The following is a 72,089-nucleotide window of genomic DNA, read 5'->3' on the forward strand; positions in this document are numbered from 1 at the left end:
ATGTGCACATATGTGTATCTGCTAGGATGGTCAAGCTATGCTGTGATGACAAACACTCTCAAGTTCTCCTTGGGTAAATACATCAAAGCTTATTTCTCTCCCAGTGCAGGGTGGTAGGGAGTTCTATTCATTGTAGTCACTCAGAGACCCAAGTTATAGAAGCTCTATCTCTCTCTATCCTTGTTTCTACAATCCATGTGACAGGGGATGGGAATGTAGTGAATTTAGCAATAGCTATTACATCTTGTGCCTGAATGTGATGCATTTTACTTCTTCTCACATTTTATTGGACAGGGCAAGTGACAAAACTATAGCAAACTTCAAGAAGGGCAGGAGAATGAGAAATATGGTAACGAGGACTAATGTCTCTGAAATCACAGTCAGTATATATGTGTGTGTGTGTGAGCATGAATCTATGATAGAAAGCAAGCTGGCTTAGGTAACATGGAGTCAGAGTTATGAAGAAAGTAAGCTTCAGACAAGTTTGAAGCGTTGTAGAGATTAAATATTTTAGAACAGTTTTAGATTTACAGAAAAGCTATGAAGTTATTACAGAGAGTTCTCATATACCTCACACCTAGTTTCTCTTATTATTACATCTTATCGTAATGTGACAATAATGGTTTATGTTTTCTTCCCTGATGGCTCAGCTGGTATTGACACACATTATTAACTAAAGTCTGTACTTTTTTCAGACTTCTTTAGTTTTTGCCTAATGTTCTTTTTCTGTTCCAGGAGCCCATCTAGGATGCCACAATGCATTTGGTTGTGATATCTCTTTCACCTCCTAGTGGCTGTGATGGTTTCTCATTTTCCCTGTCACTTGGACAGTTTTGAGGAGTAGTGATCATGCATTTTGTGAAATGCCCCCAGTAAGGATTTGTCAGACGTTTTTCTCATGCTTAGACTGGGATTATGGGTTTTGGGGAGGAAGACACAGAAGTAAAGTGCCATTTCCACCACGTGACATCAAGGATATATACAATTAGGATGATTTATCACTGTTGACCTTGATCACCTGACTGAGGTAGTGTTTGTGAACTTTCACACTGTAAATCTACTTTTTTACCCTCTTTCTACCCTGTACCTTTGGAAGGAAGTCACTATGAACAGACCACACTTGTGTGGAGTGGGGAGTTAATGTTCCATTTTCTTGACAGTAGTGTATCTACATAAATTATTTGCATTCTTCTGCATGGAAGATTTGTATCTTTCCCCTTAGTTATTTATTTTTCAGTCATTCACTTATATTAATATGGACTCATGAATATTTATATTTTTCTTTGGATTATAATATAATCCTGCTTTTTTATTTGAAAATTTTATTTGTATTTTTTGTTTTACTGCTGCCTCTTTCCTTGTTCTGTTGAATCACGTCATTTAGGAATGTGGAGCCTAGATCTGCCAAAGACCCCTTGCAACAATGATGAGATTTGCTGAACTAGAGGGTGAGTGAGGTCCAGTCTGCTGATGATGGTAAAGCAGGAAGATGGTAAGATCTGGATCATATTTTACTTATTTGTTGTTGTTGTTACTTAAAAAAGGGTTCTTTTTGGTTGCTCACACTGTTCTACCTTTGACCATTGGGAGCTCCTGTGTCCCCTTAAGATACCCTTATCATCAATATTTTGAAAAGCATTTCCCTGTTTTCTGGCATAGTAGTAGATATTCATTTCTAGAAAGTTGAGCTAACAGTCCAAAAGTTCCATCTATTAAAAGAACTTCAGTGATTTCAGTGTTCATATTTTACTGCCGATTTCTTATAATAAATTAAATAAATAAACTAAGCATATAAATAAATTTGTCTATCTATCTATCCATCTTATTGGTTCTTTTTTTCTGGAGAAACCTAACACAGAGACCTTTGCATAGGAAAGAATTTGGCTCTCCCCATTTTATACACACACACATATATATATGTATATATATATGTTGGTGAATATACAATATGTTGTTTAGCTAGATTGTCCAGTCAATTTAGAAAACATAATCATCAACCACTTGGTTTTGTTGAATGAAGTGGCCAAATTTAAGGTCAGACAAGCTGTGCTCAGAAACAAGTCCAGAAGTTTTGTAAACTCTTTCAGAAATTATAACACAAACTTAAAGTCCCAAATTTTTCAATGTATATTTCAGTTCAGTTCAGTTCAGTTCAGTTCAGTCGCTCAGTCGTGTCCGACTCTTTGCAACCCCATGAATTGCAGCACGCCAGGCCTCACTGTCCATCACCATCTCTCGGGGTTCACTCAGACTCACGTCCATCGAGTCAGTGATGCCATCCAGCCATCTCATCCTCGGTCATCCCCTTCTCCTCCTGCCCCCAATCCCTCCCAGCATCAGAGTCTTTTCCAGTGAGTCAACTCTTTTCATGAGGTGGCCAAAGTACTGGAGCTTCAGCTTTGGCATCATTCCTTCCAAAGAAATCCCAGGGTTGATCTCCTTCAGAATGGACTGGTTGAATCTCCTTGCAGTCCAAGGGACTCTCAAGAGTCTTCTCCAACACCACAGTTCAAAAGCATCAATTCTTCGGCACTCAGCCTTCTTCACAGTCCAACTCTCACATCCATACATGACCACAGGGAAAACCATAGCCTTGACTAGACGGACCTTAGTTGGCAAAGTAATGTCTCTGCTTTTGAATATACTATCTAGGTTGGTCATAACTTTTCTTCCAAGGAGTAAGCGTCTTTTAATTTCATGGCTGCAGTCACCATCTGCAGTGATTTTGGAGCCCCCAAAAATAAAGTCTGACACTGTTTCCACTGTTTCCCCAACTATTTCCCATGAAGTGATGGGACCGGATGCCATGATCTTTGTTTTCTGAATGTTGAGCTTTAAGCCAACTTTTTCGCTCTCCTCTTTCACTTTCATCAAGAGGCTTTTTAGTTCCTCTTCACTTTCTGCCATAAGGGTGGTGTCACCTGCATATCTGAGGTTATTGATATTTCTCCCAGCAATCTTGATTCCAGCTTGTGTTTTTTCCAGTCCAGCGTTTCTCATGATGTACTCTCTGCATATAACATTTAGCCAGTAATATTCATTTCTTATTTTCTTGAATTGTCTGTAAATCCATAGATAGTAACTTCATAGCCTTTCTGAGAAAAGTGGATGACTGTTAAGAGTAATTCCTTTCAGGATGACTGGAAGGAGTTATTCTGTCTGGGTTTTACATGTGTTATTCCCATGATACAGATATCTGTTGAAGATGCTCACAAGTCACAAGCCTTAAATAAGTCTTCCTATTCTCCTCGATTGCTTGGCCAGGCTCAAGGAATCCTAAATTAGGCTCAACTTTACAAATTCCAGAAGCAACAATATCCTTCCATATCAGTTGTGTAAACCCAAAAAGGGAGGGAAAACCAATATGGAATATACACAGTATTTAAAGGTACATTTATCAAAATTTTCATTTAAGTAGATCTGAATTTTAAACAACAACAACAAAAAAAAAAACACCACTGGAGAATAAGAAGCAGTTATAAAAACTGTAGTAGAACTTTGTATTTGGAGAAAATTTCCCATGTCTGAAGTACATGCCAAAAATATTATGTCCTGAATAAAGGGACCATGAACGAGTGGCAACCTTTAGATACCTAAAGTCTCCCTATAGTGGGCCTGGCAGAATTATCAGAGCCAGGAATGATCTCACACATAATCTGTTAGCCACTCTTAGAAAGATTATGTTCAGTTCAGTAGTTGGATAGATTTCACTGATTGTTGGCCCCTGAAGATGTCAAGAGCCTCTTAATAAAAGTGAAAGAGGAGAGTGAAAAAGCTGGCTTAAAACTCAACATTCATAAAACTAAGATCATGGCATCTGGTCCCATCACTTCATGGCAAATAGATGGGGAAATAATGGAAACAGTGACAGACTTTACTTTCTTGGGCTTCAAAATCACTGAAGATGGTGACTGCAGCTATGAAATTAAAAGACGCTTGCTCCTTGGAAGAAAAGCTATGACTAACCTAGATGGCATATTAAAAAGCAGAAACATTACTTTGCCAAAAAAGGTCCATCTAGTCAAGTGAAAGTTGCTCAGTCATGTCTGACTCTTTGCAACCCCGTGGACTGTCCTTGGAATTCTCTAGGCCAGAATACTGGAGTGGGTAGCCTTTCCCTTCTCCAGGGGATCTTCCCAACCCAGGGATTGAACCCAGGTTTCCTGCATTGCAGGCGTATTCTTTACCAGCTGAGCCACCAGGGAAGCCCAAGAATACTGGAGTGGGAAGCCTATCCCTTCTTCAGCGGATCTTCCTGACCCAGGAATCAAACTGGGGTCTCCTGCATTGCAGGTGGATTCTAGTCAGAGCTATGGTTTTTCCAGTAGTCATGTATGGATGTGAGAGTTGGACCATAAAGAAAGCTGAGCACTGAAGAATTGATGCTTTTGAGCTGTGGTGTTGGAGAAGACTCTTAAGAGTCCCTTAGACTACAAGGGGATCAAACCAGTCCGTCCTAAAGGAGATCAGTCCTGAATATTCATTGGAAGGACTGACGCTGAAGCTGAACAATACTTTGGCCACCTGATGCGAAGAGCTGACTCATTTGAAAAGACCCTGAAGCTGGGAAAGATTGAAGGCAGGAGGAGAAGGGATGACAGAGGATGACTTGGTTGGATGGTATCACTGACTTGGTGGACATGAGTTTGAGCAAGCTTCAGGAGTTGGTGATGGACAGGGAAGCCTGGCATGCTGCAGTCCATGGGATCACAAATAGTTGGACACGACTGAGTGATTGAACTGACTGACTGACTGAAGATTTCAATAGTGCCGGGAAGACAGAGAATCATTCCGCAGCCCAACAAAAACAGGAAGGACTAAGGGGGGAGTTTTAAATGTCTCAGTGCTCTAGTTTAAAAGGAAGAAAATCTTTGCAGATCCTAATAAATATAACTTTAGTTGTAATAATTACATGATCATATGGTTGTAACTTTTAAGGGGAATGTTTGTACAAGTTTCCATAACAACTTGATACATGTTTTTAATGTGTTTATAACTTTCTCTGAATTTATGATCTCAGAATTTTTTCCCACACTTGGCTCAGCCATACTCAATTGCAATGAGTTTCATAATTAGCCTCCTCTAGTAACTTAGTTGCAGACCTATTTCAGTTCCAAGGCAATCTATATAATTTAAAGAGGCAAACATGACTGTTGAAAATTTTACAACTATGAGAAAGGAAAATCAGTGTTTCTATTGCTCTCATTTTTTTTTTAATTTTAAGATATTTATAAATATATTTGATTTATTTTTACTTTCTCAATTTATAGTCCATTTTGTCTTTTTATGGATATTTTACATTTTGGTTCATATTTGTCATTCCAAGTTTTCAAAGACTATTGTCTAATGAGAAAGCAGATAAGATAAAAGAGATAAATGATAGGCAATAGAGAAGAAGAAAGGGAACAGACTGGACTAGAGGGAATGTTGCCATTCTATTTATTCTCTTTGCCATAGGTGTTAAAACAAAATTTTTAAAAGTGGAGAGAAGTTAGGTCTGAAAATCTAAGAATGAAATTCTAAGTCTGTCATCTATTTGTTGTCTAACTTTCGTAAACCCTCAGATCCTTAGCTTCTACATCTGAAAAAATAGAATGAAACCAAGCTTATTTATAATATAAAAAGTGCCAAGCACAAGTGCCTAGCATGTAACAAGCCCTCAGATATAGTAAAGAAAGATCACTGCCTCCTGCCCTTAATTCCATTACTCATATTGTTAGTCTCTTCTTAACAATGTTAGTCTCCTTTGGGCCTTCAGGAAATGTGGTAGACCTCCAGGATGTCTACAGCCTATTCTCTGGAGCTTGTGAATATGTTATGCTACATAGTTAAAGGAAATTTGCAGATGCAATTAAAGATACAGGTCATAGGGGCTTATAATCCCCAGTCTCCTGGTGGTCACAGTACAGTGGGATAGACATACACAAGTAATTGTTTTTTAATTACACAAATTAGTGAAATAAAAAAGTGATCTCAAATACAATTCAAATCATACTTTAAATTTCGCTATTTGCCTAGTCCAGAAATAATGCCAACATCTGCCACTGACCAAGTTTACAGATTCCTTGCCTCCAAGCAACAGCCTCATGCATTCTTCCACTATTACAGTTGTTGTTGTAGGGTCTTAACACCAAGTATTTGATCTTCAGCAATACTAACTGGATTGCAAAATGCATATTGTAAAAAAAAAAAAAAGTTTGGTTTATTTAAAAACAGTTTAGCTATTTAAAATCCTAAATGCTGTTAAAGTGCTGCACTCAATTAGCCAGCAAATTTTGAAATGTCAGCAGTGGCAAAAGGACTGGAAAAGGTTAGTTTCCATTCCAATTCCTTAAAAAGGCAATGCCAAAGAATGTTCAAACTTCCATACAGTTGTGCTCATTTCACATACTAGCAAGTCAATGCTTAAAATCTTTCAAGCTAAGCTTCAACAGTACGTGAACCAAGAACCAGGTATACATGCTGGATTTAGAAAAGATAGGGGAACAAGAGATCAAATCACCAACATCCATTGGATCATAGAAAAAGCAAGAGAATTAAAAAAAAAAATCTGCTTCATTGACTACGCTAACATCGTTGACTGTGTATATCGCAACAAACTGTGGAAAACTCGAAGAGAGGCAAATACCAGACCACCTTACCTATCTCCTAAGAATCCTATATGCATGCCAAGAAGCAACAGTTAGAACTGGACATGAAACAATGGACTGGTTCCAAATTTGGAAATGAGTATGTCGAGTCTGTATATTGACACCCTACTTATTTAACTTCTATGCAGAGTACATCATATGAAATCCAGGGCTGTATGACTCACAAGCTGGAATCAAGATTGCTGCGAGAAATAGAAACAACCTCAGATACACAGATGATACCATTCTAATGGCAGAAAGTGAAGAGGAACCAAAGTGCATCTTGATGAAAGCAAAAGAGGAGAGTGAAAAAGCTGGCCTAAAACTCAGTATTCAAAAAATGAGGATCATGGCATCTAGTCTCATCACCTCATGGCAAATAGACGGGAAAAACTGGAAACAGTGGCAGATATTATTTTCTTGGGCTCTAAACTCACTGAGGATGGTGACTGCAGCCTGGAAATTAAAAAACACTTGCTCCTTGGAAGGAGAGCTATGACAAACCTAGACAGGGTATTAAAAAGCAGAGACATTATTTTGCCAATGAAGATCTACACAGTCAAAGCTATGGTTTTTCCAGTAGTCATGTAAAGATGTGAAATTTGCACCATAAAGAAGGCTGAGCACCAAAGAATTGATGCTTTCAAACTGTAGTACTGGAGAAGACTCTTGAGAGTCCCTTGGACAGCAAGAAGATCAAACCAGTCAATCCTAAAAGAAACCAGTCCTGAATATTCACTGGAAGGACTGATGCTGACGCTGAAGCTCCAATACTTTGGCCACCTGATGTGAAGAACCTACTCATTGGAAAAGATTCTGATGCTGGGAAAGACTGAGAGCAAGAGAAGAGAACAACAGAGGATGAGATGGTTGGATGGCATCACCAACTCAATGGACATGAGTTTGAGCAAATTCTGGGAGATAGTTAAGGACAGGAAAATCTGGCGTGCTGCAGTTCATGAGGTCGCAGATTCAGACATAACATAGTGACTGAATATCAACAACTTTAAATATAAATAGAAGGGTGGCTCTTCCTTCTTTTCTCCTTGAAACACACACAAATGCATACCTCTACGCAAAGACCTTAAATTACTGAATGTTAAATTTACCATATCAGAAAAAGTGATAAATTTCCAGTAGATAAGCCCAGAAGACACCACTGTAACCAAATGATAGTGGTCAACATCACCAGTAATAAGACTTAGCTTCATCGTGTACTCTGCTTATGACACATAGATCATTTCTTGTCAAAAATGAATAACCTTAACCTAATGGTGAAAAAATGGCATGTAAACCAAATTAAAGAAATATTTTAAAAAATAACTGACCAGTACTCTGGAATAAATGTAAATAAACTACAATGGGGCTTCCCAGGTGATGCTAGTGGTAAAGAACCTGCACACCAATGCAGGAGACATAAGAGATGCAGGTTAGATCCCTGGGTTGGGAAGTACCCCTGGAATAGGAAATGACAACCCACTCCAGTATTCTTGCCCAGAGAATCCCATGGACAGACAAGCCTGGTGGACTTCAGTGCATGGGTTCACAAAGAGTTGGACACTTCAGAAGTGATTTAGCAAAATTCATTTAACAGCATTATAGCACTTATAACTTTTTGATTTTGATCACTGTGCTATACTTATATAAGTTTAAATGAAAGAGGAAGCTGAGTTTATTTGTTTGTTTAATTTGTGTAAGTCTAAAATTGTTTCAAAATAAAAAAATTAAAAATTAAAAAAAAATAATTGACCATATTCGAGTTAGATACTATCAGGTAGACTTCAGTGTAAAGCAGGTCTCCCTAATATTACCATATTTGTGTTTGAGCATCTCAAAAGCTTCTCCCAAAGTGGCTAGTTAGGAACAAGTGGGAAGCTCAGTCATGAGACTGGTGAAGTGTTTTGATTGAGCAGACGGAAGAAAGATAGGAACTGAATTGAGACAGGCCTGCTATTTTCACTCAGACCACCTGCCTTGTTCGGATACAAGCCAGTGACCTAAACATGATGGGCCATTACCAGCCCTCTGCTGGCATTCTGAAATGACTACATAGGAGACAAATTTGGGAGTGACGAGATTTGCAAATGGCATGGGAACAGCAGAGGAGTAATGACTTTTCATGAGCATTCTGAGACACCTCTCTCACACGCATACGTTGAGTCACCAGGAGCTATGCTGCATGAATTAACATGGACTATTCACCCAAAACCTTTTTCCATTAAATTGTGACATGCAATGCAATGCATTATCAAAAAAAAAAAAAAAAATCCCTAAACAGTACTTTCATCACATTTCTTGAGGCAACAGAATGAATTTTTTTTAACACAATTATTTCTTAGTTTGCTCTTTTTCTGTCAAACATGCAACTGTTTTTCTTCTTTTCTGAAGTAGTTTATATTATGAGTGAAAAGAGAGAAATAAAAAGAGCTATGGCTGTTGTCAACCACAACTGAACAAATACATTCATTAAAAAGAACTCCTAACAGAAATCTTAGAAGCCTCACAAAGTCTTATTCTTTTTCATAGAATAAGAAGAATAGAATAAGTTTTTCATAACTCTATTATGAACTGACACATTCCTTTCTTTTATTTTAATTGTCATTATCCCCTGTGCATATACCAACCAGTATTTATGCTGTATCAGATGACAATACACTAGTAAATTCAGTGTCTTAATGGATATAATAACTCTAATAAAGAAATTAAATCAGATGTCATATGTAGAATGCACACTTTTTACCTCTTACAATAAAGTGAATTATAGTAAGCTAAATATGACAAAGCAAACATGTATCCACTTAGGATTGAAAGCATGTGTTGGCACTATTCTAAGATAAGCAGATAAAGCATTGGAGGTGGCAAGGGAGCAAGCAAAGGTGCTGGTTGCCTCAACTATGGTCCTTTTCCCCAAGTCTTTCAACTTGATGATAATTCCCTCCAAGTTTCATCCTGAAAAGCATCATGCTATACACTTCCCAACTTCTTCCCTAACCAAATTCTAGAATCCAGGCCCATAATTTTAAGATGCATATAATTTCAACAGTTGATGAATGTAACACACCATGAGTAAATAGCAGGGAGGGGCTAAATGGAAAGCTCATTTGTTAGTTTTCCCACTTGGAGGTTGTTATTTTTTAAATTACTGATATTGGACACTGTAGGAGTGCCCCTTTTCATACACACTGAAGCACTCCACTGGCCCCAGCAGTCACCAAGACGAGTGGATTTTAATAGTTATAGATCTTAAATGGAGGGTTAGAAATTGTTTCTTTTCATTACAATTACAACAAGGAATTAACCCCAAGGGTATCCACTTAATTCCATAATATATAGACTGGAACGCTAATGCGGCTCTTCTACAGTGTAATAAAGAGGCAACTGGCCCTTCTCTCCCTGGGGTGGGTTTCTGTAAAATGTATCACACACAAAAATATTGTAAAACGAAGATTTGAAGTTAACAAGCTCCATAATGTCACCAGCTCCAGTGCTCGGTATGGGCAAGCCCTCACGGGCACTAGGCACTGTTGTGGTTTTTTTTTTTTTTTTTTTTCCCAGTGGGAAGCTCAGCCCCAGCACTTTGACTGACACACATGTGTCAGCGCTTCACTGACACAAGGAAAATGGAAAATAAGAAGAGGAAGAAAAATTTACAATTAAGCACAGAAGGTCACAAAGAGAGAAGAGACTTGGACAGGACTTATTTATTACTCCATTTCTGAGATGGGATGGGCAGTGCACGCTGGCCACTTCTGGTCATGTCAGCTTAACCCTTTGTACTTTGCAGTGACCTTAGCTTCATTTTATGGGAACTCCCTCCCTCCTTGCTAGAAGCTGAAGCAATATCAGAGGTTAGGATTTTCTATCTTCAGGCTCCAAGTGTCTGAAGCCACTTCCTGGCAGAGATTTAAAATCTCAGATCCCTGCTAATTAGCCCTCTCAGTTAAAGACATTTTTATTTCTCAATATGTTTTCATGATGTTTGACTATAGCTCTTTGAACCAAAAGAGAACAACTACAGTATTTCAGAAATAGAGCTTTAAGCAGAAGTGGGCCAGGATATTGAGAGAGGCAATGGCAATTCAATAGAAAGAAGAATGTTCTTCTCTTATATTATGTATGTCCAACATATGTTGTCATATTTGGCCCACTACAGGCTTCTAGCCAGTCATTACTTGGAGGTCACTTCTTCCCCAAAGTGTCAGCTCTCTAGAAATCTGCAAATTTGCCAGTGAGTGAAGAAAAAACTGATGATCCAGACAGGAGAAAAAGCAAATCACTCAAGTCATCTGTCCTCATCTAGCATGCAGATTTCATTTCCAAAGATTTAGATAATATTGTATAGGAAAGACACAAAGGAACCCTATCTTCAGTGAAAAGCACCCTTTTACAAATCAAAATTCCCAGCTTCCCTCTTGAGACAGGAAGCGGTGACCAGAAGCAGATGTCAAGAGGGCTGCCAGGAGGGTACCAGAGAGAAGTCATTAAAGAGCACAGAGGAAGATATTTATCTTGAGAAAAGTTGAGAATCCTCATTCCTAGCTGGGAGTTGCAGAAATCATTCTAAGAGAGTTTAGAATCATTCACAAGTCAATGAGGAGCAGAAAGAGGGTTGAAGAAGATCTTGCCCCAAGAAAACAAACACGATCAGGATTCCACCAGAAAACCGACCAAGGAGACAGTGTACATGGCTTAGCAGGTGATTCACCATTTAGCTATGCAGCCAAGACTTTTAAAATTATAAATTACGAACTCACTACCAAGGATGATGGGAGTAATACACATGACAACCAATGGTCACAGACTTTTCTATCTCCATGTTTCCTTATCCCCCATTTTATCTCCTTAGTCCCACATGTCTCTATAAGCTACATTCCCTTAATATATAAAATGTTGACTTATTAAAAATTGTGTGCAACTTAAAATAGCTCCTTAAGCATCTTTCCCCAATGACTTAAATTTGTTTGTTCTAGGTTCATAAATAGGGAGCTTGAAGCATTTAAAAAACACACACCAAGTGTGGTATCAAATGTTTTGGTTTTTCTAAGCTGAAAGCACTTTAATTGGCTCTTCCTTTTAAAATATAACTAAAAAGAATAAGCTCACCTATGTAGAAATTTCTCATTTCTTTGTTTACCTTAAATCTTTCATGCAAGAAACTGTTAATGTTCTTTGTTTTGTACTAAATAGAAATAAGATACAAAACAATTCTCTAATTAGGATTACATGCGATGTATGCCTTACAAGTTTGATTTCTGAATTTCCCCCTGACATTTTCAAATTGAATATCATAGTCAAAATCAATCTAACCAATAAAAAGCAATTTAATTTTTATAATGAACCAAGAGAATATCTAAGTTTGGCATATCAGACAGTTTTTGTCTCTGCTGAATTATTTCAGGAAATATTTTAGTTAAACTGACTTACAGCGGCAAATTTCACAATCCTTCAAGTAGTATAAGACTGTGGTCTCTGATATAATTATTTAGGGCAAAAGCTTATTCACATCAAATCATGCTTGGAAAGTATCTGAAATATGTACTCCTCTTTGTTCTATTTGTATACTATTTGTCTTAAAGTTCACATTCTTAAAGACTATAGCTTTTCAATATCAGATACATCACTGGAGTATTTGATTTTCCAATATCCATACCATTGTTAATGATTATTTGGATTTAACAAATACTTCTTTAGTTATATAATACTTTTTAAATGATACAAATGCTTGCTGGAACATAAACAGAATAAATAACTATTTATCATATATTGTCCTTCCCAAACAACACAGGCTATTCCAAAATTGGAATATTAACACACCAAAAACAAACAAACAAACAAAAACTTTTGTTCTTTCAGTCAGTCAGTCAGATCAATCACTGAGTCATGTCCACCTCTTTGCGACCCCATGAACCGCAGCAAACCAAGCCTCCCTGTCCATCACAAACTCCCAGAGTTTACCCAAACTCATGTCCATTGAGTCAGTGATGCCATTCATTTATCTCATCCTCTGTCGTCCCCTTCTCCTCCCACCCTCAATCTTTCCCAGCATTAGGGTCTTTTCAAATGACTCAGTTCTTCATCAGGTGGCCAAAGTATTGGAGTTTCAACTTCAGCATCAGTCCTTTCAATGAATATTCAGGACTGATCTCCTTTAGGATGGACTGGTAGGATCTCCTTGCAGTCCAAGGGACTCTCAGGAGTCTTCACCAACACCACAGTTCAAAAGCATCAATTCTTCGGTGCTCAGATTTCTTTAGAGTCCAACTCTCATATCCATACATGACTACTGGAAAAACCATAGCCTTGACTAGACAGACCTTAATCAGCAAAGTAATGTCTCTGCTTCTTAATATGCTGTCTAGGCTCGTCATAACTTTCCTGCCAAGGAGTAACCGTCTTTTTATTTCATGGCTGCAGTCACCATCTGCAGTGATTTTGGAGCCCAGAAAAATAAAGTCTGACACTGTTTCCACTGTTTCCCCATCTATTTCCCATGAAGTGATGGGACCAGATGCCATGATCTTCGTTTTCTGAATGTTGAGCTTTAAGCCAACTTTTTCACTCTCCTCTTTCACTTTCATCAAGAGGCTTTTTAGCTCCTCTTCACTTTCTGCCATAAGGGTGGTGTCATCTGCATATCTGAGGTGATTGATATTTCTCCCGGCAATCTTGATTCCAGCTTGTGCTTCTTCCAGCCCAGCGTTTCTCATGATGTACTCTGCATAGAAGTTAAATAAGCACAGTGGCAATATACAGCCTTGACATACTCCTTTTCCTATTTGGAACCAGTCTGTTGTTCCATGTCCAGTTCTAACTGTTCCTTCCTGACCTGCACATAAGTTTCTCAAGAGGTAGGTCAGGTGGTCTGCGATTCCCATCTCTTTCAGAATTTTCTACAGTTTATTGTGATCCATACAGTCAAAGGCTTTGGCATAGTCAATAAAGCAGAAATAGATGTTTTCCTGGAACTCTCTTGCTTTTTCAATGATCCAGCGGATGTTGGCAGTTTGATCTCTACTTCCTCTGCCTTTTTTAAAACCAGCTTGAACATCTGGAAGTTCATGGTTCACGTTTTTCCTTTACAAGATTCCAAAGATCACGCTGATAGATACCAGTGGAAGAGCAAAAATCGTATCTCTGACAATTGTAGTGCTGTGTAAATCAGAAATACTCTACCAGCTCTTTAATTCTGGTCAGTTTCTCAAAGTTTTGCTCAACATGACAAAGGACCCTGGAGACAATTGCCCCAAACTGAATGTTTTGATTTTCACTTTAAAACTGCTTTTTCTCCCATATTTACCCTTTTGGTGAAAAGGGCAAGTCTTTTTCTAAAGCCAAGGGGATTTTCTGGACATGTTAAGTTGAAATGATATTAGACTTGCAGTTGGATGTGTCTGACAACAATTTAGATATGCACTTGAGCCTCCAGGTTGAAGAAATAAATCTGGGAATCACTAATATAGAGATTGGATTTAAATTCATGAAATTATCTATATGATGAATATAGATGGAGAAGAAGAAAAGCATGAGAACTGAGATAAAGGGGGAGAACCCCATAATCTACGAGGAGGGGAATGATCAGAGAATGTAGGAAGACACAGAGAGTGAGGTGAGCAGGAATCCTGGCTAGTGTGGGAGCCTGTTTATCAAGTGAAGCTGGTGTTTCAAGGGCTTCCCTCATAGCTGAGTTAGTAAAGATTCCACCTGCAATGCAGGAGACCCCACTTCAATTCCTGGGTTGGGAAGATTTGCTGGAAAAGGGATAGGCTAGCCACTCCAGTATTCTAGGGCTTTCCTTGTAGTTCAGCTGGTATTGAATCCACCTGCAATGTGGGAGCCCTGGGTTCTATCCCTGGGTTGGGAAGATCCCCTGGAGAAGGGAAAAGCTACCCACTCCAGTATTCTGGCCTGGAGAATTCCATGGACTAAGTCCAAGGGGTCACAAAGAGTCAGATACAACTGAGCGAATTCAGCATTCAACAACAGCACAGGTGTTTCAAGAAGGAACGTGATGAGCTCTGTCAACTGCTACTTATAGGTCAGGTTTAGATAGTTAACCACTGACTTTATCAACATAGTGATTATCAGTGAACTTGATAAGAGCTCTTTCAATGAGTGCTGAGGGTGAAAACATGATTGGAGTGACTCTAAAATTGGAGTGGCAAAGACAAAGAGATTGTAAGAAATCTCCAATCAAAGGTCATGCATATTTGGTAACTGGAGAGGGATGTTGAGACAGAGTATTTTTTTAAGATAGAAAAAAATCATATTATGCTTATGTATCACTGGGAATGAACCATTAGAAAGTGAAAATTTGTTTTTTCAGTAGAGCAAAAAAATAATTGTTTTTTGATTCCTTGAGCAGGAAGGAGGATCGGGTCCTCTTTGACAAGTGAGGGAGACAAGCAGGGGGAGTTCATCAATAGCACCAGGGAGGAGGACAGAGTTCATGAGGTGGATAGATGTGGTGGCAGCAGCAAATGGAAATTTCTCATCTGATGGTTTCTGTTTTCTTACCATTTAGGTCTCAAGGAAGGTCAAGCCTTCTTTGACCACCCAATCTAAAAAGTTCACCTTTTCATAGGGTCCCATATAACCCTATTTTACCATCCTTATAGCACTCAAGACTTTTTAAAAAACATTGTTGTATGATTTGTTTACTTAATTATGTACACATTTCCCAGCTAAGAGTTTGCACCTTCCTTCTCTTCTTTATTGCTATATCCTTAATCCCTGTAACTGAAAAGCAGAGCATACCCATAGCAGCTTAATATATAATTGTTAAATGAATGAGTCAATGAACACTTCAGAGACAAGCACTTCCAAGAATCTGGATGATTTCAAACGTATGATTACCAGTCTCAAGTATTTTTCTAGAGTTATTCATACAGGGAATATAGTATGTGTATATTTGTGCCTATGTTACTTGCTCTATTGAATATGTACACTCCAAAAAGTTTTGTGATAGTGAATTACTTCACTCAGGAGCATGTTATAGGTTGCAGACTATGAGCATTACAGAACATGAGCAGGTATCCCCAACACAAAAGCTCCAGCTAGTCTCACTGGAACTGCACTTGACATTCAAAGGAGGGTGCAGAGAAGGAAAAGATCTGTCAGAAAACAGAGAAAAGCCTTGGAACTCAGAACCATTAAAGAAGAGAAAATTATCCTTAAATGTTTTTCTATTACTTGATATTTGCTTCCCATAATTTTCATTATTATTCCACTAAATCACTTCAGAGCTCAGCTAGTATTATTAAGATTCATTTTTACAAAGCTGTAAACCGATACTTTTATGAGATCAGAGATGGTGCTTTACACAAAAGAACTTACCTGCAGCTTCAGTAAAGGAACTCATAATCATGCTGCCTGCCTTTCTTAGCCCACCTAAACCTCTCATTCCTCTAATAGTGGAAAAGTCAATGTTGGATGATCACCAGCAACAGTAGTAACCATTATGTATTTTTTCTGATACTGATTTTGCTTCTCTGGGTTGACTTGCATTAACCTGAATCAGGAATATTTATATAGAAGAAATAGTATATCCACGAACACCAAGTTCAAATCCTGAAAGAAGTGTTATATCTTGGTCAAACTATGCCCCAAAGCAGCTAAACATTACCCAGTGGCCCTGGGTTTAACCTGTCATTTATACCAGTTAGAGGGAATCCATGAAATTATCTATGGCTAGGCACCTTGGAAAGTTTCCAGGCTATTTTTCAAATCTTAACTGGTACTGCTGGTCACCCTTGCCAAACAGAAATACAAGAGGGAGAGAAATGAGGGAACTGAGAAATGAGGATATAGATATCCTTTTAAAAAATATGCAGTTTTGACAAAAGAAAAAAATACAAGATGCTATCTTACCCTTTTCCTTTAGTTGTTTTTGTTTGTTTTAAGTAGTGGAAGAGGCTTTGTTTTGAAGAGTTCATCATTCTTATTTCAAAATAGTGTTTCCCAAATGAGAAACAACATTCCATTCTCCTCTAAATCTCCAGTGAAGGAGAATTTCACACCCCAGTTCCAAACCACATATTAGAATAATAATATTCTGCCTGAGGTGAGGAATGACAACCCACCTTCCTGTTCACCACACAAAGACTTTTGCAATAAATAGAGTATAAAGAGATAGTGTTTGATCATGTTCCCCCACATGAGGTAAATTCATTTAGTTAGAGGGTAAAATAAAAGATCAATTTACAAAATCCATAAACGTGTAAGAATAATCCAGGTTTTATATCTTTTGTATAATACTTTCTTCTTCTTCCCTCCTTTCTTTCATTTTCTATCAATTTTTATGGTTTTTACTGCCAATATGAAGACTCTTGAGAGTCCCTTGGACTGCAAGGAGATCTAACCAGTCCATTCTGAAGGAGACCACCCCTGGGATTTCTTTGGAAGGAATGATGCCAAAGCTGAAACTTTGGCCACCTCATGCGAAGAGTTGACTCATTGGAAAAGACTGTGATGCTGGGAGGGATTGGGGGCAGGAGGAGAAGAGGATGACAGAGGATGAGATGGCTGGATGGCATCACTGACTCGATGGACGTGAGTCTGAGTGAACTCCAGGAGCTGGTGATGGACAGGGAGGCCTGGCATGCTACGATTCATGGGGTCGCAAAGAGTCGTACACAACTGAGCAAATGAACTGAACTGAAATGCCAATATTGGACCTTCTAAGTTGGAGAAGACTCTTGAGAGTCTCTTGGACTGCAAGGAGGTCCAACCAGTCCATCCTAAAGGAGATCAGTCCTGGGTGTTCATTGGAAGGACTGATGCTGAAGCTGAAGTTCCAATACTTTGGCCACCTCATGGGAAGAATTGACTCATTGGAAAAGATCCTGATGCTGGGAGGGATTGGGAGCAGGAGGAGAAGGGGACGACCCAGGATGAGATGGCTGGATGGCACCAATGACTCATGGACATGAGTCTGAGTGAACTCCGGGAGTTGGTGATAGACAGGGAGGCCTGGCGTGCTGCGATTCATGGGATCGCAGAGAATCAGACATGACTGAATGACTGAACTGAACTGAACTGCAAACAATCAGAATGTGGTCTGTTCATTAATAAATGTCGTCCTTAATCTGACATAAAGAAAAAGGTGGTCCCTTTTCATAAACCAATATCTTTCCAGGTTTGGTCTCTTCTGTTGCTTGGATCATCTTAACTGCTCTCCCCTGACCTTGAAACCTGCTTCATTTTCTACTTCTGGGATTCTATCCTAAGACATCATCACTTTAGAAAAAAAGTTTTGGACAAAGCTGTGTCTGTTAAGCACACAAATTTTATAAATAATAATAATAAGAGAAATCTCTCAAATTAAAAGTGCTAAGTAAATTCTAATTCACTTTGTTTAAAATAATCTAGGGATATTTATATTTAATTATGAAGAGCATTCAATACATATAGGAATGCTTTGGATATTCAATGTTAAATGAAAAAGATAGGAAGCAAAATTGTATAACTATGTGACTATCATTATATAGTAAGTAAAATTGAGTAGAAAGTAAAGAATAAAAAGCAGAAATACGAATAAATCTTAAGAGATTAGGTAAGACAGCTGTGTCCTTTTTTTTCTGTATTCCAATTTTCTATAAAGTTAGAATAAGTTTCAATTAAATTTTTTAAGAGATTCATGATATAAAAGGATTCATGTTTATTGCAATTGTTCTTTTTTCTTTTTAGGTATTTCTTACATCTTGGGATTGATTTTGGGGGGCAAAAAAAATTTTTGAATTAGACCAAGATTTTTCTCTGAGCCAGTGATAAGGGCAGGGATTTAGAAGGGGAAAAAGTTATATAATCAGAATTTTATTAAAACTGTCTGGGATTTTAGAGATCATCTGTTCAAAACTCTACATTTATATTAAAGAAACTGAGAAGGAAAAAACTAGAAAAATATGAGAAGCAAATCAGTGGGTGGATCCAAATGACATGTTGTAAGTTTAATGAAATTTTATAGTCATAATTACTTTAGAGGGCTCTGAATATAGCTAACAATAGATCTAGGTCTACTGTCTTTCTAACTCACTCTCTCTAGCCCCACTTTTTCCTAGGCACATCTAGCTTCTTGCATCAAAAACTCCTGTTTCTTTGAGCAATCTTCAGGGCAACATTTACAAATCCTAGAGATAGAATTGATGTTTATTAGAACTGCCTAAGTTCTAGGAACTGTGTATGTGATCAATGCTGTGGCAGTCCCTCTGCCCTCTGGCTCCCATCCCCCCAGCTTCTGGGCATGAAGACTGTTGACTGCCCAGCCTGAGGTCCTCTTTGTGAATCACCTATGGTCCAACCTGCCTTATTTATGTATTACTGTGGATAAAAGGTCACAGGATGAGGATGGGATGGGTGGGACTAAGCGCATTTGTCTCAGAAGAAATGTCACTTATAAGACTTAAAAACAGGATCGACACTAACAAATGTGGAGCTTCGAGTGCCCAAAACAAAAAGAGTATGAATTGATGGTGTTAAAAAAAGAGACGTGAGATGATTAACACATTTTTGAAGAATTTATATAAATGCCTTCTACCTGTTCTCCTAAATCTCTGACTTGCTCCCCTTTGGCCTGCTTTTGAACTCATCTTCATTCTGCTACTCTGGGCCAGAAATTCACTTAGGTATTTTCTTATGTGATTTTATTAATCATGTTTTCTACCCCAATACTTTGACACCTGAAGCCCCTTCTAGGGCTATCAAATTCCTAGAGATCATAAATGATTCATCTTTCATATGCAAATCAATCAACTGAGAGCCCCTGACCCAACCATCTCCTTTGCCAGTCTACCATTGCACTGCCCTAATCACCCCAGGAGAGAACAACTAAAGACAGTTCCCATACCCCAGAGCCTGATGAATAGCAGTCTAAAGCCTGCTTACTCTGTCCTGCCCTGTCTTTGTGACTGAAACAACAATAAAGGCTCTCACCCACATTTCTCCCTCTCTCACTCTGCGGCCTGACCAACCTGGTGCTTCTCCCTATAGCCTTCATGGTGTGGTTCCCCTGATTCTTTTTAGAACTGTAAGTAACAAACTATCTTTTCAATGGCAGTCCTCTCCTGATCTGCTGGCCCTACCAAATATGAATAAAAATAAAACCTACATTTAAAATAGTTACTTCATTTAGCTTTTATAACACTTCTGTAAGATGTTTCCCCATTTTTGGGGATGACAAAGCTGAGATTCATCTATCTCAGAGCCTTCTACTTTGTTTATGCCAATACACTGTGGTGAGAAAAGTGTAATACTTCTAGTAAAATAGATTGGCTAGATTTGAATCCCACCCGGTATGAGTTTGGCAATAAAAGCAACCACAAGAATCTCAGTCACTCTACACATAAAATTTATTATCCCTTCTCACAAACCCTCTGCAAGTTGAGATACTTTTCAGGGCAGCTCACTTCCCAGCAATTGATCATGGATTTTTTTCAGGTTCTACTTGTGGCTTCGTCTCAACACAAGGCTTCCAGGGACTCCAAGACAGGTAAAGATAGAGAAGAAATAATTCACAACTGATTGCGAGTAACATAGACAGGAGGTGACCTATGTCACAACCTTCCAAGGGCCACAGAGCAGAATTCGCTATATAACCTAACTACAGTGTAGGCAGGTTTCTTAGGTGGCAAAGCAGGAGACATAAGAGATGCATGCTCAATCCCTGAGTCGGGAAGATCGGCTGGAGGAGGGCATGGCAACCCACTCCAGGACTCTTGCCTGGAGAATCCCCTGGACAGAGGAGCCCTGCCCTGTAGGCTACAGTCCATAGGGTTGCAAAGAGTCGGACACAAGCGACCGAGCAACTTAGCCAAGTGACTTAGCAGGCATGCACGAAGTAGGTAGTGAAACATTGTGGAGTATATAGGTGTTTGGTGAGTCTTCCAGCCTGTAACATACACTTCCACCACTTTCCAGCTTTTTTTTTTTTTTTTTCCTATCTTGGGCAATATCTTTACCTTCCATCAGCATATGATAGTGTCCCAAGTGCAAAGTTCAATAGCTACTGTATTGGAAAAATCAGCTGTGAATCATGCCTTCCATTTTAAACACATGGACACAATCACAGCTTAATATGGCATTCCCTTTATGGCCACTCAGAGCTCCAATATATTTTTATTGGTTCAATAACCTCTTTGCTTACTTATACATACAATATAAATTACTGAAATTAGAATCTACTTCATTCTCATTACCACTTTCAACTTTAGTTTTTGGATTCTTGTATGCTTATATTTGAGATTTTTTAAAATTTTTAAAAACTTTATATTCTAGGAAAAGAATCACACAGAAAACTGTCTTAATATTCATATAGGTCTAAAGAAAACCAGAATCTCTTTTAGGATGCCACAGAAATTAAATTGATCTATCATTCCACTTTTAAACTACTTTCTCTATCAACTGCTTCTTCCTATTCCACTATGAGTGTTTCTCTGCATGTTTCAAGAGCCCAAAGACAAGGTCATCTAATTGGTTTAGTTAATATATTTCCAAATATAGCACTTCTTTGGGACCAAATTTCATACAAATTCCTCCATAGTTCATGACTCAGGGTATACAAGGTTGCTTTGATCAGATATGTGGTCCTAATAAAACGTACTGCCAAAGTTGCTAAAAGGTACATGACCCCATGTGCTTTGTAACTCACCTCTGGAAGCTTAGCTCAGAAGATAGCTTTGGGTAAGGCAGTCTCACAAACATGGATTCCTCTCCAAAATAGCCTTGTGAAAATAACTTTTTTAAAATTGAATAGAGCTATACTCATCATTTTCAGTTTAGTGTTGGCTTAGTATTTGAGAAGGTAGGAAAATATTGAATCACAGGTTTAGCCACTATGTTATCAGATTAAAGATTTAAATGTAAGACCAAAAACTATAAAACTCTTAGAGGAGAACATAAGCAAAACATTCTCCGACATAAATCACAGCAGGATCCTCTATCACCCACCTCCCAGAATATTGGAAATAAAAGCAAAAATAAACAAATGGGACCTAATTAAAATTAAAAGCTTCTGCACAACAAAGGAAACTATAAGCAAGGTGAAAAGACAGCCTTCAAAATGGGAGAAAGTAATAGCAAATGAAGCAACTGACAAACAACTAATCTCAAAAATATACAAGTAACTCCTGCAGCTCAAGTCCAGAAAAATAAACGACCCAATCAAAAAATGGGTCAAAGAACTAAACAGACATTTCTCCAAAGAAGACATATAGATGACTAACAAACACATGAAAAGATGCTCAACATCACTCATTCTCAGAGAAATGCAAATCAAAACCAAAATGAGGTACCATTTCACGCCAGTCAGAATGGCTGCGATCCAAAAGACTACAAGCAATAAATGCTGGAGAGGGTGTGGAGAAAAGGGAACCCTCTTACACTGTTGGTGGGAATGCAAACTAGTACAGCCACTATGGAGAACAGTGTGGAGATTCCTTAAAAAACTGGAAATAGAACTGCCTTATGACCCAGCAATCCCACTGCTGGGCATACACACCGAGGAAACCAGAATTGAAAGAGACACGTGTACCCCAATGTTCATCGCAGCACTGTTTATAATAGCCAGGACATGGAAGCAACCTAGATGTCCATCAGCAGATGAATGGATAAGAAAGCGGTGGTACACATACACAATGGAGGATTACTCAGCCATTAAAAAGAATACATTTGAATTAGTTCTAATGAGGTGGATGAAACTGCAGCCTATTATACAGAGTGAAGTAAACCTGAAAAAAAAAAACACCAATACAGTATACTAACGCATATATATATGGAATTTAGAAAGATGATAATGATAACCCTGTATGCAAGACAGCAAAAGAGACACAGACGTATAGAACAGTCTTTTGGACTCTGTGGGAGAGGGAGAGGGTGAGACGATTTAGGGGAATGGCACTGAAACATGTATAATATCATATAATATCAGTCCAGGTTTGATGCAGGATACAGGATGCTTGGGGCTGGTGCACTGAGATGACCCAGAGGGATGGTATGGGGAGGAAGGTGGGAGGGGGGTTCAGGATGGGGAACATGTGTACACCCATGGCGGATTCATGTTGATGTGTGGCAGAAGCAATACAATATTGTAAAGTAATTAGCCTCCAATTAAAATAAATAAATTTAAATTTAAAAAAATTTTGAAAAACAGGTCGTTAGTCATACTATCTCTGTCACATACAGGATTTTTTAAATTGTGACTTCTAAGATCTTCTAAAATTTTCACTGACTACTGTAATATTGAATTTTGTTAAATTTCATTCTGAATTATTACAGAAATGATACTGTTACCATGACAAAAAACACAAACTGAATTATTCTCTCAAACATACAGGTCACCCAAGGGAGCACAATGGAAAACTATGATAATTGTAAATTTAAGCAAGAAGAAAAAACAGATCAATTTTGAGCAAAGGGCATGACTAATCTATGTCACCTTTAAACTATGGAGCATTATGTAAAACATTAAAGGATTTTATAAAGGGTAAAAAAATAATTATTAAAACAAAAATTAAAATGTTTCAGCTTTAGCTATAGACATAAGAAAGACGCATTAAAGAAGAAAACCCATCAGTTAATTGGTAAAGTTATTTACCTAGAAGACTTCATTATTGTATATTGTTATGATCAGAGGAGAGGATATTGGAGGCAACGCGTGTCCACCAATGGGAAAGTAGATGAGTCACATGTATGTTGGATGCACAATGTGGATTACCATGTGGCAATTAGAAACAACAGATGAGACTGAATCATAGTGACGCGGATGGATCCAAAACCGAAAGAGAAAAAAGAAACATAAATCATCTGCTATCCTTGACATAAATTAAAAATATGTCAAAACACAATATGAAACAAAAAGATGCATGTCAAAATTATTGCCAGTGGTTTTTTCTCTATCGTTGCCTATACTTTTCTTTTCTTTTTTGCCTATACTTTTCAATAACATATCTGAATGGCACAAGAAAATTTGCTCTGTCCCTAACAAGGCCTTAACAGTTACATATTAGCTGCTATGTGTATGCTCTGCTTTTCAGACTATCCTGTGTGGTATTTTTGATGGTCCAGAACCTGAAGAGTAAGTTCCTAACTAAGGCTCTGGAAACGCTTCCATTCTGGCTGCTCTACTCTGAGAGGAATAGGTGGAGGAAAGATAAAAGCAGATGAAATTGAAGCAAACAAATAAGCAAGTCTCCACACCAGGCAGATGCTAATTTATCTACCAGGAACCAAAGAGTATGATTACACAGCATCTGAGATTCTAAAGAGACACAGAGAGAGCGAGTGCTGGAGACAGAGAGAGCACTCTCTGAACATGACGACATATTTAACTAGACTGTATGTTAGTTTATGTGGAGGATTTTGTTTTCTTTTGTCTATAATAATGGTCCCCTGACCGTCAGTAACTTGAAGAGAATGCACATACAATACATAGGAAAAGTACTACAGTTAAGACTCAAAGCTTAGCAGCCATTCAATTAATTGTTTAACCCTCAGCACAAATCAATTGAAAAGCAATAAACTCAAAACTATATAGAGGTACAGATTAATCATCTACCGTACATCCATCACTCGGTTAGGTTTGGGAACCTGTGAGCCACAAATATTATGTTCCAACAAGTAGGATGTGACAGGCAGGCAGAAAAATAAAAGGCAGTCATGGTTCTCAGTATTACACGTGATCAGAAGTCAGGTCCCAAACGGTCACACGATCGAAAATGATTAGAGAGTATTCCCTCTGATAAAGTTTCAAGGGCACCAGATGCGACTGAATCTAGCAAAGGCAACTTTTTCTATAATAGCTAACAGAAAGTCAGAAGGACCTAAGTAATAGAAAATAGCCAAGACTGATTTGGAAGCCTCCAATCACATGTAACAAAGCATACTCTTTTTCCTGGGGATTGTGGTCAGGTGGGGGATAAGCTTATGAAGGTAGTCTCTACTTGACATGATTTATTGAGAGACCCACAGACTCACTGAGATGACTCTACATGGTGGCAAGCTGGATAAGTTATATGGCTTTCCAAAGGAGATGCATAGTGGATGAGAAATGGAAATGAGATTTTATGATTTAGGAAACAAATCACAGCCTTCCTGCAGTCACATGTCCAACATTCGATCTCTAAATTATTATGACCAGAGAAACCAACATTTTCATTCCTGCAGAATGAGTGACACATGGTTTAATGTTCCTCTCGCCTCCTGGGAATGTACTTTCCCCAGGAGCCCAGTGAAAGGAGGCTTGTCTGGTCGTATCTCTGGAAAGGGATCATTGACTATGCTAGCTTTGATGTTTATTACCTTCCTACAGTGAAGCTAGAAAAATTATGAAAAAAAAATTAGGAGTGAAACAAAGGCTTTGTATGTCTCAATATATCCTCATAGAACTAGTTCAGTTTTGGCAACATTCTTTCCTCTCCTAAGGCCAGGGGTGACATTTACCATATGAAACAGACAATGTCTCACAGGTACAGACCAAACAAACTGCATAAAAATCAACTTAGTCATACTAGTGTCTATTGGCACAGCATAGCCTGAAGCCCCTTGGAGGTACCTCCCAAATGCTGTGTGCTGTGATGTGTGCTAAATCACTTCAGTCCTGTCTGACTCTTTACTACACTATGGACGATGGCCTGCCAGGCTCCTCTGTCCATGGGATTCTTCACACAAGAATACTGGATGGGTTGCCAAGTCCTCCTCCAGGGGGATCTTTGAGACCCAGGGATCAAACCCCCATCTCTTATGTCTCCTACATTGGCAGGTGGGTTCTTTACCACTAGTGCCAGCCACCTGGGAAGCCCAAACCCCAAATGCTAGAGACCAATTTTCTACTCTGTTACTGGAGCAGAGCGGTCCCTCAGAATTACCATCTGCCTCTGAATTTATTCAAGAAGCAAGGGATTCACCCCACTCTGCAAGAACTCTCTTAAGGACAAAAGAAGTCACAAGATCCAAATGCCCACCTACCAGGTGTCCCTCTCCACTCCTGAATTTCTGAAAGGGATTGGGTTAGCGAAAGTTACCAGCACTGTGGTTCCACCTTCAAGGGTTCAACCTCCCCCAAAGGACACATGTGATGGGCTCTTCCCAGAATCATGGCAGTATAGGAACCCAGGGCCACTTTCTAGGCCTGAGTGTCACTAAAGGGACTATAGGAGAGGGTCCCATGCCCCTGTGTGATCTCACCAGGACTTATGACAAGTCCCTAGTAGTGCTGTTTTATTATTGTTTTAAATTTAACATAGATACCACCATTTTCACATTGCTGGGGAGATCTCACCATTTACTGGAACCCTCCCCCAATGTTTGAAGTATGCACATGTATGAAATGATATGCACTGTTCAGGGGAATGCTCTCCTATCACTGCTGACTAATACACATTTTTCTGACCACTTGCATATGAGGATGCTCTTGAATGTATTTAGAGACAGTTATAGTAGAGTAGCTACGAACATGGCTTGCCACACAGGAGATGAAGGTTTGATCCCTGGGCCAGGAAGATCTCCTGGAGAAGAAAGTGACAACCCACTCTAGTATTCTTGCTGGGGAAATCTCATGGACAGAGGAGCCTGTTAGGCTACAGTCCATGGGGTCGCAAAGAGTTGGACGTGACTTATCAACTAAACAGCAACAACAGCAGCCGAGAACACAGGCTAGAGATAGACTCTTATCTTGGCTTGTCCTCTTGATAGCTCTGAACATTGGATCAGTTTCTTAACTGCTTCAAGTTTCAGTCTCCTCATCAGTAAGTGAGGGCGACAAGATCAGCATCATAGGATCCTTGGAAGTATTAAAAGATTTCTACATGAAAGGTGCTTATACTAATGCACATAGTAGGTATTCTATAATTTTAATAAATGGGATATGACTCCACATCACATACAAAATGCTCAGTTGATTCTGATTACTCCAATTTAAGAATCATCAGATTTTCTAGAATTCTATAGAAACCCTACCACCGTAAATGGCCCCACTGGTAGATCAGATGATAAACAATCTGTCTGCAGTGCAGGAAACCGGGGTTTGATCCCTAGGTTTGGAAGATTGCCTGGAGAAGAATATGGCAACCCACTCCAGTATTCTTACCTGGAGAATTTCATGGACAAAGCAGCTTGGTAGGCTACAGTCTATAGGGTCACAAAGAGGCAGACATGACTGAGCAACTAACATACACACGCCATCATAAAATTTGCAGTCAAGTAGGGGACACAGACATGCACACACATAATGCAATATAGAGAGTGATTTTAGATGAGTGATTTCAGATGGAAAAAAAAAAAGGTATTAACCCAAGTTGATATATGTTTCACACACACCTCTGATAATGGTATTATGGGGTCCAAACTTATATCTGATACAGAATCAGACTCATAATTGTGAGCCTTCATTTCCATTGATGGTGGAAGTAAAAACTATATCTTCTTTATTTTTTTCCAGGTAATTTAGACACTTATTTTTTAAGCTTAATCTCTTTTGGACAAATTCCAGATTTCCCCCTAACATCATTCTCCTATCCCTGAGGAGTTTACAAACTGTCCTGTCATTAGAGAAAGGACATCTGGTTCTCACTTGGTGTCTGGGCAACAACCAGCTTCCATCCCTGAACTAACCTGTGTGATGTTAGTATCTGTGGTCTGATTCTTTAGCATGGAGGTAGTGGCTTTTAGGTGTCTCAATGACCTCTGCCTATATCCTCAGGTTTCCTCCTATACACTAACATGCACAGCATTCTGAGACCCTGGGGTTCAGCCACATCCACATATGGCCCCTGCTTTGGGCTGCTCAATCTGTACTTTCCAGTTTAAGCTGTGGTAGGTTCCTGGCAGACGTGCTGCTTTCTAATTCTCAAACACTATTCCATGCTCCAATTATAAGAATTTTAGGAACTTTCCTAGGTCTTCTTTCTGGATCCAAAGAGACTTGGGGGCCAGGCTGGGCGGTGGGTGGGTGGGGTGGAGGATGGGAGTTCAGGCCTGGTGATCCTATACGAATAAGGTCATAATTTCTGCTCTACTAAGGATGCTTTTTTTTTTTTTTTTTTTGAGGAAATCATCTCCATCAAGAGTTCTAAGCAAGATGTGAGAACCAAGTTCCCCCCAGTCAATGATTTCTAAAACTATGTGGGGGGGTCTCAATCCCACCCAGGGCCAAGATCCACCCCCAAATCAGGACTCAGTAATCATGCTTTCCTCTTGTTTTTGTCTCCAGGCTCCTCCCCACTAGTTTTCTTCTACACTGTGCATTGGAAAATTATTTTTGTGTAACACTTTGCATATTCTGTGTTCAGTGGCTTCTAGTAAATCTTTCTTCCTCAATCCTCTAATTTCTTAATATTTTAAGGGAATAGCTAATATTTAAAACAAAGCTTCTGATTTCTCTTTCAACATACTTAAGTGAATGCCTTGGCTTTTCAGAACTATTGTTTTTGAAATTTAGCTTCAAGAGCATGTTTTGGAATTCAAAAACTGAACATTATCTCCTTTGTTCGTGGCTGGGTTCTGCCCTCCCCCTGAAGCCATGGATGTCATGACTCAGTGGGTGGGACTCTGGAGCCAGTGAACTAACGAGAATTAAAAAATACAAAAGCGGAAGCTTAAAAAGCGTGCCTTCTTTGCACCACATTTTTAAAAAGAAATCAATTCCCAAAGATTGGATAACAAAATAATGTTGAGCATATCTGCTCATCTGTTCTCTAACATACATTTGCTATCCAGTGGCCTAGAGCATGTCACGAGAAGATGAAAGAACGGCCCACAAATAGATGAAGCTGTGTCATACCCTGATTCACAGAGTGAGTGAACATTCCTGCTTCAGCAAAAAGGATGCTTTGCCACTGTCTGCCATAAGCAAGGGGAAGGACAATGGAGGAGCGGTGATATAAGTAACAGAAGTCATGGAGATACATAGATATATGTAATCTCTGTATGACTGCCTATGAGTTATCATCCCAAATTACCTACAGGTTCCAATATTAACCTTTTAGGTATTAAGAATCATGGTTCTAGGGTTCTACAATTAACCAAGTACATTCCTGACAGTTATCATATTTGATTCCTTCTGTGAAAGAGTTACAGTAACTCAATTTCCATTTGAAGTACCTGAGGCTTATTGACTTTCTTAAAGCCAAGTAATGGTAGAATTAGTAAATTCAGACACCCTCATTCAGAGAGGCTATTTACCTTCTTCATCCTTATAGGCATTTCTTCTTAATTCTTTTCTTAAAATCACCTCTAATTTTTATTCCATGGCTTATAGTTATTTGTTTATAATGTTTATCCTTCCCAAATATCGATAGAGTACAATTATCATTAATTAATGAAGGCTTCTCCCAGGGTTGTGTATGGCATACTTTGTTCAGTCTTTCAGTCGTGTCTGACTCGTTGCAACTCCATAGGCTGCAGCAAGCCAGGCTTGCCTGTTCTCTACTGTCTGCTGGAGCTTGCTCAAACTCATATCCATTGAGTCAGTGATGACATCCAACCATCTCAACCTCTGTCGTTCCCTTCTCCTCCTGCCTTCAATCTTTCCTGCATCAAGGTAAGCATGGCCTACCTTGCTTACCCTGAATCACGCTGTTTACCCTGAATCATGAACCAGTTATCGTGTCATCTCAATTTATGTCCTCTGAAATCACCTTTAATGTTGAAGAAGTTTGCACTCTTTATGAGATGCTTCATGGGGTCTGGCTATTTATTCTTTGATGTTTAGTCCCTAAAGAAGATATTTTCCTATGTAATTTTCCAACTCCCACTCAAGGTATATAACATCTCAAGTTTTCCACTACTGATTCATCCTCTCTAGGGTTCTCCTTTCCAAGTTACCTTCTATACATGGGTCAGATCACATTACCCATCTTCTTTAAAAAAAAATATTGTATCAGCTCTTTTAATTTAGCCTATTAAAATTAGTATAGCTCAAATAATTAACTTCTGCTGCATAGCAACCCCAAAATGTAATGATTTAAAACAGCAATCATTTATTTAGCTCAAAATTCTGCACTTCATCAAGGTGAGCAGTTCTGGTCTTAGCTGGGCTCAGTGTATCTGTGGTCAGCTGGGAACCAGTTGGCCTAGGATGACCTCAGCTAGAATAGCTGTCTAGACTTGTTCATAATGCATGCAAGAGTTTCAAGAGAGCAGAGAGAAAATAAAGGCATAGAAATGCCACAACATCATTTCTGTCACATTCTATTGGCCAAAGCAAATTCTCAGACTAGCCAAGACTCAGTTATTGGGTAAAGACTCTCCATTTCTTGATGAGAGATGCTGCAAAGTCACATTGCAGAAATGAGGTGATTTTCATATCAATCCGTCTAAGTATCTATAACTAAAACTGTCAGACCACAAACTTTATTGTCTAGCTACACGACCTACTCTGCTAGGCTCCTTTACATGAACATATATTTCACTGTTTTCCAACCTACGTATTAACTTGGTAAAGGGAAATATTTAAATAAAATGAACTTAATTTCATCAAGTTTGCAAAATATTATTTTTGTGTCTAATTCTAAGCACTTAGCCATTCAGGGGAATATACACAAATGAAGAAGTCACTGCCATTAAAAAGCCTGTAGCCTAGGACAGGAAATAAATAGGTAAATATATGCAGTAATAGATGTAGAGGACACTATAGGATTACAAGGAAAGGGTACACAATGCAAAGAAAGTTTCCTGAATAATGTTGTGGAATGTGGAAGGTATCAGAGAAATCCAGAAGGGTAAGAAATAGTGCATTCCGTATGTGTGGACAAGTAGCACTCAATCCATGGTTCCCAATCTTTTCAGAAGGTTAAAAATTACTTCAGGATAGACTTGGGTTATCCTGAATAGCATGTTTGATACCAGGGTCTTTCAGTTAGATAGCAATAAACTGGTTTAGCCTACCAGACCCCTTCCATTAACTATCAGGTAATCACCCCAGGGAAACCTTGGTTTTTGCTCTGCTTAAGTATCAGAAATCAACATTGTTTCTGTCTTCCTAAAACTCCTCATCACTCAGTATGTGTTTAGTATGTGTTTGACGCTTGCTCCTCTATTTTTGGCTTTTCAATTCCTAGGCTAGTTCATTCGCAAAACTGAGATGTAACTTCTCTATCAGTTGCTTTGAACAGCTCAGTATTAATCCTCTTTTTGAAGTCTAATACCATTCATACATTCATTTGTTAAGGAGTGCGTATCGTCTAAAATTACTATTTAATTGTAAACAAGGTAATTATAGCCTCTATCCTCATGACTCTTATAATCTATAAGGAGAGACTGATTTTAAAGCAGAAATTACACAAATGATTTTCAGTTATGTTTATATGTCCTATAAAGAAAAGTATAAGCTGGTATGAGAACAACACAAGAAACGTTTTAATTAATCATCTAACAGATGAGCAGAAGCTTACCACAAAAGGGAATTGGAAGGATCTAGGAAAAATATCTTTAGCTGAATACATGATATCTGCCAGGGTTGGGTGTGAAAGAGCCTGGCAAGGTGGAGGAACAGAAAGATGGCCAGTGTGGCTACAGCCTGGTAAGGAGAATCATAGTGATGGTGCTGGAAAGAAGGACAAGAAAATAGTCTGCAGGAAAGGAGTCACTACTCTGTTTAAAACACTTTTATCCAAAGCCATGCCAAACATAGAATGCATGTGACTTGACTTCAAAATTAACTCAAGCTTTATAATTTTCTATTTCATTTGCAGTTTAGCATTCAAAGAGTATCTTAATTTCTCAATCTACAAGTTCACCTCTGATTCTAAATAATTTCAGTTTCTTGAATACTTCTTTAAAATAAGGTTGGGTTAACTTGATACAACCAGTTAGGAACTAAGAGGAATTTCTAGGATATAAAAATGTTTTACATGATTCTAGGGATTGAAACCATTTCTCTGGGCATCAAAAAAAGGGTGGCAGAGAAATAGACGTAAAATCTGCTTCACTCTGCTTTCTCTCTCTTTGAGGATGTTCAAGCTAAAAGTTATGCCCTACCTCATCATCCTTAGAATCTAAGGAAGGTAGGCTAATCCCCAGGGCATTCTCCAATCCTCTTTTCTCTGCTACTCTCCAAAGCCTTTCTTTCTCTCTAACGTTCTGTTTTTAAATTTTTGAAATTAGAACTTGGAGAAAATATGCAAATACTTGACTATGTCTGTGTGTGAAATATAGTTGAAAATCAAAGCTATAAAAACAAAAATAGAAAACCTTAAAAACCTAAACTCTGTACACACATTGGTCAGGAGTGTGTACATGATTGTATGTTCAGAGGTGGCAAGAAGTTATTGGCAGAAAGCAAATTTGGAAGAGGAGTTAAACCATTCTTACTACTCAGAGTCTCACATATTTAATCAGATTGAGATTCCCCTCTTACACTTTTTCCCAATCTTCTGTCTAGCCAAAGACTAAATGTGAAATCATTATTATTTTCCCTATCTCTTCTGTGCTGCTCCTTCTCCAAACCAGCAGTACAGTTTGTGGTGTGCATGCTCAGTCACTCTAGTCATGTCCAACTTTTTGCAACCCTATGGACTGTAGCCCACCAGGCTCCTCTGTCCATGGGATTTTCCAGGCAAGAATACTGGAATGGGTTGCCATGCACTGCTCTAGGGGATCTTCCAACCCAGGGATGGAACCCAGGTCTTCCACATCTGCATTGCAGGTGGATTCTTTATGGTCAGACAACAAGGAAGCCCCCAGACCAGCAGTGTGTCTGTCCTGTGCTCAGCCACTCAGTTGTGTCTGACTCTTTGCAACCCCATGAACTCTAGCCCTCCAGGCTCCTCTGTCTGTGGTGATTCTCCAGGCAATAATTCTGGAGTGGGTTGCCATGCCCTTCTCCAGAGGATCTTCCCAACCCAGGGATCGAATCCAGGTCTCTCACATTGCAGGTGGATTCTTTACCATCTGAGCCACCAGGCAAGCACAAGAATACTGGAGTAAGTAGCCTATCCATTCTCCAGTGGATCTTCCCAACCTAGGAATCGAACCAGGGTCTCCCTCACTGCAGGCAGATTCCCAAACCAGTAGTACAACCACCCTATTCTAGACTCATTCCTATAGTGGGTTTCTCACCCATAACACACACTTTAATTATTTACTTAATTCAGCATCATTTTTTTCTGCACTCACTCACTGTATGATACTTTGATCTACAGTGTTCAATTCACCTGAGTTCAAAGAAAACCTGTGCAAACTTTGTGGTCAAATGTTTATGGATCAGTTGTTTTTTGTTTTTTTTTTTCCCCAAGAAGTTGCTTTATCTGGGACTGTGATGCCACTATCAATTTTCAGAACTGAAAACATAATGTCATATTAAAACTCTCTGCATTTAGGAGCTCAGTTCCTACCCTGGTACAGTTATTTTCAAACTTTAGTTACAATTTTCCCGGAGGTGACTGAGTTTTCCTCAGTCCCTGGGGGAAGCTGGTGTGAATGATTTTCCAAAAAGCTTTAAGAGTCATGGAGTTCACTTTTTGCAACCTAAGTGTTATAGGCTTAAATGCTTGCCAGGGGCATTCACATCGAAGGAATGAATGAACATCCTAAATGGAAAGTTTTAAAATGAATACAGAACCAGGGAAGGCTTAACTTAAGAGAGGTAATAAAGTAGAGACAAAGCTTAGAGTTCCAATCTTACCCTGAGCAGCAGGACCCCAATCAAGCTACTCTGGTTTTCCATTCAATAGCCTGGACATCAGGACATTCTTTCAGAGATGAAATGAATTAACAAATGTAGTTCACTTCTTGCCTTTAGCTTTCCTGATATCTAACTAGCCAGCATGATGAGACAAGGAGTAACTCATGTTCTGTTTTTTCAATAATCTAATGGAGATTCATTGATTTATGCAGCCAATTATAAATGTGGGCAACAGCCAAATAGGCAAGTTACTTGAAGGGAAAAAGAAAAAAATCCTCAGGTCACTGAAGCAGCAATTAGCAAGTATTATGGGAAAAAGGAGGGGAAGAGAGAAAAGAAGGAGGAAAAAGGCCTGATGAGGCAAATTGCTTTTAATTATCCTTAAACATTTTCTCATCTTCTTTTGATGCCATAAGACCCCCTGCAGTTGCAAAATAAAATAAGCCTGAGTTTTGTTTTGCTCTTTTAAATAGGAACATAATAGCCACTGTGGAAACATGTTCTTAATCAAAGGTATTAAACTCCTGGCTGCTCTCCTTCATTTGAAATTGTCTGGGTTCATTATTATCAAGGGGAAGAGAAGTCTATTCACCATTTAGCTCCCTTCTTAGTAAATTAAAATATTAATTACAAAATACGTTATTTTTATCTTATATCTTAAGATATTAGTTACTGTGGCTGGGAAAAAAAAAAAAAAAAGAGGACTCATTTTTTGTTGAAGTAATTTTCCTAACAAAGCATTCATAATTACTTCTAGTTCTTGGAAATCAAATCCATACATGAAATGCTGTATTTCGAGGGCCATCTGAATAAATTAGATAGCAACTTCATTTATTTTTTTGTCTCAGAGATAAGTGTGCAATTATAGTTGCAGTGTCCACGTGTTTGGGACATGTGACCACTCAGACAAGGCCGTTTGCTGCAGCCAAAGCCAGGCAGAGCCAGAGAGGAAAGAAAGAATGTTTCCTTTTCATTTCCGCTGCACAATGCAGTAATCGATCTTATGCCCATAGACACAAATGCTCAATCTCTGGGAAAGAGACAAATAAAGCCACAGAATAGACATCAGAGCTAACTAAAACCCTTACTGTCCACCTCTTCGAAGAGTCAAATTACCAGCAAGGTATTGAGGTAACAGGAGAAAGTCTTTAAAAAACAACAAAAAACCACAGACCAATGGCCAGCAAACCCACTGAGCATATGCAAATTACCTGAGCCTGTGGTGCCACATATCAACACAAAATGAACCAAAGATGGGGTCTCTTTTACAGTTGAGAACTATATGCACTAATCATGCACTTAAGGGGGTTATTTGGAGATAGTCTAAAAGCCACCACGCCCTTTCCTCCTTTTCCTACCACCTGCATGGTGCCTGAAATGAGATATTTTCCCCTTTACATTGGGAGAATATTCTGTTTAAGGGGTCATACTTAATTTCAGGAACAACTAGAGAGATAAGAATTAACAGCCAACACCATTTATTACGTGCCCACTCCTTACTAAGTACTTTACATATATTATATTCATGAATCATTACAATAATCTTAAGATGTAGACATTTTTTATAGCACCATGTTACTCAAATGAAAAGCAAGGCTTAGAAAGATGAAGCAACTTGAACAACTGGCAAGTGATACAGGGAAGATCTCAGTCCAGGTGTCTGATTGCAAAGCCCTGGTTCTTACTGTATCTGTTGGCTAATATCTGATAGTATGTGTTGGAGTGCAAAGGACAGAGTAGTGGACATGAAAAAATGGAAAAGAGTGCAAAACAAGGAGGAAAAGGGGCATCAGAGAGAACTGAGAATCAGCCCCTGGTGTGGTGAATCTCAGAGGGAGACCCCAGACCGCCAGACAAAAGCATTAATGCTCAGCCTCTCCTCCCTCCCACTAAGCTTTACCCAAGCCAGCATCCTTTTCAGGTCTTTGTATATATGTCTTACTGAATTGCACAATACCCACAGTCCCTGTGGAAGAGCAAGGCAGCTGTAATGTGTTCACATATACTTTTCTGTGTTCTTGGTGAATCTTAGTCATATATCCCTTGCTCTCTGAAAGAGGTAGCATCACTGGTTTCAACACATTAAAAACATGGGAGGCAGAAGAGTACAAATCATAAGGCATGGCATGGTCTTGCTGTCCATCTGTGCAGCTTAGGGCAAGTTACTTAATGCCACCTCAGATTTCTCATCTGAAAAATAGGATCACTAATCGTGCATTACAGTGAATAGAAGATAGAAAGCATTGGACATATGTTAGCTATTGCTTGTAGTAATATACCACCAATTGATTTAATTGGGTAGGATAGCATTCCTAAAGGAGTACTGTAAAACAGTTCCCAAGCCAAGGAAGTTTAGAAAACTTAACTACTTGTCCTGTTCTTACAAATGCACAATACACTTTAACATATAAAAGAATCTTCCAAACTACAAAAAAAAAAAAAACTATTTTAATATATTTGACATGTTCAATCCCTGAAGTACACCTGAGGGATTCATGTTCCAAAGAGTTCTCTAGGGGAACACAAACTAGGAGAAAGTAATGTGAACACTAGTATATGTAACTGTACTGGTTTCAGATTCATATTTTATATGAAGACTCATTTTTTTGGATTCAAAACTCAGCTGGTCACTTAGGAAAACAGTCTTGAACAAGTTACTCATATTTAAATTCGTTGGTGTTCAGAATGTTTGTAGATGACAGAATGAAGGCTCAGCTTAGAAGTTGATAATGTGAAATGATTGATCCAGTGGAAAACTTGTCACCCACTTGATTCAATCCCATAAAGTTTTGCTGAATCCATGCAAATCCTTCTGGAAGCAGACATTGAAACTTCATTAAGATTGAAAGAGGTTAAGTGGAAGGTATGGTCTATGAAAGACATAGGAGGAGGATGTAGGATTGGACAGGAGGGTCTCAGACTGCAAATGTGTATCTGATACTCAGCCAACCTAATGAGGAGCTCCAGAGCAAATATTGCCCTTAAGAGGTAACCTGCAAACAGCAGAAATGGTCAAGCCCTGGTCTCCCATACCATCTACCTTCAACATGCTCAGTTGATTGGGATTGCCCAGAAGAGTTTGGCTTTGGCTAAAATGGTGCAATGATGGCAGATCCTTAAATCACTGCCACTAGGGTCTACCAGTTAACTGCTTCCTCTCAACTGAAAGCAAATATCTTCATTGCAGGGAGATCCCGCAGCGCGCCTCTGTCATCACCCGACAAGCCCCTTCTAGGTGCCTAACTCAGGAGGTTCAGAGATAAACACGGCTTAACTTTTATACCAACTGTAGTATAATAGGAAAATAAACCAAGTATTTATAATTAATTTAAAAAGCAGTACGTAGGTTAGTTCTCTAAGGACACCAAAGTCTGCTCTGCAGTGGTTAACAATGTCTGCCACAGACAAAGGAGAAGGCAGTAAGCACACAGACACATGGACTTGCTATCCCTGGACTAACCCCCTCTCCTGGGCCAACTGAAATCTTACTCAAGGTTCAGCTGAAGTACCTTATCTTTCAGAATTCTCGTGACTATTTCTACACATGACTGAGTGACTGAGCATGTACACAAATGCAGCCCTTACACTGCAGAGAAAATAGTAGCTGGTCGGTTTGGTTACATGGATCAACTGAAAAACCCTGTTGGAGAAATCTGATGTATTCTTTATTTCCTTTAGCATTAATGTTTTAAAAAAAATAGTGGACATCATTCTCAGTTGGGATGTGTCTGTGTAACTGTTGCTTATATTCCTTTTATTGGTCCCAGTACACACTGGCAGCTTGAAGGGTACCTAAGAGGAAAACTGGAGGCTGTAGAAACATTTCTAAAATCTCTGTCAAACTGAAGCGTCAAACTGCTCACCATCCTCTAAAGTATCTAAATTTAATTTTGATGTAAATTTCTCCACGAGCAAAACTTGAAGCATCCTTGCCACCAGTACCCTGTTCAATGATACTACCATCACTAAAATGCACAAACAGAAATTCTGGAGTTTCTTCCATTGGTTTCCTCTGAAATTCATGCAGATAATAGAATGTAGCTTCTAGTTCTATTTTCTCCAACAAAATCCTCCAGGGACTGGTGTAGTCAACTCTACTTCCCTTAACTCTTTACTTATGCTACTTTGGTTCCCATCCAGCCTCTCTCCTAGGATCAACTTTCCAGTTAATTCTATATAGAAAGAAATGAGATGTATCAAGGGGGGGAGGCGGAAACAAGGTTAAGATGAATCATTTTTTTCCTATAAAGCAGTTTGTCTTCTATATATCTGGCTTTATTTACCAGAGGAAAAAAGATATTTGCTTCTAAACTTACTGAAGTTGAATCTGCTTATTCAAATGAGTTTACCTTTTTTTTCAGTCTTAGTTAAGACCAGTTTGCCAATTCATAACCCTCACAACATTTAAAGTAAGTAAGAGATTTCAAGAAAATCTCTTTAAACTCTATCCTAAAAATTAATCCCCATCACATTCCACATGTTAACATGCTCATAATTGCCATCCTTAACTTTAAAGCTCACTTAAAAGAGCGTCAGAAAGTAAATGATTTGCCAGAGGTCACGGTGAATCTGGACTGAGTCGGGAATAGAAGCCAACTGTTTGGATTAGTTGCCCCATGCTCTAATCACCTCAAGAGCATTCATTCCCACACACCCCATTATTAGAGACACTTGTCCCAGACTCCTACCAGATTCACCTTCTGTAAAAGTGACTGTGAACATGTTCAATTCTCTCAATTCTCAATTCTCTCCAACCCTTCTCAGTTCTCACATTTGATTCTGATTCATTGCAAAGTCTCATGACCAAAGAAGCCATTTGGTATCCACTTGGTCATTTTTAGGGCAAATAATCTATTTAGTTAATTGAGAGGCTGTATTCTTAATTAATATAAAACTTCACTGCAAATACTAACTAAACATTTGGCAAAACCAAAGGTGTGGAATTTTTTCCCACTTCGTATCTTGCTGATGTGAGTTCATTAAGCGCTCTCGGTGTACCAGACACTGTGCTAACTAATAGGGATACAAAACACAGTCTTTGGCAACTTACCACTTACTGTAGGCTTACCAGAAACAATGAAGCAGGTGACACAGTATATTAAGCCCATCATAGGGGGAAATTCCAAGTACATAAAAAGGATGTTTCAGCTCAGCTTGGGGATCACAAAGACTGCTTCAAGTTGAGTTCTCAGAGAAGATACTAGCCAGGCATTATGAGCTGAATTCTGTTCTCCTTAAAAAAGACATGTTGAAATCCCAGCTCACAATATTTCAGAATTTGACCTTATTTGGTAGTACAGTCTTCACAGAGATACTCAAGTTAAAATGAGGTCATTAGAGGCGACCCTTATGCATTGTGGCTGGAGTCCTTATCAAAAGGGGAAATTTGGGGCACAGAGACAGTCAGGCACAGAGGGGAGATGATATAAAGACGCACAGAGAAAACACCAAATGAAGTGATGCATCTATAATCCGAAGAGCACCAAAGATTGACAATATACCACCATAAGCTAGGAAGAGGCGAAGACTGCCCCCACAGGTTTCAGCAGGAGCAGAGCCCTGCCAAAACCTTGATCCCAGACTTCTAGCCTCAAAACTGTGAGACAATCTATTTCTGCTGCAGCATTTTGTTAAAGCAGCCTATGGAAACAAATACACCAGTAAAAGAAAAAAAAAAAAAGGAGAATTCAAGGCAAGGAAGATTGAAGGCAGAAATGCCTTGAGACTAAATGTTTCCCTATGGCTGATGGTTTGAGTTCACTTACAGTGAAAACCTGCAAGTGAGGCCAGAAACCGAAGGAAGCTGGGGCATGGCAGGAGTCAGACATCAGCTCTTGAATTCTCTGTGTAATATATTTAGTCTGTCCTGTGCTATCATGGAAGCTGTGGAATCCCCAGTATTTCCACTGTGGGGGGAAAAGTTTCTGGATGTTGTATGTTCTGTACATCTGCTGATAATCTGTAAAACCCTGTGTTTCCTCTGCAGTCAGCAGCTTGAAGATTCAAAGTTTGTTTCAGCACCACATCAAAACTCAGGAAGCTTTAAAGTTCATCCAAACACCAAGCTTTTGTTGAAAGAAGGCACTGGGACTCTGGAGACAACCAATGAACTATCTCAAGGATCCCTCTGAAATATATCCAGTAAATGGATCTTTATTATGCCAGGATTCTTGACTGGGAAATCCCAAGGACAGAGGAGCCTGACGGGCTACAGTCCATGGAGTTTCAAAGAGTCAGACACGACAGCAACTAAACAACAACAAAATTTACATCCTGGAATATCCTTTCTGGGTCCAGGTCTACTCCAGCCAGAAATACAAAACACTATGTCAATTTCATCTAAGGGAGAGCAGAACCCATGGCAGCCACAGGATGGGGTTTGGGGGAGGAGCCTGACAATCAGCTCACAGACAAGTCCCACTGCCTTCTGTTTTGTAAAGAGACACGTGAGGCCATCAACCCGGACCATGCACATATGTTCTCTTGGAAATGGGCTAAAATTAGCAGCTTCGATTCTTCTTTGAAATATCCCCACACTAAAGAAGATATTTTTAGCAGACTTCCCATAAAGTCCAGCTTGCTGCATTTCCTGCTAGACACTTGAATGGAGAAAAGCTGCTGTGATCTACCAAATGAGGAAGTCTGGTAAGTGAGGCAAGGCTTCAAAGTGCCATAGCTCAACAAAACTGAGAAAGGGATTGGAAAGGAGGACACGCCCTTCATGAAGGTGTGTGAACATTCAAGGGCTTTCTCTTTTCCTTTGATGTGGGTGGATGTCACCTTAATGAGAGGAGCTGCCTTGTGAAAACACAACATGCCAATAAAGAATCAAATGCCTGCAATGTTTTGCTTTATAGTTTGGTGACAGTCTGTTCAGAGTGAAAGTGTCGCATTTCAACTTTATTCAGATTAAACTCCCACTTGAGACAATGAAGCCTGGAGGAGAAAGGAATGGGGACGGAGAACTGAATGTGTCCCCTTCCTTTACACACACTCTCAGTCCTGTCTGACTCTTTACAACCCTATGGACTGTGGCCCTCCAGACTCCTCTGTCCAAGGGATTATTGAGGCAAGAATACTGGAATGGCTTGCCATTATCTCCTCCAGGGGATCTTCCTGACCCAGGGACCAAACCCTCATCGCCTGTGTCTCCTGCATAGTAGGTGGATTCTTTACTGTTTGAGCCATTGGGAAGCCCATCTACATACACAGTAGGTTTGAATTTTCATGGGTTTTGGTTGTTGTTGTTTTTCTTGCTTTGTTATCTCTGAATTGAAGCCAAAGAAACAAATATGAGTTGAGTGCTGGGTGCACATCCAATTGCACAGCATCTTACCAGCAGTGAACTTTATTTTATTTTAGTTTTACAGTCATTTTTACTCATAGTTATCTGTATTCACTTTCCCTAATACTCATGAATAGACTTTTCCCGTGAGTCTTTGTCCATAGTTTAGTGAAGAGCTCACCGCACTTTATTGTAACTTGTTGTCATATCTCTCCCAAGGCAACAACAGCATCTTAATCATTTTGAATCTCCAGCTCCCAACACAGAATAGATATAACATTAATTCTTTCTAGATTAATAAATAGTACACATCTTGGACAACCACAATGCTGCCGAGATAAATTTGCTGTTTCACCGCTTGACCCGACAGTTGCACTGATCCTCCTGTATGTGATTGCTGATAACACAGAGGGGCACAGGTGTGGCCACCCAGAGAATGCTCTGTCACTCAAGTCCCAGTCTTTCTCAAGCAGAACTATTCCCTAGTACACAAAAAAATAGCTAATTATAGCTAATTAGGAAAGCAGCTTGGAAGAGGTTATTTTAAAACACAGAAGCTGCAACCTTATAGTATTTTATATTATACAGTTGTTCATATGCACATAGTTTCATACCTCATTTATATAAACTGCACGTTAAACATAATTTCTACTCCTTATTTAAATATGTTTTCTGCAAAATGCAATACACTCAATAATCCTGGTAGCTTAACTTAGAATAGTCTGTCTTAGGAAGTCAACGCACTTAATTGGCTTTTCCATCTACTCACTTAATACTCTCATCATCAACTTGGACGTGAGAGGCAAGGCATTGTCCTCATTTGCCTGAGGGGAAAACGAGTCTGAGTAAATGACTGAGTTTAAAAAGCAGTGATCTGGAAGCCCTCTGGAGTGAATATAGTAGATTTCAGCACAAGGCTGGTCCATCTTGGCTTTCATCCAAAGGGATTTTGTTAGGGAAGTAGAGTTAATACATCTGTTAGCATATTTTACTGTCAGAAACTTTACTACCAGAGTTCAATATATATGAGGCATTAGGGAAATATTCTGTACATCAGTAAAGGAGACAATTATGGTCTGATTATATCATCAACATTAACTGAAATAATATCAGCTATTTCAAAGAATAAAATTATAATTCGGAGACTCCTATGGAGAAAAGGAAGGGCAAAATTTGGGTTTGGAGAGTCTGAAAACAGAACAGTTACTGGATAGGCTTCTAGATGTTGGAAGAAATATATTTAAGAAGTCAGTATATATAGGGCCCAATATCTCCATCTTAAGACATCCAGTTTCCATCCAGAATCTGAAAATAAGTCACCCAGAAACACAACTATAACTAAGCCTTCTCATTTTCTCCCATAAAGTTATTAGTCATCCAAGAAGAAAGGTCATGAAGAAGTTTTTAAGTCCAGCCACTAAAGAGAAAGACTATGGGAAGGAGAAAACAGGTTTTGTGACCAAACAGACATAGTAGACTCCCAATAACTATATAAATTTGGCTAACTTACCTCACCCACTGGAGCCACAGTTTTCCTCATCAATAAATTAAAGGCAATAGTATTTACCTTACTGGGTGTTTTTTTGAGATTATGTAGATAAAGCACTTAGCATAGTGCCTAATAAATACCAAGTTTTCAACAGAAGAGAGCTATTAATACAGCTAAAATATTAAATTACATTTACCATCACCACAGACTTGAAGGAAAATGAAATTCAGTAGAATTTATGCCCCTAAGTGATTGGTCCTGTATTAAAAGGATTTCAAATGTTAGCAAACAATGGGGAAGGAAAATATTCTTTCTCTATAATAGAAAACCAGAAAACGATATGTAAAAAATAACTGACTGAAAGACTAAAACTACATTAAAATGTAATAAATCAATCTTTCATCAAGTGTAAATCATTGATACTTGACCCTTTTCAATTTTTATTTTACCAAGGAAGAGAAAGGACAGTTAAAAGCAGGGAAATAGAAGAAAGGAAAAAAGAAAAACAAACTGAAGAACAAAGGGTACCAGAAATAAGAAAATGAGGATGCTTAAATTAAGTTTAAACGATTTAAAGGATTTGAAGATAAGTTTAGAGGGGAAAATGGGAGGCAACATTGCAACATTAAAAAGACTATATTTCTGTTTCTTACATTTTCCTGATTGAAACTATTAAGATGCTAGATAAAATATAAAATAATTTTTAAATGTATTAAAAGCTAGTCTGATTATATTAAGAAATTCATAGGACTATAAACAAAGTAACAAGATCCTGGAGAGAAGTGAATTCCAAATTTGGATTTTGCACCAAGTGTTTCTTCCAGATTTGGAAATCTTGGGCTTCATCCTTGACAGATACAATGTGAGCAGCAGACAGAAGAGAAAATCAGTTGAGAGATTCAATATGTAGGATCTAATAGAAGATGTCTGCATTGAATCAAATCTCAAAGGGATCTATTCTCAATGTAAGAGTAAACCTGAAATAAAATATTCCATACTCTAGTGATTAGCATGGAAATTTTCTTGCCTAATTTTCATTCATGGTGGAGGAAATTTTTAAAAAAATGTCTAATAGATTGTAAATGCAACTGGGCCACATAAAGATTAGTGATCCAAATTTGTGTCACTTAAATGATCATAAAATAAAGAAGTGGGTAATTCATACAATATAAAGTGATTCAGAGTTGGTAGTGCCAACAGAAACAGATAACTGCCAGAAGGAAATATAAATCTTCTTTAAAAGAATTAAAATTCACCTGGTTCTCAGAGAAGAGCACTGAATATATCAGGTTTAAAGAAAATAGACACTCACAGGAGAAAAAAAGGAAAGAGAACAAACAACAAGAACAACAAATCTGAAGAGAAGGAACTATGAATAAGAATCAAGAGAAACAACAGGAAGAAGATATAAGCCTCTAAGGACTTCAGAAATGGACAGTAATGTAAAGAATATAAAATAAGTAACACTGATCTGTTTACATTTTAAAGCAAAGCATGAAAATTGACCAGTGAATGAGAAATTTAAAAGAATGCCCAAACATATTTGAAAAAGAATCAAAACAGAACTCATATAACTGAAAAAAATATAATGATTTAAGTTAAAGGAACCATTGAATGCTTTACAAAATAGACAGCACTGGAGACAGAATTAGTGAAATAGAAGATAAGAAACATACAGAATGTACTCTAGAAAAACAAAGAAATCTGAAATGGACACAGGTTGACAGAAGTAAAAAGAAGAAAATCTAACCAAAGTTCCAGTTGGAATTGTTAGAGAAAATAGGAAAGAGGCAATATTCAAAGGAATAATGGCTGAGAAATTTCCAGGATTAATGAAATAACTCTAATGCTCATATACTGGAAGCCCAAAAACTCCCCAACAAGCAGTTATAAGGACAGCATACCTAGGTAAAACAAAAAGAAACTGTAGGGCAAACACACACACACACACACACACAGAAAAACAACATCTCCTCTACAAAGGAACAAGGCAATTAAAATGTTGGCTGGCTTCTCCATACCACCAACAGAAGGCAGAGACAGTGAAGCAATATCTTCATCATTTTGAAAGAAAATAACTTTCAGCGTAGACTTTTATTTATATAAATCCTGGAAGGAATTTTCTCAAAAAATGGGAAAGATGGAAGAAATAAACATTCTTAATAAAAAAAAAATTATATTTTTACCATAAAAAACATCTTCACTAAGGGAAACTACAAAGAATATTTTTTTCTAGCAGAAGGAAAGGATCCAAGAAGCAAGAAGAAAAATGTTGAATTGCACATTTCTTCTCTTGTTGTTCAGTCACCCAGTCGTGTCCAGCGTGTCTTTACAGTGGACTGCAGTGGCTCTTCAGATTCTCCTTGGCCATACCTTTGATCCAGCCATAGCTGCACCAGCCGAGTCTACATACAGACTTCAATCAACTTCAGAGAGCTACAGCCAGGCAGCACTGTACCTTTCTTTACCTACCCTAGAAATTCTCACACCTTCTCAACCTAAGACTGCTGCTGCTGCTGCTTCTAAGTTGCTTCATTCGTGTCCGACTCTGTGCAACCCCATAAATGACAGCCAACCAGACTCTGCTGTCCCTGGGATTCTCCAGGCAAGAACACTGGAGTGGGTTCCCATTTACTTCTCCAATGCATGCAAGTGAAAAGTGAAAGTGAAGTCGCTTAGTAGTGTTGGATTCTTTGCCACCCCATGGACTGTGCAGCTTACCAGGCACCTTCCTACATGGGATTTTCCAGGCAAGAGTACTGGAGTGGGTTGCCATTGTCTTCTCTGCAACCTAAGACTCAGTTCAGTTCAGTCTCTCAGTAGTGTCCGACTCTTTGCGACACCATGAATCGAAACACGCCAGGCCTCCCTGTCCATAACCATCTCCCCGAGTTCACTCAGACTCACATCCATCGAGTCAGTGATGCCATCCAGCCATCTCATCCTCTGTCATCCCCTTCTACTCCTGCCCCTAATCCCTCCCAGCATCAGAATTTTTCCAATGAGTCAACTCTTCAAATGAGGTGGCCAAAGCATTGGAGTTTCAGCTTTAGCATCATTCCTTCCAAAGAAATCCCAGGGCTGATCTTCAGAATGGACTGATTGGATCTCCTTGCAGTCCAAGGGACTGTCAAGAGTCTTCTCCAACACCACAGTTCAAAACCATCAATTCTTATGTGCTCAGCTTTCTTCACAGTCCAATTCTCACATCCATACATGACCACAAGAAAAACCATAGCCTTGACTAGACGGACCTTTGTTGGCAAAGTAATGTCTCTGCTTTTCAATATGCTATCTAGGTTGCTCATAACTTTTCTTCCAAGGAGTGTCTTTTAATTTCATGGCTGCAATCACCATCTGCAGTGATTTTGCAGCCCCCCAAAAATAAAGTCTGACACTATTTCCACTATTTCCCCATCCATTTCCCATGAAGTGATGGGACCAGATGCCATGATCTTCGTTTTCTGAATGTTGAGCTTTAAGCCAACTTTTTCACTCTCCTCTTTCACTTTCATCAAGAGGCTTTTTAGTTCCTCTTCACTTTTTGCCATAAGGGTGGTGTCATCTGCATATCTGAGGTTATTGATATTTCTCCCGGCAATCTTGATTCCAGCTTGTGCTTCTTCCAGCCAGTGTTTCTCATGATGTACTCTACATAGAAGTTAAATAAGCAGGGTGACAATATACAGCCTTGACGTACTCCTTTCCTATTTGGAACCAGTCTGTTGTTCCATGTCCAGTTCTAACTGTTGCTTCCTGACCTGCATATAGGTTTCTCAAGAGGCAGGTCAGGTGGTCTGGTATTCCCATCTCTTTCAGAATTTTCCACAGTTTATTGTGATCCACACAGTCAAAGGCTTTGGCATAGTCAATAAAGCAGAAATAGATATTTTTCTGGAACTTTCTTGCTTTTTCCATGAACCAGCAGATGTTGGCAATTTGATCTCTGGTTCCTCTGCCTTTTCTAAAACCAGCTTGAACATCTGGAATTCATGGTTCACGTATTGCTGAAGCCTGGCTTGGAGAATTTTGAGCATTACTTTACTAGCATGTGAGATGAGTGCAATTGTGCGGTAGTTTGAGCATTCTTTGGCATTGCCTTTCTTTGGGATTGGAATCAAAACGGACCTTTTCCAGTCCTGTGGCCACTGCTGAGTTTTCCACATTTGCTGGCATATTGAGGGCAGCACTTTCACAGCATCATCTTTCAGGATTTGAAATAGCTCAACTGGAATTCCATCACCTCCACTAGCTTTGTTCATAGTGAAACTTTCTAAGGCCCACTTGACTTCACATTCCAGGATGTCTGGCTCTAGGTGAGTGATCACACCATCCTGATTATCTTGGTCATGAAGATCTTTTTTGTACAGTTCTTCTGTGTATTCTTGCCACCTCTTCTTAATATCTTCTGCTTCTGTTAGGTCCATACCATTTCTGTCCTTTATCAAGCCCATCTTTGCATGAAATGTTCCCTTGGTATCTCTAATTCTTTTGAAGAGATCTCTAGTCTTTCCCATTCTGCTGTTTTCCTCTATTTCTTTGCATTGATCGCTGAGGAAGGCTTTCTTATCTCTTGCTATTCTTTGGATCTCTGCATTCAGATGCTTGTATCCTTCCTTTTCTCCTTTGCTTTTCGCTTCCCTTCTTTTCACAGCTATTTGTACGGCCTCCTCAGACAGCCATTTTCCTTTTTTGCATTTCCTTTCCATGAGGATGGTCTTGATCCGTGTCTCCTCTACAATGTCACCAACCTCCGTCCATAGTTCATCAGGCACTCAGTCTATCAAATCTAGTCCCTTAAATCTATTTCTCACCTCCACTGTATAATCATAAGGGATTTGATTTAGGTCCTATCTGAATGGTCTAGTGGTTTTCCCTACTTTCCTCAATTTAAGTCTGAATTTGGCAATAAGGAGTTCATGATCTGAGCCACAGTCAGCTCCTGGTCTTGTTTTTGTTGACAGTATAGAGCTTCTCCATCTTTGGCTGCAAAGAATATAATCAGTCTGATTTTGGTGTTGACCATCTGGTGATGTCCATGTGTAGAGTCTTCTCTTGTGTTGTTGGAAGAGGGTGTTTGCTATGACCAGTGCATTTTCTTGGCAAAACTCTATTAGTCTTTGCCCTGCTTCATTCCGTATTCCAAGGCCAAATTTGCCTGTTACTCCAGGTGTTTCTTGACTTCCTACTTTTGCATTCCAGTCCCCTATAATAAAAAGGACATCTTTTTTGGGTGTTAGTTTGAGTCTTCCCTGGTGGCTCAGAGGTTAAAGCATCTGCCTGCAATGCGGGAGACCTGGGTTCGATCCCTGGGTTGGGAAGATCTCCTGGAGAAGGAAACGGCAATCCACTCCAGTACTCTTGCCTGGAAAATTCCACAGACGGAGGAGGCTGGTAGACTACAGTCCATGGGGTCGCAAAGAGTCGGACACGACTGAGCGACTTCACTTCTACAAGGTCTTGTAGGTCTTCATAGAACCATTCAGCTTCAGCTTCTTCAGCATAACTAGTTGAGGCATAGACTTGGATTACCATGATATTGAATGGTTTGCCTTGGAAATGATCAGAGATCATTCTATCGTTTTTGAGACTGCATCCAAGTACTGCATTTCAGATTCTTTTGTTGACAGTGATGGCTACTCCATTTCTTCTAAGGGATTCCTGCCCACAGTAGTAGATATATACTGGTCATCTGAGTTAAATTCACCCATTCCAGTCCATTTTAGTTCACTGATTCTGAGAATGTCGACGTTCACTCTTGCCATCTCCTGTTTGACCACTTCCAATTTGCCTTGATTCATGGACCTGACATTCCAGGTTCCTATGCAATATTACTCTTTACAGCAACAGAGCTTGCTTCTATCACCAGTCACATCCACAACTGGGTATTGTTTTTGCTTTGGCTCCATCCCTTCATTCTTTCTGGAGTTATTTCTCCACTGATCTCCAGTAGCATATTGGGCACCTACCAACCTGGGGAGTTCCTCTTTCAGTATCCTATCATTTTGCCTTTTCATACTGTTCATAGGGTTCTCAAGGCAGGAATACTGAAGTGGTGGTGCCATTCCCTTCTCCAGTGGACCACATTCTGTCAGACCTCTCCACCATGCCTGCCCATCTTGGGTGGCCCCATAGGGCATGGCTTAGTTTCATTGAGTTAGACAAGGCTGTGATCCTAGTGTGATTAGATTGACTAGTTTTCTTGCAATTATGGTTTCAGTGTGTCTGCCCTCTTGCAAAACCTACCATCTTACTTGGGTTTCTCTTACCTCAGACGAGGGGTATCTCCTCATGGCCGCCCCTCCTTACCTTGAATGTGGGGTAGTTCCTCTAGGCCCTCCGGCGCCCACGCAGCCACCACTTCTTGGACGTGTGGTTGCTCCTCCCAGCCGCCGCCCCTGGCCTTGGGCGGGGGTAGCTCCTCTCAGCTGCTCCTGTGCTGTTGCAGCCTGGCACTCTAGGCTGCCACCCCTGAACTCGGACGTGGGGCTGCCCCCTATTTCTTCCCCAAAGTGAACAGTCTGAGATTCATTTAGTAAGGTTCATCTCATGGTCTAAAAGACTGCACACTCAGTCACCTCTAACCATGGTTAACTCAATAACTCATCTTTGTATTGGCCCTCCCTTCTCTATTTCACTCCACTATCCTTCAGTTGGGGTTTCCCTGATAGCTCAGTTGGTAAAGAATCTGCCTGCAATGCAGGAGACCCAATTCTCTTCCTGGGTTAGGAAGATCTGCTAGAGAAGGGATAGGCTACCCAAGAATCCACCTGCAATGTGGGAGACCTGGATTCAATCCCTGGATTGGGAAGATCCCCTGGGGAAGGGAAAGGCTACCCACTCTAGCATTCTGGCCTAGATAATTCCATGGACTGTCTGGGGCCACAAAGAGTCGGACATGACTGAGTGAATAGACATAGACATAGACATCCTTCAGTTAACATACTCTCAGATAAACTACTTACTTGTAAACTCTAAGGCTCTGCTTTCCAGGTTAATGCAAAGCTATGTAGAACAACGATAATAACCAATTTGCTTAAGGTGGGGGCATCAAAGAACAAACTAGGTTGAAAATATTTCAAAACAAATAATGCCCTCTGAAGTCCTTCTATTTTTTGAACAATGGGCAAAACATTGAACAACTTTAGATTTGGTTAAGTATGCACTTTAGAGTAGGTATGAAATCACTAAAGGAAAAGACATAAACCTTAAAAATTCCAAAGAAGGGAGAGAGAAGAAAGATTGCAGGAGGGGTGAGCAGAGCAGGCTAGAAACTCATCCAATACAAAATAAGGCAACAAAGGAGTAGGGAAAGTGTAATAGAAGGACAGGTGGCATTTTATATTTGTCCAAACTCATAGAATCTACAACAGTAAGAGTGAACAACAATGGACTTTGTGTGATTATAATGTGTCAGTGAAATTTCGTCAACTGTAATAAATAAATCACTCTGTTAGGGAATCCTGATAAAGGAAAAGACTATGCCTGTGTGGGAATTGGAGTTGTATGGAACATCTCTGTCTTTCCCTGAATTTTGCTGTCAACCTAAAACTGCTTTTTAAAAAGTAGTCTTAATTAAAAAAAAAAAAAGACAAATAGCACAAAATAAGGAAAATAAAAAAATTTAAATATACTAATATCATATACATTGCCTAAACTCCCAAATAAAACTAAAATACATGAATTAAAATCCAGAAATATGCAGTTTACATGAGGCATTCCTAAAACATACATAGACAAGAAGCAAACATTTAAGAAATAAATAAGAAAACCAAGTGTGAAATAAACTAAATAATGTGCCACAGGTTTCCAGTTTCTAGTGTTCTTTTTTTTCTGACCCCAGCACCAATTGTTTTCCATTATGTCATGCCATTTACTGAGGCTAGAGCCACGATTTTATTCATTTTTATATATCTATCATTCAGCACAGCAACAAAGCAATATCTACTGAATTCATGAAATCAAAATTGTACAAGTGCACAATCCATCAGAAACATGTTGAGAATTCTCACAAAGAGCAACAATGTTTCTTATAATTGATGAAGATTGATGTCTTCTGATATTTCTAACATAATAAATGAGCTTTATTTCTCCCTAGAGGATAAAATAAAGGCACAGCTCAACCTAGGAAATGTCCACATGTGTGGTCATTTTATAAGGTGACAGGCATGACCATGAAAGATGGTTTTCATTCATTCATTTATTCTACTTATATTTATTCACCTAATTTGTGCCAGACACCATGTAAGCATGTGGATACAATGATAAATGAGAGGAGCACGATTCTTAACATTTTGGAGACTGCGGACTAGTTATTATATAGCAAAATTCTAAAGTATTTTAAATTTTAATCAGTTTAAAAAGTTTAAATTTTATTTTAAATAAATAGGAAATTCCTTAACTGCAGTGTAAAATAATTTCAGCTAATTTAATTTATTAAATAAGTAATGTTGAACTCATCATTCAGTCAGTTAGATGATTTGCTGCTCTGAGGCTCAAGTTTTTATCTCAAAGTCTGAAAATAATCTCCATGTCTCATTGCGGCAATTATGTGAGATGATGTGCCAGGCATATTGATGTTCAATAAATGCCAATTCTCTTTAGAACCAAATTGTTACTACCATGTCCAAATTTAATATATACCATATCCCATGTGTAAACATTGAACATTATGCAGTCCAGGAATCAGGTTTCAGAAAAAGGAGCCATCAAGATGCAGCAAGTTTGCTATTTATTAGAAACAGGTTTATTGAGGTCCAAACAGGAATGTAATGTATGTATATTTATTCATACTTTGTATCTATTACATAGATGGTTGACCAGCCACTCTGATTTGAATAATGTACTGGCATTTACTTGTAATAATAATCCTATTATATGCTGCATTGTTAACACACATAATTTAGGGTTTTGACTTCATCCCCCTACACCACCCAAAAGCATAGGACCTAATGAAAACTTGCAAAGCACTGTTTAGACCATTATTTCCAAGTTTGTTCTTAACTTAAGCAGATGGAAAAAAGTATTATTGGATATGCTGCATAAAGCTAAAGACTTTGAAAATAATAGAGACCTGTTTGCCACAGGATGCAACTACACCTAATAGGGTATTAAAAAAACGATTAATATATGTCACAGTGGGCCAGCAAAGAGAAGGTCCATGATTGTGCATAAAAGTGAATTAATTTGACTTATCATGGCCATGAAAAGGACTAATCCAAGTTGCAGAGTGCTGACTGTGGGAAGAGGCTAAAAGCTTTGGCTGGCTTTATTAGCTTTTTAAAAAACAAAATTTTTTTAAGAAAAAAATAGCAGAGTTCACTGGAATGAGCTGTGTGTTTGGTCTTGCTGTTGCAGCTCAATCTTTCAAAGTTAAGTGCTATTTTGCCTTTGATTCGCTATGTCAGTGTGCTGTAAGTCAATTGCATGAGAGGAGCATTAAATGGTGCTTTTGGTAAAAATACTAGTTGGGATGAAAGATGTGTTGTAATTGCAAGGATTTATTATTAATTATTATTATTCAGACTCTCGTTTTCCAATATTTCCCATTATAGATGAACAGTATAAAGTTCCATCTCTGCCTTCCAGAATGCAAATTAAAGATGACTGAATTATTACAAAGCTTTGTGGCTTTACTATTCTGTATTCAGGGCCACATATGAATAGATTATCTTCCTTCTCAGCAGCTATAAGGTGAGCCATTAAATCCCTCAGATAGTTTGGATGCTTTCATTGTAGAATGAAACATTTTAAAACTTGATTCATTTTATTGTTTCTTTTAAAACACTTCCTCTCTAGCTTCATCGCAAGTATTACTGATTATTATTATTCAGTTCAGTTGAGTTCAGTGGCTCAGTCATGTCCGACTCTTTGTGACGCCATGAATCGCAGCACGCCAGGCCTCCCTGTCCATCACCAACTCCCAGAGTTCACCCAGATTAACATCCATCGAGTCCGTGATGCCATCCAGCCATCTCATCCTCTGTCGTCCCCTTCTCTTCCTGCCCCCAATCCTTCCCAGCATCAGAGTCTTTACCAATGAGTCAACTCTTCGCATGAGGTGGCCAAAGTCTGGAGTTTCAGCTTTAGCATCATTCCTTCCAAAGAAATCCCAGGGCTGATCTCCTTCAGAGTAGACTGGTTGGATCTCCTTGCAGTTCAAGGGACTCTCAATAGTCTTCTCCAACACCACAGTTCAAAAGCATCAATTCTTCAGCACTCAGCCTTCTTCACAGTCCAACTCTCACATCCATACACGACCACTGGGAAAACAATAGCCTTGACTAGACGGACCTCTGTTGACAAAGTAATGTCTCTGCTTTTCAATATGCTATCTAGGTTGGTCATAACTTTTCTTCCAAGGAGTAAGTGTCTTTTAATTTCATGGCTGCAATCACCATCTGCAGTGATTTTAGAGCCCAGAAAAATAAAGTCTGACACTGTCTCCATGTTTCTCCATCTATTTCCCATGAAGTGATGGGACCAAATGCCATGATGTTCCTTTTCTGAATGTTGAGCTTTGCCAACTTTTTCGCTCTCCTCTTTCACTTTCATCAAGAGGCTTTTTAGTTCCTCTTCATTTTCTGCCATAAGGGTGGTGTTATCTACATAGCTGAGGTTACTGATATTTCTCCCAGCAGTCTTGATTCCATCTGGTGCTTCCTCCAGCACAGCGTTTCTCATGATGTACTCTGCATACAAGTTAATAAGCAGGGTGACAATATACAGCCTTGATGTACTCCTTTTCTTATTTGGAACCAGTCTGTTGTTCCATGTCCAGTTCTAACTGTTGCTTCCTGACCTGCATACAGATTTCTCAAGAGGCAGGTCAGGTGGTCTGGTATTCCCATCTCTTTCAGAATTTTCCACAGTTTATTGTGATCCACACAGTCAAAGGCTTTGGCATAGTCAATAAAGCAGAAATGGATGTTTTTCTAGAACTCTCTTGATTTTTCCATGATCCAGCGGATGTTGGCAATTTGATCTCTGGTTCCTCTGCCTTTTCGAAAACCAGCTTGAACATCTGGAAGTTCACGGTTCACGTATTGCTGAAGCCTGGCTTGGAGAATTTTGAGCATTACTTTACTAGCATGTGAGATGAGTGCAATTGTGCGGTAGTTTGAGCATTCTTTGGCATTGCTTTTTTTTGAGATTGGAATGAAAACGGACTTTTTTCAGTCCTGTGGCCACTGCTGAGTTTTCCAAATTTGCTGGCATATTGAGGGCAGCACTTTCACAGCATCATCTTTCAGGATTTGAAACAGCTCAATTGGAATTCCATCACCTCCACTAGCTTTGTTCATAGTGATGCTTTCTAAGGCCCACTTGACTTCACATTCCAGGATATCTGGTTCTAGATGAGTGATCACACCATCATGATTATCTTGGTCATGAAGATCTTTTTGTACAGTTCTTCTGTGTATTCTTGCCACCTCTTCTTAATATCTTCTGCTTCTGTTAGGTCCATACCATTTCTGTCCTTTATGAAGCCCATCTTTGCATGAAATGCTCCCTTGGTATCTCTAATTTTCTTGAAGAGATCTCTAGTCTTTCCCATTCTGTTGTTTTCCTCTATTTCTTTGCATTGATCGCTGTGGAAGGCTTTCTTAACTCTTCTTGCTAGTCTTTGGAACTCTGCATTCAGATGCTTATATCTTTCCTTTTCTCCTATGCTTTTTACTTCTTTTCTTTTCACAGCTATTGGTAAGGCCTCCTTAGACAGCTATTTTCCTTTTTTGCATTTCTTTTCCATGAGGATGGTCTTGATCCCTGTCTCCTATACAATGTCACGAACCTCTGTCCATAGTTCATCAGACACTCTATCAGATCTAATCCCTTAAATCTATTTCTCATTTCCACTCTATAATCATAAGGGATTTGATTTAGGTCATACCTGAATGGTCTAGTGGTTTTCCCTACTTTCCTCAATTTAAGTCTGAATTTGGCAATAAGGAGTTCATGATCTGAGCCACAGTCAGCTCCTGGTCTTGTTTTTGTTGACTGTATAGAGCTTCTCCATTTTTGGCTGCAAAGAATATAATCAGTCTGATTTTGGTGTTGACCATCAGGTGATGTCCATGTGTAGAATCTTCTCTCATGTTGTTGGAAGAGGGTGTTTGCTATGACCAGTGCATTTTCTGGCAAAACTCTATTAGTCTTTGCCCTGCTTCATTCCATATTCCAAGGCCAAATTTGCCTGTTACTCCAGGTGTTTCTTGACTTTCTACTTTTGCATTCCAGTCCCCTATAATAAAAAGGACATCTTTTGGGTGTTAGTTCTAAAAGGTCTTGTAGGTCTTCATAGAACCTTTCAAATTCAGCTTCTTCAGCATTACTGGTTGCGGCATAGGCTTGGATTACTGTGATACTGAATGGTTTGCCTTGGAAAGGAAGAGATCATTCTGTCGTTTTTAAGATTGTATCCAAGTACTGCATTTCAGACTCTTTTGTTGACCACGATGGCTACTCCATTTCTTCTAAGGGATTCCTGCCCACAGTATTAGATATAATGGTCAACTGAGTTAAATCCACCCATTCCAGTCCATTTTAGTTCGCTGATTCCTAGAATGTTGACGTTCACTCTTGCCATCTCCTGTTTGACCACTTCCAATTTGGACCTGACATTCCAGGTTCCTATGCAATATTGGTCTTTACAGCATTGGACCTTGCTTCTATCACCAGTCACATCCACAACTGGGTATTGTTTTTGCTTTCACTCCATCCCTTCATTCTTTCTGGAGTTATTTCTCCACTGATCTCCAGTAGCATATTGGGCACCTACTGACCTGGGGAGTTCCTCTTTCAGTATCCTATCATTTTGCCTTTTCATACTGTTCATGGGGTTCTCAAGGCAAGAATACTGAAGTGGTTTGCCATTCCCTTCTCCAGTGGACCACATTCTGTCAGACCTCTCCACCATGCCTGCCCGTCTTGGGTGGCCCCATAGGGCATGGCTTAGTTTCATTGAGTTAGACAAGGCTGTGGTCCGTGTGATTAGATTGGCTAGTTTTCTGTGATTATGGTTTCAACGTGTCTGCCCTCTGATGCCTTCTCACAACACCTACTGTCTTACTTGCGTTTCTCTTAGCTTGGATGTAGGGTATCTCTTCACAGCTGCTCCAGCAATGTGCAGCCACTGCTCCTTACCTTGGACGAGGGGTATCTCCGCACCCCTGCCCCTCCTGACCTTGAACGTGGAATAGCTCCTCTAGGCCCTCCTGCACCCAAGCAGCCACTGCTTGGGGTGGGGTTGCTACTCCTGGGCGTTGCCCCTGGCCTCGGGCCGGGGGGTGGGGTAGCTCCTCCCAGCCACTGCCTCTGACCTCGGACGTGGGGTAGCTCTTCTTGGCTGCCGCACCTTGGGCATGGGGTCCTCCCAGCTTCTGCCCCTGATCTCGGAGGTGGGGTAGCTCCTCTTGGCCGTGCTATGTGTGCGGTCACAGCCACCCGCACTATTATTGTTACTTTCTAAATATTGTTAGTCAAATAATAAACATTTCCAGAAGCCACAATGATAGAATCAATTGTGGGTATGAAAAGAAGATTAATTATAACAAATGTAAAATTAAGAAGGTACATGTATATGTATGGCTGAGTCCCTCTCTCTGCTGCCCACCTGAAACTATCATGATATTGTTAATCAGTTATACTCCAATTCAAAACACTAAAAAAGAAAAAAAAAAACAGGTTAAATATCTTCTTTGAAATAAAAGACTGAAGATGGCTAAATATATTAATTTTTAGCTAACCATTTTAGGAAATGGAAAAGCCAATCAGACGTATTTGAAGTATTAATGATAAGTTACTAAATCCAAAAGTTTATTCCCTTATGCAAACATTGCACATAATCATGAGAGAGGACTCCTATGGCGAGTTAAAAGACAGGGAGCAGGAAAGATATCTTGAAAAGACTGAAAGGCCAGATTTATAGATGCTTCTTTCTACTGACTTCGGTTATTTCAACCTTTAATTCACATATTCATGCATTCAAGGGAGAAGGAGAACTATATTTAGTGCTTTTATGTGCTAGAATCTTGATATGTTTCTCTTATGTAATCTTTATAAGAACCTGAGTAAGCAGCTATTATTATTAGCCCCACTTTACACGTGCCTGTTATGAAACTAAGAAACATTTAGTCATTTGCCCAAAGTCACATGGCTGTGTGTGTGAGCTCAGTCGCTTCAGTTGTGTCCTACTCTTTGACATCCTATGGACTTCAGCCCTCCAGGCTCCTTTGTTTACGGAATTCTCCAGGCAAGAATACTAGAATGGGTTGCTACGCTCCTCTACAGGGGATATTCCCAACCCAGGGATTGAACCAGTGTCTCCTAGGTCTCCTGCATTGTAGGTGAATTACCAATGAGCCACCTAAGAAGCCCAGTCACGTGGATCACAAGTGATAAAGTTAGATTTTCACATAGAGATCTGATTGAGATCAAGTCTCAGCTCTTCCCGCTATTTTATTAACTCATTAATTTTGTTGAATACCTACTATGATCCTGGTTATATACTGAGAATGCAAATATCTATATTTCAAAAGTAATAGTCAGTGCCTTAGGGAGTCAAGAGCTGGATCCTGGGAAGCACTATAGGAAATAGACGTGTTTACACTTGGAGGCATGGAGTAAAGAGGGAGGGCTGGTCAAAACAGATGTTAGAGAAGATGCAACTGAAATCAAGTCTTCAAATATGAGTAGATGTGGCCAGACAGGTCAAGAGAAGGCTTTGTAGACAAAGCAGCATTTGCAAAGGCAGATTAGCCTGAACATTTTTAATTTAGAAGAAATTTCTATACTATAATATTCAAAGAAGTGGATGTGGAGTTGGGAGAAAGTTCACAGGTTGGATTAGGTTACTAGTCAAAAGTTTTTCTCTGTCTTTTTGTTTGTAGCTTCCCACACAAAAAAGTAGATTCATAAAGCAGAGAAATCTGTATAAGAAAAAGCAAATAAAATCAATCATCCTGCAAAATTGGTCAGACGATGAAGTTAAAAAGCATTGTCTACAACGGAAGTTATTAAGAAGAGGTGGCAAGAATATACAGAACTGTACAAAAAAGAACTTCACAACCCAGATAATCATGAAGGTGTGATCACTCACACTCACCTAGAGCTGGACATCCTGACATCAGGAATGTGAAGTCAAGTGGGCCTTAGAAAGCATCACTACAAAAAAAGCTAGTAGAGGTGAAGGAATTCCAGTTGAGCTATTTCAAATCCTAAAATATGATGCTGTGAAAGTGCTGCACTCAATATGTCAGCAAATTTGAAAACTCATCAGTGGCCACAAGACTGGAAAACGTCATTTTTCACTCCAATCACAAAGAAAGGCAATGCCAAAGAATGCTTAAGCTACTGCACAATTGCACTCATGTCACATGCTAGTAAAGTAATGCTCAAAATTCTCCAAGCCAGGCTTCAGCAATACATGAACTGTGAAATTCCAGATGTTCAAGCTGGTTTTCGAAAAGGCAGAGGAACCAGAGATCAAATTGCCAACATCCGCTGGATCACTGAAAAAGCAAGAGAGTTCCAGAAAACATCTATTTCTGCTTTATTGACTATGCCAAATCCTTTGATTGTGTGGATGACAAAAAACTGTGGAAAATTCTGAAAGAGATGGGAATCCCAGACCACCTGACCTGCCTCTTGAGACACCTATATGCAGGTCAGGAAGCAACAGTTAGAACTGGACATGGAACAACAGACTGGTTCCAAATAGGAAAAGGAGTACATCAAGGCTGTATATTGTCACCCTGCTTATTTAACTTCTATGCAGAGTACATCATGAGAAACGCTGGGCTGGAGGAAGCACCAGGTGGAATCAAGCCTGCTGGGAGAAATATCAGTAACCTCAGATATGCAGATGACACCACCTTTATGGCAGAAAGTGAAGAAGAAGTAAAAAGCCCCTTGATGAAAGTGAAAGAGGAGAGTGAAAAAGTTGGCTTAAAGCTCAACATTCAGAAAGCTAAGATCATGGCATCTGGTCCCATCACTTCATGGAAAATAGATGGGGAAACAGTAGAAACAGTGTCAGACTTTATTTTTTGGGCTCCAAAATCACTGCAGATGGTGATTGCAGCCATGAAATTAAAAGATGTTTACTGCTGGAAGGAAAGTTATGATCAACCTAGATAGCATATTAAGAAGCAGAGACATTACTTTGCCAACAAAGGTCCGTCTAGTCAAGGCTATGGTTTTTCCAGTGGTCATGTATGGATGTGAGAGTTGGACTATAAAGAAAGCTGAGTGCCAAAGAATTAATGCTTTTGAACTGTGGTGTTGGAGAAGACTCTTCCCTTGGACTGCAAGGAGATCCAACCATTAGTCCATCCTCAAGATCAGTCCTGGGTGTTCATTGGAAGGACTGATGTTGAAGCTGAAACTCCAATACTTTGGCCACCTGATGCAAAGAGCTGACTCATTTGAAAAGACCCTGATACTGGGAAAGATTGAGAGTAGGAGGAGAAGGGCATGACGGAAGATGAGATGGTTGGATGGCATCAGCGACACAATGGACATGGGTTTGAGTGACTTCAGGAAATGGTGATGGATAGGGAGGTCTGGCATGCTGCGGTTCATGGGGTCACAAAGAGTTGGACACTATTGAGTGACTGAGCTGTGCTGAACTGAACGTGGGAAGTTGGAGCAGATCAACCTTCTCACAGTGAGACTGGATCTACTGACCCTGTGCACAGTTTGAGCACATACTTTTAGCACCAGTGTATCCTGAGATTTTAGCAAGGGCTGGATTGGCTTTGAGGCAGTCACTTGAGATATATGAACACATCACTGGAAATAGGGAAGACCCATGAAAGTTGTATAGTGTTGCATTCCTGTTTCTAGGTTCTCAATCATCCCCTCTAAAGTTGGCAAAGAGTAACTCCATCCTAGCATGATACTAGCTACACTTCAGTGTGCCTTACAGATCCATAAGAGACTGTCCATAAAGCCTGTGAGGCTTCCCTGGGGGCTCTGACAGTAAAGAATCCACTGCAATGCAGGAGACCAAGGTTGGATCCCTGGGTTGGGAAGATCCCCTGGATAAGGGCATAGCAACCTGCTCCAGTAATCTTGCCTGGAAAATCCCCATGGACAGAGGAACCTGGCAGGCTACAGTCCACGGTGTCACAAAGAGCTAGATACCACTGAGTGACTCAGCACGTACACATGGAGTAGCCTGTGGGACTACCTCTTGGTCTTTTAGCTTAATCTATGCAGTGGTGATAGGAAGAAAGAATAAGGTGATGTATCCTGATTAGGATGCTCTGAATGGAACACCAGATTGGAGAAACCACTGACAGATTGCTTCAAATTTGGCTTCATGGGATCCTTTCCAGAAGCTGTTGCAATATTCTCTTCAAATACCATGATTCCCAACCTCTGATGAGATTCCCCAGGCCAGCCTGAGTGAGTCAGGCATTAGCTAGATTTCACATCAGTGAGCTGCAGCCTTTGGGTTTTTAGGTAAACCATTGAGGTTCTTTTTCACTTTTCATTTTCTTTTCAAATCTTCTGTGCAGATGAATCCAAAGATGAAGAGTGGTGAACAGACTGACATAACAAATTGTACAATATATATTCTTAATCATACAATAACCAGAAATGGGAATCAGGCCACCAATCACATTCAATTCATGCTAACTTGGCAGGGGTTGTTCAATTTACCTTCAGAGCAAAAATCAGTCTCTCTGAAGCTTACAAGGAAGACTTTTTCCCCATTCCCTCTCTCTCTCGGTCTCCATCTCGCCGTCTCCCTTGCTCCTCTCTGTCTACTCTCCTTTTATCACTCTCTCTGCTTTTGCTTTCTCTCCATCACTCTTCCTTGGCCTGCTTCTCTTTCCTTCTCTCTCTGTATGTTCAGTTTCTCCAGAATTCTGCTATAATCCCTTAAGATGTATCTAAGTTTATAACATTAGAGCAGCAGATTCATTTGATAGTAAGTTGCCAGTAGATTCTTGACCCAAGTAGGATACACACTCTCAGAATTCAACTATTTCTAGCAATAAAATGAGCTTCAAATATAAATTCCTCTTCTGGCTCTTCAAAAATTAAGCGAAATAAACAATCTATGACAATGAGTTTTTGTGTCAAAAGATAAAGATGTTGATCAAACAATGTCACAGAACCTTCCCATTTCTTTCAAGCAATATTTCTTTGTGTCAGATTTTCTTTTGCTTTTTTTGGAAAGGTGGAAGTTAGCAAGCTGCCAAGTGCAAACGTTGTTTCCCACACATGGGAAAGAACTTTCTTGAGCTGCACACATGCCATATTAAAAAAAAAATTAAAAAAACTTTTAAACTTGCCTCTTAAACTTTATGAATGAACCCATTATACACCTAATTCTGTACCTTCTTAAAAACAGTTTTGTAATAAGTTATTTTATGTCCCTCAAATAATTTAAAATCCCATTGATGCAGTTTTCAGCAAAGCTTTAACATTCACATTGGTGCTTGCTGCATATATTTGATTGCACTTATTTTGCACATTCAGTCACAGGTACATTTCAGTATTTTGATATTCTCTGCATTGGTTAAAAGAGCTATTTATTATCACAGAGTCATCTGACAGTAAATATTTATAGGTATCTTTATTTCTAATTTAGAGTTTGAGTATTGTATCTTACAATACGTAAAATAAGTATTGTTGATTTGCTATTTTAGCTTTTGATAGAGAGTGTGTTTATGGCATGGCTGTGGGAGGTTTTTTTCTTTAATAATTTACAAAATTACCTGCAGTAAAATCTTCACCTGTTCTTTGTTTTCTTAGCACCACAAAATTGGAATTACATATAAAATCTTTCCTCCAGGAGATTTATGTCTACCCGGCAAGAAAATCTCCACTTAAATTTTTATGAAACATCAAAATTACGGTCTGCTTTAGCAAAACAATACAAAGGAGGCTTTTGTTGCATAAAGAGTATTTCCAACTTTCAAGGACATCATTCTTTATCTCCCATTTAATTTTTATTTTCCTGTGGCAGTTTCTTTTCAGTTTCTTTGATTCCCCTGTTTGTATATGCAGTGTGCTAATTTGTCTTTCATTATAGAAAGTTCCAGTGCCAACCACAGAGGCTAACTCTAGCCAGAGAATAGGTCTCATGGACAGTAATGCTTTTCACAGTTTAATTTGAAGTTGTTACATAAAAGAACAGATGACTGCTTGCTTCTGTCTTTTCCCCAGGAGTGGTCACCCCATTCTTGGAGAGGGTAATGGTCCCCACCTGGTGGCCCCAGTTTGGCTGCACATGGAAGAAAGGAGGCCAAATGCTGTCCTTCACTTGATTTGAACTTAAATCTCTCTGTATTGAATTATGTATTTTAATAAAGGGTTTATATAACATCAATAGAGCAGTTATCAATTAATTGCCCATGGAAATTTAGGGGATGTTACACAGTGGTAGTTATTATACCCAGGACATTAGACATATGTTACATAAAAGATGTAGTCACCTTGAAATTATATTGGCAAGACTGCCTTTTTTTTCCTATAGAACATCATACATTCTAATGTGAAAAATTGACTTTAAAAGCTATTAGGAGATGGGAATGGTATGTTCTAAATGGCTTAAGTCGGACTTATACACATTTCAGTAAGCACAATAGAAATGTAGGAAATTATGCCTGCTGTCTAAGAACTTTATAGTTGTTTAGGACATTCTTGCCTCCCATGGATTGAGCTTTGTTATTTGAAAAATAGGCAGCTCACCTAGAGGGCCTCCCTGGTGGCTCAGATAGTAAAGAATCTGCCTGCAATGCAGGAGACCCAGTTTTGATCCCTGGGTCAGGAAGATCCCCTGGAGAAGAACATTGGCCACCCCTCCAGTATTCTCACCTAGAAAAATCCCATGGACAGAGGAGCCTGGTGGGCTATAGTCCATGGGGTCACAAAAGAGTTGAACTTGACTTAGCAACTAAACAATCACAATAACAGGCTCACTTAGAACCTTGGCTTCATCTGATTGCACCCGTAGATTCATCCAGAGAAACTGCTTAGGAGGAGGAGAAACTGTGTGTCCCTCTTGGTAGGTACAGTCCTAAGTGTGAAAACGTCGAGCTTACACACCAGCATGTGAATGCAGGGGTCAGAAAGGACAGAGAACAGTGAGTGATGGCAGAAGGCAGATGAATGGTGACAGGGACCCAGGATGTGAGTGACAGAGAAGGGAAGAAAAGAGACCTTCCAGGTCTCAGAAAAGTGAGAGCAACCATGAGTCAGTCAGCGATACAGGGGAAGGGAGGCAGACAGGAGCCCCTGTTGGCCCTCAAGTCAGAGAGAGAACTGCCAACAGGTTTAAAAGGATTATCCTACTCTATATCTGCCTGAGGACAGCTGAGATGCTCAGGATCCATCCAATTTTCTCTATGTCTGGAATAAAAGCTTATCTCCTTTGGGAACATAGGCTGTTGCTGTTTGTTTGTGTTTTTATCGGGACTGAAAATTATCTTCCTTCTTGACTGAAGAAGTTAGGAATTTGCATTATTTTTGAAGCTCTACTTTAAGATATCAGAAAAGCAAAGTCATTGTTTTGGGGCATTGTACTACATTGATTTTTAGAAGAATTACCTCCATAGTTACAGTTTAATTAAAATATTAGAAGCCAGTAAAATATTTTCATTTAGCTATTCACTGAATGTATTTAAATAAAAGTGAAATCAAAGATTTACCCTAATACATTGTTACTATAAAAGCAGAAGCAATCCATTCATGCATTCCCACATCCAGTTTCGAGTTCATCCCTCAAGCGTCACTATCTGGAAACAAAAGCAAAGGACAAAACCCCTGGGCTCAAGAGTAAGGAGAGAGGCAAGATGAAAAGGAATGATTATAATAAAGCTGATGAGTGATCCACCATACACATGGGTTCCTCATTCCACAAGACAGATTAATGGTGACAGGGGCCCAGGATGTGGGAAGAAGAGGCATGGGAAGCTAATTCCACAAGCAAAAGCTGCTCAAGGAACAAGGAATCACAGCTGAGCTTGACAGACTGACAATTGAGAAGGTGAAAGAGGAGGTAGATGACACCCCTAAGAGGATACACAAGTCACATAACCCATACCCCTGAGTGCATTCTCCCTTCCTAAAACTATGCTTGTGAAAGGCACCTGCAGTGACGATAGAGTTCATCTCCTCTGGCTCATGTTTCTGAGGATGGCTAGAATATTGAGGAAGCCCAGACTTTTCTGGGGGCCAAAACTTTCTCTGAAAAATCCACAAACTCTCATTTGAGGGTGAATATTAAAGGTACTGGGGAATACCATAGATTTTGGCAAAAAATCTTTTCATCCAAGGCCTAATTTGTTCTACTGAAATTTTAGTCACTTGCTGATGTCAAAAGCACTTAAATGAAAACTCAACTAGGTACTTGTTGTTAGTTTCTAAGTGAACTACAATTGACATTAAATAAAGATCATCACATTGAGAATGAAATAAGTCTGAGTGGAGAGTGTTCTGAAGGGCAAGTCCAACTGCAATCTTGTTACACAGGCAGATTAGCTGTCAATCCCTAATATTCAATAGGGCTGTCACATTCATTGCACTCTTAGTATCTTAAAAAAATTCTTGGAAGCTAGGAAGATGGTACTATCACTGCCATTTAACAATGCAGAAAGGTTTGATGCTTTGCCTAAAGCAACCTTGATTATCAATGGCAAAATTACCAAAAGGTCTGGACTTCTAAATCTGACATTTGAACCTGTATTCTGAGGTACATCCATCATACAAAAAGCTGTGCTGAGCTTTTCCAAATGCAAAATTTTAAATTTGGAACTGTTTCACATATAATTCCATATTACATGAAATTGAAGATTATCCCCTAACTTAATTGACTTTTCTTCTGCACACAAACTTGATGTTTTCTTGTCAGTTGTATAGCATGGAATGATCTGAAATTTTTAATATAACTCAGGGCATGAAAACATTGTGAGGCTGCCCTAGAAAAAAGCTGGTAAACTCTTATCTATAATATTTAACAGAGATTTGGAAGATGGAAGGAAATTACTGCTTATGTTAAAATAGAAAAACAATTGACATATAAAATTAGAAAAGGTCAGGAAAGAAGTATAGCTCAAGTAGATAATAAATTTAAATAATTTGAGTTACCAAAATAACCCATATATTCTTGGCAGCATTAATTATTCAGATTTCTCTTTTATTTTGTGTTTATTAAGTAATTGTCAAAATTGTACTTATTATTAGTTCATATTTATGGTTGATATTAATTGTGAATTTTAAACTTTGATCTTTAACAAGTTTTAAATATTACTTTTGGTTCCAAGGTTCAAAAGTAAATACATTACCAACATTTAAATAACCCCTGATCCTTATTCCACACTTAAAAAACACTTATTTGAGAAGCAAATTCAAAGACACTAACGATGTTTTTAAAGCTCTAGGATATTACAAAGCTAACATTTTGTGTACTACTAAGTAAACAATAGACTTACTCTTCTTGTCTTATTGTTCTGGCTTTTTATTTTTGATAGCACATTGTATTCTTTGTGCTGGCATTAAAACAATAAGCTGAAGAGTTAGTATCTAGGGCTGAAGGGACAACTGCGCCAGAAATCTGTGAAAGCAAATTTATTAATACATTTGATAGTATAAGGGGATATGTAAAAGATCACTTATCTTCATTGATATGGTCCCTGCATTAGTTTCTAGGGCTGCCATAACAAAGTAGCACCATCTTAGTGACTTAAAACAACAGAAATTTATTTTCCCACATTTCTAGAGGAAAGAAGCTTCAAATCAAGGTGCTAGTAGAGCTCTGCTCCCTGCAAAGCCTCCAGAGAAAAAGACTTCCTTGCCTCTTTCAGCTTCAGTGAAAAGTATTAGTAGCTTCAGTGAAAAGTATTAGTCGCTTCAGTGAAAAGTATTAGTCGCTTCAGTTGTGTCCAGCTCTTTGCAATCCCATGGACTATAGCCCACCAGGCTCCTCTGTCCATGGGATTCTCCAGGCATGAATCCCAGAGTTGGTAGCCATTCCCTTCTCCAGGGAATCTTCCCCACTCAGGGATCGAACTCATGTCTCCTTCATTGCAGACATAATTTTTACCATCTGAGACACTTGGAAAGCCCTCCAGCCTAGATGGCTCCAGGCATTCCTTGAATTATAGCTGCAGCACTCCAGTCTTTGCCCCAGTCTTCACATGGCCTTCATCTCCCTGTTCATCTCTCTTCTGTGTGTCTCTTACAAGGACACTTGTCATTAGCTATATGGCCCACCCAGATAATCTAGGGGCTTGTTGGTGGCTCAGTTGACAAAGAATCTGCCTGCAATGCAGGGGACCAGGGTTCAATCCCCAGATCAAGCAGACCCCCTGGAGAAGGGAACAGCAATTCACTCCAGTATTCTTGCCTGGTGAATTCCATGGACAGAGGAGCCTGGTGGGCTGTCATCCATGAGGTTGCAGAATCAGACACAACTGAGCACCTAACAAAGATATACTAGGACAGTCTCGAGATCCTTTATATTAACTACATCTGCAAAGACCCCTTTTCGAAATAAGATCATGTTCACAGATTCCAAGAGTTAGACTAGAGATATAACTTTTGAGAGGCCACCATTCAACCTGCTACAGTCACCTTCCCAAGATTTCTGGGAAATTTATTTTCATCCGATGGTTATTCTGTACAATTTCTAGAGGGATAGATAGAAGCGAAAACACACAGAGTCACTGATCCCATTACAAAGTCCGATCACAGTAACCATGTAAGGGGAAGAAAGAGTTTCGTGAAGAGTAACCTGAAATTCACATTTGTCACAGTCTTACTAAGGAACACCTATGTCAGACTGCTGATGTCCTGGGGCATTAATCACCTCTGGTTTCTTTTGGCACAAGTTTTATCAAGGAATTTTATCAACTCTTTGAGCCTCTTATTATGGGATCCTTCAGACCAGCTATTAAAATCATGTCCCCTCTTATTTGTTTCTTCCTTGAAAATATCTCTTTCCTATTAGGTTAGTTTGAGAGGTGGTTTTTTTTTTTTTTTTCAGTTTGAGGTTGTTAATTCCACTACCATACCCCATCCCCAAAAGTCTGGGCTTCAGTCAGATATCAGGAAGCCCTTACTATTCTGGGACTTTTTCCCATGCTCATAAGTCCTTTAAAAGTACTGTTACCTCTTCTTCAAATAAAGAACTCACAGTGGAAAAGATCTATAGCATTTGTTCAAATTTAAGGATGTTTCCTGAGCTTAAAACAGATAAGGTTTTTCTAAAAAAAATATGAGAGGATTCAACATTTTTCACTACAGTTTTGCTACTACATACTAGTATGTAGTTTACTACTATAAGATTTTATTGTATTTTATATGTCAGGACACTTTCAATGAAGGGATTCATCTCTAAGGACTGATACATAAGACAGAGAGCAAGTAAGGGTGGGTCTATCTGCTCACGTCATAGCTCCCCAAGATTTAACTGTTCATCTTTTTCCTTCTGAGCTTTTAGCCAATCTGAGCCAAGACTGGAAGATCAGTGAGCTCTCCAACTCCAAAATTAACCTTGCTGCCATAAATCAAGTTAATTGTTTGTTTGCTTTTTAAAAAATTTTATTTGGCTGTTCTGGGTTAGTTGCAGCTCACAGGATCTTTTAACTGGGGCATGTGAACACTTAGTTGCAATATGTGGGATCTAGTTCCCTGACCAAAGGTTGAACTCAGGCCTCCTGACCAGGAGGGCAGAGTCTTAGTCACTGGACCACCAGGGAAGTCCTTAAATCAAGCTTCAGTATTCCTGAGATAGACAAAAGATCACTCATCTGAAACATTGTGCTAGACCCCAGGGGCACAGCATTTATCTCATGTCCGTGTTGACATAGGCTTGGTATTTCAGGAGTAATTTTAGGCAAAGTTCCTTTGTAATAAAGAATGTGGCTGGCTTATGTCCCTGTCCTGACAGAAACAGAATTCTTAGAATTTTCTGAGTTACTCCTGGTAAGCTTGACCACACCTGAGTTTATGCTAATGAGATGGCTCATGGTGGGCTGGTGAGCCCCTAGATAGTTCTTGCTAACAAGATGACTCAGGATGGGGGCTGGCCACACCAGAAAGACCAACCATGTGATTAGAGGATTGAGGCTTTGAACCATATGATATTGGTCCAACCTCTGAAGTCAGCTGAGGGTTGAGTTTAACTACACAGCCAGCGATGCAATCAATTGTGCCTGACCCTGATGCTGAGAGGGAGTGGGGGCAGGAGGAGAAGGGACAACAGAGAATGAGATAGCTGTATGGCGTCACTGACTCGATGGACGTGAGTCTGAGAGAACTCCGGGACTTGGTGACGGACAGGAAGGCCTGGCGAGCTGCGATTCATGGGGTCGCAAAGAGTCGAAGGAGTGGCTGAACTGAACTGAAGGAGGATCCAATAGACACCCTGGACACTGAAGTGTGGGTGAGTTTCCCTGGTTGGTGATGCTTTGCTATTGTCCCACATTGATGTGCTTGAGGTGATGCACCCTGGCTCCAGGGGGAGAAGACAGTAGCCTTCTCACATTTTGGGCCCTCTCAGATTTCACCTTGTGCATCAGTCAGTTCAGTTGCTCTGTCCTGTCCAACTCTTTGTGACCCCATGGACAGCAGCACACCAGGCCTCCCTGTCCATCACCAACTCCAGTTCACCCAAACTCACGTCCTTTGAGTCGGTGATGCATCCAAACATCTCATTCTCTGTCGTTCCCCTCTCCTCCTGCCTTCAATCTTTCCTAGCATCAAGGTCTTTTCCAAAGAGTCAGCTCTTCACATCAGGTTGCCAAATTACTGGAGTTTCAGCTTCAGCATCAGTCCTTCCAATGAACACCCAGGACTGATCTCCTTGAGGATGGACAGGTTGGACCTCCTTGCAGTCCAAGGGACTCTCAAGAGTCTTCTCCAACACCACAGTTCAAAAGCATCAGTTATTCAGAGCTCAGCTTTCTTTATAGTCCTACTCTCACATCCATACATGACTACTGGAAAAATCATAGCCTTGACTAGACGGACCTTTGTTGGCAAAGTAATGTCTCTGCTTTTAAATATGCTGTCTAGGTTGTTCATAACTTTCTTTGTAAGGAGTAAGCATCTTTTAATTTCATGGCTGCAATCACCATCTGCAGTGATTTTGGAGGCCCCCAAAATAAAGTCTGCCACAGTTTCCCGTTTCCGCATCTATTTTTCATGAAGTGATGGGACTGGATGCCATGATCTTAGTTTTCTGAATGTTGAGCTTTAAGCCAACTTTTTCACTCTCCTCTTTCACTTTCATCAAGAAGCTCTTTAGCTTTTCACTTTCTGCCATAAGAGTGGTGTCATCTGCATATCTGAGGTTATTGATATTTCTGCCGGCAATCTTGATTCCAACTTGTGCTTCATCCAGCACAGCGTTTCTCATGAAGTACTCTGCTTAGTTAAATAGGCAGGGTGACAAGATACAGCCTTAACATACTCCTTTTTCCTATTTGGAACCAGTCTGTTTTTCCATGTCCAGTTCTAACTGTTGCTTCCTGACCTGCATACAGATTTCTCAAGAGGCAGGTCTTTCCCATTAACAATTCTAATTTGTATCCTTTTGTATCTCTAATAAAATTGTAAATGTTCAGTTGTGTCCAAATCTTTGTAACCCCCATGGACTGTACCCTGCAGGCTCCTCTGTCCATGGAATTCTCTAGGCAAGAATACTGGAGTGAGTTTCATTACCTTCTCCAGGGGATCTTCCTGGCCCAGGGATGGAACCCAAGTTTCCTGCATTGCAGGCAAATTCTTTACCAGTTGAGCCACCAGGGAAGCCCAATAATATATATATAATACTTTTCTGAGTTTCATGAGATTTTTCAGCAAATGATCAAAACAGAAATTAATGAGAACTCCTTAATTTGTAGTCAGTTGATCAGATAATATTGATCTCATACTAGATCAGGGGCGATGACTGACAGTGCCAGGCTGTGATGGCACAGGAGCGGCCTAGAGAAGCTACTCCATGTCCAAGGTCATGGGTGGCAGCTGAGAGGAGCAACCCCACATCCAAGGAGCAATGGCTGTGTGGGCACAGGAGGGCCTAGAGGAGCTACTCCAAGTTCAGGTCAGGATGGGTGGCAGTGAGGAGATACCCCTTGTCCAAGGTAAGAGAAACCGAACTAAGACAGTAGGTGTTGCGAGAGGGCATCAGAGGGCACACACACTGAAACCATAATCACAAAAAACTAGCCAATCTGATCACATGGACCACGCCTTGTCTAATTCAATGAAACTAAGTATGCTGTGTGGGGCCACCCAAGACAGGCGGGTCATGGTGGAGAGATCTGACAGAATGTGGTCCACTGGAGAAGAGATGGCAAACCACTACACTATTCTTGCCTTGAGAACCCCAAGAACAGTATGAAAAGGCAAAAATGATAGGATACTGAAAGAGGAACTCCTCAGGTTGGTAGGTGTCAAATATGCTACTGGAGATCAGTGGAGAAATAACTCCAGAAAGAAAGAAGGGATGGAATCAAAGCAAAAACAACATCCAGTTGTGGATGGGACTGGTGATAGAAGCAAGGTCCGATGCTGTAAAGACCAATATTGCATAGGAACCTGGAATGTCAGGTCCATGAATCAAGGCAAATTAGAAGTGAGCAAACAGGAGATGGCAAGAGTGAACATCCACATTCTAGGAATCAGCGAACTAAAATGGACTGGAATGGGTGAATTTAACTCAGATGACCATTATATCTACTACTGTGGGCAGGAATCCCTTAGAAGAAATGGAGTAGCCATCATGGTCAACAAAAGAGTCCGAAATGCAGTACTTGGATGAAATCTCAAAAACGACTGAGTGATCTCTGTTTGTTTCCAAGGCAAACCATTCAATATCACTGTAATCCAAGCCTATGCCCCAATCAGTAACACTGAAGAAGCTTAAGTTGAATGGTTCTATGAAGACCTACAAGACCTTTTAGAACTAACACCTAAAAAAGATGTCTTTTCATTATAGGGGACTGGAATGCAAAAGTAGGAAGTCAAGAAACATCTGGAGTAATAGACAAATATGGCCTTGGAATACAGAATGAAGCAGGGTGAAGGCTAATAGAGTTTTGCCAAGAGAACGCACTGGTCATAGCAAACACCCTCTTCCAACAACACAAGGGAAGACTCTACACATGGACATCACCAGATGGTCAACACAGAAATCAGAGTGATTATATTCTTTGCAGCCAAAGAAGGAGAAGCTCTATACAGTCAGCAAAAACAAGACCAGGAGCTGACTGTGGCTCAGATCATGAACACCTTATTGCCAAATTCAGACTGAAATTAAAGAAAGTAGGGAAAACCACTAGACCATTCAGGTATGACCTAAATCAAATCCCTTATGATTATACAGTGGAAGTGAGAAATAGATTTAAGGGATTAGATCTGATAGATACGTGCCTGATGAACTATGGATGGAGGTTGGTGACACTGTACAGGAGACAGGGATCAAGACCATCCCGATGGAAAAGAAATGCAAAAAAGAAAGATGGCTATCTGGGAAAGCCTTACAAATAGCTGTGGAAAGAAGAGAAGTGAAAAGCAAAGAAGAAAAGGAAAGATACAAGCACCTGAATGCAGAGTTCCAAAGATGAGCAAGGAGAGATAAGAAAGCCTTCCTCAGTGATCAATGCAAAGAAATAGAGGAAAACAACAGAACGGGAAAGACTAGAGATCTCTTCAAGAAAATTAGAGATACCAAGGGAGCATTGCATGCAAAGATGGGCTTGATAAAGGACAGAAATGGTATGGACCTAACAGAAGCAGAAGATATTAAGAAGAGGTGGCAAGAATACACAGGAGAACTGTACAAAAAAGAGTTTCTTGACCCAGATAATCAGGATGGCGTGATCACTCACCTAGAGCCAGACATCCTGGAATGTGAAGTCAAGTGGGCCTTAGAAAGCATCACTATGAACAAAGCTGGTGGAGGTGATGGAATTCCAGTTGAGCTATTTCAAATCCTAAAAGATGATGCTGTGAAAGTGCTGCCCTTAATATGACAGCAAATTTGGAAAACTCAGCAGTGGCCACAGGACTGGAAAAGGTCCATTTTCATTCCAATCCCAAAGAAAGGCAATGCCAAAGAATGCTCAAACTACCACACAATTGCACTCATCTCACATGCTAGTAAAGTAATGCTCAAAATTCTCCAAGCCAGGCTTCAGCAATACGTGAACCGTGAACTTCCAGATGTTCAAGCTGGTTTTCAAAAAGGCAGAGGAACCACACATCAAATTGCCAACATCTGCTGGATCATGGAAAAAGCAAGAGAGTTCCAGAAAAACATCCATTTCTGCTTTATTGACTATGCCAAAGCCTTTGACTATGTGGATCACAATAAACTATGGGAGATTCTGAAAGAAATGGGCATACCAGACCACCTGACTTGCCTCTTCAGAAACCTGTATGCAAGTCAGGAAGCAACAGTTAGACCTGGACATGGAACAACAGACTGGTTCCAAATAGGAAAAGGAATATGTCAAGACTGCATATTGTCACCCTGCTTATTTAACTTATATACAGAGTACATCATGAGAAATGCTAGGCTGGATGAAGCACAAGCTGGAATCAAGATTGCTGGGAGAAATATCAATCACCTCAGATATGCAGATGACACCACCCTTATGGCAATAAGTGAAGAGGAACTAAAGAGCCTCTTGATGAAAGTGAAAGAGGAGAGTGAAAAAGTTGGCTTAAAGCTCAACATTCAGAAAACAAAGATCTGGTCCCATCACTTCATGGGAAGTAGATGGGGAAATAGTGGAAACAGTGTCAGACTTTATTTTTCTGGGCTCCAAAATCACTGCAGATGGTGATTTCAGCTATGAAATTAAAAGATGCTTACTCCTTGAAAGCAAATTATGAACAACCTAGATAACATATTGAAAAGCAGAGACATTACTTTTCCAACAAAGGTCTGTCTAGTCAAGGCTATGGTTTTTCCAGTGGTCATGTATGGATGTGAAAGTTGGACTGTGAAGAAGGCTGAGCACCGAAGAATTGATGCTTTTGAACTGTGGTGTTGGAGAAGACTCTTGAGAGTCCCTCGGACTGCAAGGAGGTCCAACCAGTCCATCC

This window comes from Oryx dammah, unplaced genomic scaffold, assembly GCF_014754425.2.
Source record: "Oryx dammah isolate SB20612 unplaced genomic scaffold, SCBI_Odam_1.1 HiC_scaffold_28, whole genome shotgun sequence".
NCBI lineage: Eukaryota > Metazoa > Chordata > Mammalia > Artiodactyla > Bovidae > Oryx > Oryx dammah.